Raw genomic sequence first — 53735 nt, forward strand, 5'->3', positions numbered from 1 at the left:
AGTGGCTATCGTTAGATGATTTATTAAATGTGAGATGCCTTTTGATTTGAACCTTGAACACCGAAATATGAATATTAGAATAATAGGATAAGTTTTTTTTTCAAAAATAAAGTGTTCGATTATTTTAATTGTTGCCTTTGTAATTTTAATATCATTACGCACCATATTTTTCCTAAAAATACTTTTTAAAGCATTAGCAAAAATACGTTTGAACCTTTCAAATCTTAACATATTTACTTCCATAAAAGTTGTAATAAAAACAATATCTTCATAATAATGTACTTTTTTTTTTTTAGATTTTCTAATTTAATTTGATAAATGCTGCTGCTATAGTTGAAGAATATTTGAAATTTAGGCCACCAAACGTCGAAATTAACACACTTTTAATATTTATTGATTTCCTTAAATAATTTTAAAATCATATTTTAGGTAGAAAAAATATCTATTTCTAATGAAAAACACAATCTGATAAAATAATAAAAGGTGAAAATTAAAAGAGCATTTTTGTTTTATATGAATCATTACACGAACACCCCTATTTATTTTTTTTATAAAAGGTTTCCATCCAACCAATCTTATAAAATGATACAAAATTTTGACCTTATGGTCAATTATATGAATTGCATACATGCTAACGTTATTGGATAAGATAAATCTAAATTATAATAGTTATAAAATTATAATTATTATAATACGAGTGAAAAAAAATAATATCATATAGTATACTTAAGGATAGTCATTGATAATAATCAAATTTATCCTTGAGTTATGTATTTTTAAACACTTCTTTATCAAATTTCATTCGACTATGTTTCTTAGTTTGACTTGAATGAGGAACATCTGATGATTACCATATTTATTCTCGAGTAATGGGGTTACCTTTTCTCAGGCTTCGAGATTATTTCCATCCAAATATTCAAGGCAAGCTCTGTTGAGCAATATGACAAAGATCTATCGAGGTGAGCAATATGTATCTTCTGCTGAGTAATATGTTCTCCCAAACAACACATTCTTATGTGCTATAGTAACTACTACAGTGTTTCAAACTATTAGATTGTTCTTCCAAGCAATATTTCTTAGGTGCTACAATTACATTGCTATAGTCATCCAAGCCATCAAATTATTTTTCCTTGTAATATATTTCTCGGGTGTTATAGTATTTTGAGCCATCATATTATTTTTCAAAGTTATGTATTTCTCGAGTACTATGGTACATCGTTGCTACAGTATTCTGAGCAATCATATTGTTCTTCCAAATGATATATTTATCGAGCACTATAGTACTGCTACATTAACATATTGCTACAGTGTTATGAATAATGTATTCCTCGGGTGCTATAGTATTTCGGGAATCACACTTAATTCGTCGAACAATACGTCTCGCTACTACATGACTACTGATACAATACCGGTACTATAGTATATTGTTATAGCATCCCGACGATCGGAATTCACCGAGCAATACATATTGTTATTACAGTACTGTCGCTACAATAATACTACAGTATCGTTGCCACAATAATACTACGGTACCGTTACCGTGCAATATCACCACAGTACCCCTTGGGTGACTCAGACAATCATACAAGCAATGCAACTCATTGCTACAACACTAGTGCTACGAGACTACTATAGTAGAAATAATTTTCTATAAAAACAATATGTTCTCCCAAAGTGTATTTGTCTTTTGCCACAAATATGTTCTCCCAATCAATCACATTTTTCAGATGTTATAATAATTGCTACATTATCTCATTGCTACAGTACTAATGCTTTTCCATTAGAGCTTGAAAAACCTTAAAGCATAATGACCTAAGAATCTCTAACAACTTACTTGCTAATAATCCGACAATATCGATATAGGATCTAACATCTATCTCCTTTGGCTCTCAACGGCCTGACAAGGTCGGGTATTACATGAAAATTTCTTTTCAAGGGCTATATATAAAGAAGGCACTGAGGTAAATAAGAGGGGTAGTTGTTTCTCTCACGAGCAAGGTGACTATTCTCCAAATCTTAATTATTTAACACGTTTTCTATTTACTTTTTCTTATTACTTTAAATTCTTCTTCTATTCTTGAATGGAAAATTGACTTGAGCGTTATAGATTTTTGAATTTCGGTCCGAGGTAAAATCATCTAAGAGGTCGGTGGAGAGGAGGTACTCGACCAAATAAAAAACGGTAATTTATCAAAATGTGCACTTGAAAATTTGAATTTATCAAAAGACGTACACTATTTTGATATTTACCAAAGAACACACTTTTTTAAAAGCATTTTCTATTTTACCCTCATGATAATTTGACTTTTTCTATTGTTTTTCTTTCCTTCATTATATTTTTCTCACTTCTCTCTCTCCTCTGTCGACAGAATATAGAAATAACATTAGTCAATCTTTAATCACATTTTAATACATTTGAAGAAGCTAAAATAAATAATGGACACCAGATTTGAACTCCTTGCAATTTTAGAAATCCACAGGAACTTAAATGGGTGTAATCGAAGCTTTCTAGGTCGATCAGTGGGTTTCGGTCAAAACCCACTGATAGACCTAGAGAGCTCCGATTGCACTTATTTCAGTTTCTATGGATTTCTAAAATTACAAGTAGTTCAAATATGGTGTACATTATTTATTTTGGCTTTTTATAGATGTTAACAAACAAAATCAAAGAATCGGCATAAAAGTCAACGTTGGGCCTGATTTAAGTCCATATCAGGCCCAATGTGAGTTTTTTTGCCGATTCTTTGATTTTACTTGTTAACATCTATAAAAAGCCAAAATAAATAATGGACACCATATTTGAACTCCTTGCAATTTTAGAAATCCATAGAAACTGAAATGGGTACAATCGGAGTGTTGGTGCAACATCCCTCAGGTCAAGGTTGACCTGATTGACCAAGCTGAGTCTTGGTTTGAGTTTAGATGTCTGACAATAAGAAATTGATTGAAGAAGAGTCAAGTAGGTCAAAGTTGACCGGATACTTGACTGGGAAGTCCTAACTGGGATGTTAGGTAGAATGGAAGTCCTGGTGAGTGAAGCCAGGCAGAAGGAAAGTCCTAGTGAGTGAAGCTAGGCAGATTGAAAACCCTAGTGAGTGAAGCTAGGTGAAAGTCCTGGTGAGTGAAGCCAGGTGAAAGCCCTACTGAGTGAAGCTAGACAGATGGAAAACCCTAGTGAGTGAAGGTAGGTGAAAGTCCTGGTGAGTGAAGCCAGGTGAAAGCCCTAGTGAGTGAAGCTAGGCAGATGGAAAACCCTAGTGAGTGAAGCTAGGTGAAAGTCCTGGTGAGTGAAGCCAGCCAAGGGAAAATCCAGATGGATCAAGGATGATCGGACATCTGGTGTTGGGAAGTTCAAGTAGGTCAAAGGATTGACTGGATACTTGGCACGAGGAAATACAGATAAGTCAAAGGGATTGACCAGACATCTGATGGAAGTCCAAGTAGGTCAAGGGAGTGACCAGATACTTGGCATGAATAGAAAAGTCCAAGTGGGTCGAAGGGATTGACCAGACACTTGGTGGGAAGTCTTAGCAGGTCAAAGGAGTGACCAGATGCTAGGCATGATGTACCAACAGGTCAAGGTTGACCGGATGTTGGTTTAAGAGGCTTGGGACTTGGTTTTGGGCAAAAACCAAGTGCTGGATCGATCAGTGGATCGATCCAGGAGATGGATTGATCAGTGGATCGATCCAGGCCTTTCCTAAGCGAACAGAGAGCCTCTGGATCGATCCGTGGATCGATCCGTGGATCGATCCAGATGTCCCAATCGATCAGTGGATCGATTGGGACGCGGCTGCTTCGCGCGATAAGCGCTGGATCGATCCATGGATTGATCGAGGCGTTTTTCCCAGAGCACAGAGGCGCTCTGGATCGATCCGTGGATCGATCCAAAGCCTCCCCGATCGATTGGGAACATTCGAATCGATCGGGATCCGACCGTTGCGTCGGGTTTATAGCCGCAGGCGAACGTTGTCTTCGGCATATCTTCACCGATTCACTTCAGATCTCTCGCCAGCTCCTCCACAACACTCACAAAGCTCAGATCGCCAGTTCTTGAAGGATCTTGGAAGTTCTCCAAGTCAAGAGGCGGATCAAAGCCAAGAAGAGAAGCTAGGGTTAGGGTTTATACTCATTGTAAGCTTGTAAGCTTGTATTTCTTGTATCCTTTCCCTCTCTTCTTGTATTGAGTCTTGTAGGGCTTCTCCGCCCTTGGTAGTTACCATAAAGGAGAGTTTTATTAGTGGAGGGTGTGTGTGTTGGTGTGGATCCTTAGATTAGTCACCTCTTGTGAGGTGGATACCAAGTAAACCAACCGTGTTAGCGTTGTGTGATTGCTTCTTTGTATTTCCGCTACACATCTTTGAAGGAACAAGCAACGCCGACCACCGAGCGAACGCGACGAGCTATTCACCCCCCCTCTAGCTACTTTTGGTCCTAACACGGAGCTCTCTAGGTCCATCAGTGGGTTTTGACCGAAACTCACTGATCGATCTAGAAAGCTCCGATTGCACCCATTTTAGTTTCTATGAATTTCTAAAATTACAAGGAGTGAAAATATGATGTCCATTATTATTTTTGGCACTCCTAGTGGTGGACCAGAGGTTTTGAAAAATCCTAAATCTCTCTTTCTTTTGTTTCCTTTTTTTTTGTTTAGGCCTGATATTAAGAGATATCATGCCCACGTTGGGCCTGATATCTCTTCATATCAGGCCCAATGTGGCCCTGATATCTCTTCAAATCAGGCCCAACGTGGGCCTGATATGGAATGATATCAGGCCCACGTTGGGCCTGATATGATTCCATATCTGGCCCAACGTGGGCTTTTATGTCGATTCTTTGATTTTACTTGTTAACATCTATAAAAAGCTAAAATAAATAATGGACACCATATTTGAACTCCTTGCAATTTTAGAAATCAATAGAAATTGAAATGGGTCCAATCGGAGCTCTCTAGGTCCATCAGTGAGTTTTGACCGAAACCCACTGATCGACCTAGAAAGCTCCGATTGTACCCATTTCAGTTTCTATGAATTTCTAAAATTACAATGAGTGAAAATATGATGTCCATTATTATTTTTGGCACTCCTAGTGGTGGACCAGATCTTTATTTTTTTTTTTTATATAAGTTACCTTTCCGACATCTAGGTATACTCACATATATACATCTAAACCCTAATACTTATCTTCCTCTTCATCATTCTCTGACATGAGCCTCAGAATGGATATCCCGAGGAACCCCTAGTCATCATTCAAACCCTCTTCTTATTGTCTACTTTCGCCTAGGCTTGCAAAAATACGTCATCATTCTCATTGTAATTTAGAAATTAGCGATCAAGTTATCATCAAAGTCAACTTATCGATGATTCACCCATTTCAGTTTCTATGGATTTCAAAAATTACGAGTTCAAATATGGTGTCCATTATTTATTTTGGCTTTTTTATAGATGTTAACAAGTAAAATCAAAAAATCGACATAAAAGCCCACGTTGGGCCTGATATCATTCCATATCAGGCCCACGTTGGGCCTGATATGATTCCATATCGTGCCCAACGTGAGCTTTTATGCCGATTCTTTGATTTTGCTTGTTAACATCTATAAAAGCCAAACTTCTTGTAATTTTAGAAATCCATAGAAACTGAAATGAGTGCAATCGGAGCTCTCTAGGTCCATCAGTGGGTTTTGACCGAAACACACTGATCGATCTAGAAAGCTCCGATTGCACCCATTTAAGTTCCTGTGGATTTCTAAAATTACAAGGAGTCCAAATCTGGTGTCCATTATTTATTTTGGCTTCTTCAAATGTATTAAAATGTGATTAAAGATTGACTAATGTTATTCCTATATTTTGTCGACATAGGAGAGAGAAGTGAGAGAAATATAATGAAGAAAAGAAAAACAATAGAAAAAGTCAAATTATCATGAGGGTAAAATAGGAAATGCTTTTAAAAAAGTGTGCTCTTTGATAAATACCAAAGTAGTGTACGTCTTTTGGTAAATTCAGATTTTCAAGTGCGCCCTTTGATAAATTACCGAAAAAAATAAAAAACGACATCATAAATTATATTATTTTATCAGGAGAGACAAATGGGGCGGAGAATCCTTTTAATAAAGGACTTTTCTTTGATTTTTGCATTACAAATTTGCTTGAATAAAACTGAAAATGGTGTTAGAAAGCAAAATTTTGGGTTATATTTGTAAAACTGAAAAAAAAAATTCAAACGCACTGCGGCTTTTGGGCGTCCCCAGTAGACTCGTTCCCGCTCCATCGTTCCCCTTCGCTGCTCGATCCAGATCCGCTTCGGTTTCGCTTTCCACCCCCGATCTGATTGGAATCCTCCGGTGGTGCCGCCGCCCTCCTTCTTCGTCTCCTCCTGGTCGATCCGCAAACTCGTCTCCTCCCGACGGCGAACCGCCCCCTCCTCTCGCCGCCGGTAGACAGCGGTAATCTCTTTTGCCTCGTCCTCCAGTCCTCCTCTCTGTTACCGGACAGGAAATCGATCGAGATTCACCTCCCCCTCCTCCGGTTCTCCAGCTTGCGCGCGACCATTACAGTCCCAAGTTCTCCAGCACGAGGCCACCCGGCGGCGGCGGCCACTGCCCTTCCATTCCCGCGGAACACTGTCGTCGCAGTCTCGGCTCCGGTGAGAATCGGAGAGTTCACCGAGGTTCTCAAAGCGGCTACTTTACATAATCCCATCTCAAAGTGGATAATTGATGAAAGTATATTTTTTTGTCAGCTAGCTCTATTTTTGTAAACAAAAAATTGGGAACAATTCCTATTGTTTCCTTCTGAAATTCAAAGGTAGCAATTGAGAAGTTGCATCCTTACAATTACTTTTTCTCTTCAAGGCCATAGTCTTTTACAAAATATAAACCGGCATCGACTAGATTTACTTCCATAATTTGTTTAGTCAATATCTTTGTTTAATTCCTATGGTTCCCAAGTAATTTTTAGAAACATACTTATACTGACAGCCTCTCCAAGTTGGCCTCTCGGACATCATTTGCTTTGACCTCCTTGTGCAATTAATGCACATGTAATTACTGCTTGCTGACAGAACTTCAAGTTGAGACTCTTAAGTGCCTGGCATAAGCATTTAGTTATCAAGCCTTTAAAGGAAAAATTTTTGGTAAATTTTCCTGAAAATATGCTTGATATCTCCATTTGACATTATCAGTGCTGTGTTTGTTATTACAGGGATACAGTTGAAATTTGAAGTAGTACCTGCATATGATTTGATGTTCAGCGCTATGTTGTAACTAATATTATAGGTCGTCTCTTTGCGGCATAAGTTAACTTGACCTGCATTCTCTACCTACGCAGCCAAACAAGTATCTTTTCTCAGATGTCCTTCTTTACCAGGTTCTTTTACAAAAGACCACTTGATGGTTTGCTAGAATTTCTGGACAGAGTTTACAGTAAGCATTTAGCTATTTTAGTTGTGTATATGTATTATATATGTTCTTCAATTAAGCTATTTTTGGTTGTCATGGTGCAGTTTTTAATTCATGCTTCTCAACTGAGGTCCTACCTGATGGATTATACAATATCTATTTGCATGAAATTGTCACTGAACTGCATGAAGAGTATGCTGGTTCTTCTTTCCTCGCATTCAACTTTAGGGAGGGAGAAAAAAGAAGTCAATTTGCAGAAATTTTATGCCAATGCGATGTTACTATAATTGAATATCCACACCATTTTGAAGGCTGTCCACTTCTTCCTTTATTGCTTGTTTATCACTTCCTTCGAGTCTGTGATTATTGGCTGTCTCTCAGGGATAATCAGAATGTTATACTGCTACACTGTGAAAGAGGGAGCTGGCCTTTGTTAGCATTTCTTTTAGCTTGTTTTTTGACTTATAGAAAATTGCATAGTGGCGATCAGAGAACTCTAGATGTTGCATATAGGGAGGCTCCTAAAGGCCTTCTGCGGCTTTTGTCTCCATTGAACCCATTACCATCTCAGCTGCGATACCTGCAGTATGTTGCTAGAAGGAATATCACCCCACAATGCCCCCCTGTGCAACGGGCTCTTTCTTTAGACTGTCTTATTCTTCGAGGTGTTCCAATCTTTGACTCAGATAATGGCTGCAGACCACTAATCCGTATTTCAGGACAGAATATCCACAAAAGTGATGGCCTTTTTGTGGGCACGCTTTGTATGACGTCCAAGAAGAAACCTTTATGTCGCTACCAACAGGTATATAGTACTTCTGTTTCTTGCTTGTGTAGCACTATATTCTGAAGTGCCCTGCTGAAACATGTTGAGATTGTATCTCCTTGCAGGACGAGTGTGATGTTATAAAAATTGATATCCAATGCCTAGTACAGGGAGATGTTGTTTTGGAATGTGTCCATCTTGATTTAGATCCAGAGAGGGAAGTCATGATGTTTCGTATGATGTTCAACACTGCTTTCATCCGATCTAACATACTCATGCTGGACTATGATGATGTGGATACACCCTGGGATGCAAATAACCAGTTTCCGAAAGGCTTTCGGGCAGAGGTATACGTTGCATATTCTACACCTGAAGCTATTTGAATAATTATTGATGCTGTTGCCTCATCTAATTCAATCTCTAGGTGCTGTTTGGTGATATCGGTAACATCGCTCCTAGAGCTCCAACTGTGGCTTTTAATGGAGACGTAAAAGGTGGATTGCCTATAGAGGCTTTTGCAAAGGTACAAGAACTTTTCAATGGCGTTGAGTGGCTTGAAAGAAGTGATGATGATGCATTCTGGCTGCTTAAACAAATATCAACAAATGCACTGCAAGAAAAACTTGAAAAGCTGATTTTAACAGATACTAAGGAGATTTCAACTATTCAAAGTAAAGCGGGTTTACAGATGTCTCTAATGTCAACGTCGGAATCTGATGAGGAAAAAGATTCTGTAACTTCAGATTCTGTTTCTTCAGTGGACAATGAAAAGGTTCAACATGTCTCAAGCACCAGCATAGACATGGAAAACGAACTCGGCATTTCCAAGGATTCTCAACTTAAAGGTAAGCTTACCTTGATATACTTATATTTCACGGTTAAGTAGGAACATTAAACTAATATAATTGGTGTAACAGATTCCCAGCAGCCCATTTCCAGAATTGCTGATCTTGGCACAAGCCTCCAAGTGCCACTGTTGGTGTCACCTTCAGTTTCTCAATCTTCTGAGAGGAATCTTGAGTCTAGAGAATCAGAAAGACCAATTTCTATTCCTCAAGCTGCTGCACCACCTGCACCTGCATTTCCACATCCATCCACTAAGTCATCTAGTAAAGATTCCTTTCTACCATTGTTACCTCCTCTTTCTTCCTCCATGGTTAATATACTTTCAGTACCACCACCACCTCCTCCCCCTCTTGTTCAAAGTAAATGTCTCAATCCGAAGCAATTGCTTCCGTCTTCACCTTTGCCGCCACCTCCACCACTTCCTCCTCCTCCCACTCAAAGTAAACGTCTTAATTCAACTCCAGGTTCTCCCCCTCACCCTACATTCACATCTAATAAAGATGTGAAACAAACTCCATCACCACCGCTGCCACCACCACCACCACCACCACCACCACCTCCTCCTCCTACCCAAAATAAATGCCTCAACACAACACCTCCATCACCATCGTCGTCACCATTAGCTTCTATTCAAACTAAATGTCGCAATCCGCCGCCGCCACCACCACCTCCTCCTGCTTTGTCTGCATTCACATTCAATAAAAATCTTCAACGGATTCCCCCTCCCCCTCCTCCTCCTTCAATGTCATCTAGTAAAAGGCCCTTATCTGCGTCACCTACTAATCCTCCTCAACCACCACCTCCACCTCCACCTCCACCTCCTTCTATTAAATTGAACAAGGTTCCTGGCCATGCTCTCCCATCTGTTCCTCCAGTTGCATCTACCAGAGCTCCATTGCCTCCTCCTCTTCCCCCTCCTCCTCAAAATGGAAAAGGGAATATTCCACCCCCATCAGCTCCTCTTAAATCCAGTAGCAAATTTGTGCCTCCACCACCACCTCCAGTGCCAAAGCCTCCTGGAATTGTGCCTCCTCCTCCACCACCCTTGCAAGGAGGGGTTCGTAGAGTTCCAGGTCCACCACAGCCTCCTGGACTGAAGGATTTCAATACTCTAGCACCACCTTCTTCATTGCTAGGCAAAGGAAGACTAACTGCTCCGAGTTTTGGAAATGTTCGTGGATCTTTGCAGTCTATTCCACCAAAGAAAACTTCATTGAAGCCATTACACTGGGTGAAGGTTACCCGAGCAACACAAGGAAGTCTTTGGGCTGATTCTCAGAAGCATGGAAGTCAAACCAGGTAGATCAAGAACAAGAACTCTTATGGTCATTGTTTGATATCTCAAACAGATTGGTTATTACAGTGGTATTTGGTAGATTATTGATTTGATGTTGCTTTTGAATGTCTAAAGTTTCTCATTATGCATGCTTGTGATGTTAAAGCGAGGGTGTGGTACTTTAAATATTTATGCCGTGTTCACAAAGATGGAAAGAAATCAATCCCATAGAATTAGAATGGTTCCCGAGAACAATTTGGAGGATTAGTGTGGTTCCCAAGCACTGTCAATTCTTTCCCTTGTTTACCCTGAGTTAATTGTGAGACGTTGGAAGGGACAAAGGAAACCATGGATTCAATTACATCATGAACAGTGCTTGAGAAGAAGATAGTACTGTGCTCGGGAACTGTGCAATCCATACAATTGTTTTCCTTTTGTTTTTGTAAACACAACATTAATTCCGCTGCAAGTTTTGACAAAAGCTCCTCATGTAGCACAAATTTCCTAAGAGAAGCATTATTTCAGTGCTTAAAATCTAAGAAATTCTGGTTTATTACGTAAGTTTTCCAACATTTTATCTGTGAGAAACTTGTTTCTTCCTGAGTTTGAAATCTAATGCTTTCTTAACCTTATGGATAGGGCACCTGAGATAGATCTATCTGAATTAGAAAGCCTCTTCTCAGCAACAGTTGTTACCAATGAACGTGGGCGGGATAGGATTGGAGCACAATGTGGTTCTGGCACCAATAAGTCTGAGATTGTTCATCTGGTGCTCAACATATTATCGTTTGAACTCTTTTATATTTGTGAATTATTCGATCTTGAAATCATGTTTTAGCAACACCTAGTCGTTTGCACAACTTGCTAATTGCCGTATGTAGTTTATTGTTAGGAAAAAACCTATCTTGTTTGAACCTTAGTGTTCCTTCACATGCTTTGATACTTTATTGTCTTGATGTTTCTCTACTATATATCTTGTTCATCATGGTAACAATTGGGGATCTGTGGTTTTGTCTCTAGTTGTTCGTCTCTATGTTTGTGCTTTAAAGGGCTTCATATTTGACCTATGTGTTTCCAATAGCCAAAGTTATATTTTAGTTTTTCGATTTAAACCAAATTTGTAACTGCTCATTAATTTTTACAACTTACTTTGATGTGGACTTCTTATGCTAGTCAAAATGTCGTGTTTGATTTTTTGTTTAGTTGGACCACAATCAAGTGCATAAGTATGAATTCATGTGATGTTTAGTATAGACAAAATTGCATCCATAGATATGCATGCATTTATATACCCTTCCTGAAACATCAGTCTTTTAGGGCACTTAATTGTATAATATGGCCAAGTAATAGTTGATAGCTTTCACTCCTTGTGGAACTCGTTTGGGATAGCTGGGTCTGCTCATTTTTTTCCATGCAAAAAGATAACACTTAGTCCTAGGTACAAAATGATTAACTGTTTCTTTTTATTATCAGATTGATATGCGCAGGGCAAATAATTGTGAGATTATGCTTACAAAAATCAAGATGCCTCTTTCTGTTATGATTGTAAGTTCATTTGTCCATTATTAATATGTACCTTAACTTTTGATATTTAATGAAAGTATTCATATATTTTCCATTTTGCTTGCTTGCTGGCATATAAGAAATGTCCTTGTTTTTGAAGCACTTCATTCAATAAATATTTCATTATCAGTATTCACACTTATCTTCTAAGAGCATAATCTTCAGAATCTAAGAGCCATATATATCCATCATACGCATACATTGCACTGTCAGTTTGTTAGGTTCAGTTGGAGAAATAGAGTAGATGAATGAAATTTGATATTTTGTTGAGTTGTTGAAGTCTGAGATCGGCTTTGAGATTGTTACTAAATGTCAGGTAACTTGTGTGTTGTATTATATTAGGACAATTAGATCAAGTCATTGACTCTGTAACAGAGGTGAACATAATTGCAAATCCAAGAACAATTTTTTCCCATGTAAGAAAAAACAACTCATACATTAAAGCAAAGTAGCAAACACATTTTGCTGCATTTTAAGACTTTAGTTGCTTTGATACTTTATCTCATTTTTTCCTATTTCATGACCTACCCCACGGCACCTGGTAGTTCTAATATGCTTGCCTATTTCTACTAACCCACATTGGTGCCTCCTATCTCATGTACTTTTCTATCCAGTGGCTTAGATATTATTTGCTCATTGCTGCTTCTCTCAATATGCTTCATTCTCCTATCTCATGTGCTTCTGCTATCACTTATAATCCATTCTAGGAGATACTCTGGTGTTACTCATGTTCTATTAAGTCTTGGTGTCTCCTTTCCCATATACTAGGATGCACTATAATAGATATTCTTTCCTCATTGCTGCTTTCTTGTTATTCTTTCATGCTGTTCTACTATCCCTTTTAATCCCTTATTCTTTCATGCTGTTCTACTATCCCTTTTAATCCCTTCTTTCAGATGTTGTGGTTCTGCTAATGCTTTTCATATATATATGGTCAGATATGAAAATTGTAAGTTTTGGTCTCTTGTTTTCTTAAATATAATATACTAGTTTCCGGTTTTAATAAAGCTAGTTTCTTTCCCCTGGGATTTGTTTTTTTTCCCATTGTTCATTTTATTTGTACTATAAATCTTTCTACCAAACCTTGTGTATACTTATTCCTCTGTTCTTTATCTCCAGACTGCCGTTTTAGCTTTGGATTCCTCAGTTTTGGACATAGATCAAGTGGAAAATCTGATCAAGTTTTGTCCTACAAAAGAAGAGATGGAGATGCTAAAGGTGAGGTGCCAACTTTGCTCAAAATTTCTATGTTTGGAGATACCTGGCTTATGAAAGATTGTTACCATAACTATGATTTGGTCTGATTTGCTTTTCTCATCTTATCTTATCCACGTATCTTATTGGAATCAAGTAGAAAATGATGGTCTCCTGCTGCTCCTTGATTTTAACATCATTTATGACCTGTGTTCTTCTTTATGAATTCTGTTGACCAGTTGAATTCCTTTAATTCTATCTAAAAGCTTTTCTTAAGCTATAATCTTTGAACTAGCATCATTAGAAACAAAAAAGAATAGTTTTTGTTTTTCTAAAGCTTACCTTGTTTGGCTATTTTGACAGTATTGTGACCATTTTTGTAATGTAGATCACCTATTTTAGTTAGTTCTAGTGCTAGAGCTTTTTTACTAATTCTGCAATTTCAACTATGTGACGTAATTTGTCTGTGGGCCCATCGTTACATCAAAAGTCACTTGAAAGAAAATGTGTTATACAATAGCGATTTTCCTATCTCTTGTCAAAGTTTAGTATGTTTTAATTTGTTTCATTGATTATGGTCCTTTGCCTTTCCTAATTGCTATATTATCATTCAGAATTATACAGGCAACAAAGAAATGCTAGGACCATGCGAACAGGTGTGCAGAGTTCCCTATGAAAAATATTGTCTAAATTTTCATTCTCACTGACTGGCATTTATTTTTAATTCTGTTAGTTTTTTATGGAGCTAATGAAGGTTCCCCGTGCAGAGTCCAAATTAAGGGTTTTCTCTTTTACAATTACGTTTTCCACTCAGGTACTTTTCTTACTTCTATTTTGTTGATATTAATTTGTATCCAAGGCCTAATATTCTTACTGTAGTGGGGACGTTTATTGTATTTAAATTTAACAGGTGAATGAGCTGCGGGGAAATTTGAAAACAATCAATGATGCAACTAGAGAGGTACTTTTGGTGCTAGCCATCATTCTGCTTTGCATGCTGCTCTGCCATATCGGTTTGAGATATTCTCAATGATTTTAGGTTAAAGAGTCTCCGAAATTGCGGCAAATAATGCAGACTATTCTTACATTGGGTAATGCCTTGAATCAAGGCACTGCTCGAGGTGAAATTTGAAGGAAAAAAAAATCCTCTGAATGGTTTTTCATCTCAACCAGATGTTACTTTGTTCTCGTTTATAATTTTGGCAGGCTCTGCTATTGGATTTAGGCTAGACAGTCTTCTGAAATTGTCAGATACTCGAGCAAGAAACAACAAAATGACATTGATGCACTATTTATGCAAGGTAGATTAGACTACAATCACCACTTATTTAGTTGAATTTAAAATTCCCTGGCAAGATAGCCATGTTTAGCATCCGTTTCATGGGATTTAAGTTTTTAGTTAATGAACCTCAAACACCAGAGGGTTTTATGTGCAATATAAATCCACCAAGAGGATGGTTATAGACAGGATTATCAACCCTTGTAGTTCTTGTCATCATTGCCAGTGTGATAGATAATCGATAGAAGTCCATATTGCAGTAATTTACTGTAATTTAATATTATAAACTAGACCTTGTTTCCTATTACATTACGAAGAAGCTTGAATTTCTTATTGGGGAGCCCCCAGGGCGTCGCACAGACAGTCGACGCATGACATCTCTGGCGTAATGGCCAGAGGTCGATTATCAGAAACTGACGACCTAGGGTTTATCCATCATGCGTCTGACGCTTATGTACCTGTATGTACCTCCCTCCATATTCGTGGGGCTGACACTAGGGGGACCGTTAATGTAGCGGGTCTACATTTGAATTCCTTATTGGGGTGTACATACTTTTATGAACCTCAACATAGTTCTGGCATTTGAATATTATAGTTGGTTGGTTTTTACTCTGTTCTCACATGTGTTTAAATTTATTTTTTTTCAACTATGCACCCATTTAGTATACACCAAATTATTAGTCTAATTCATTACTATGAATCCTGGCTAGAAAAGTTTGGTTTTTAATTTGTCCATGCCCTTTGTCCTTCTTCCTCTATTTTCATAAATACCACAATAAGCCCTGAGTCCTGACTATTTGGTCAGCTTTCTCTTTGTTGTAACAAAAATAATTGATCTAGTTATTAAGTAAGAGTTTGTTGTCAATAAGTAGGACATTATGCTGGCTCTACTGACCACAATAAGTAGGACACTTGAACTATCTCAGCCTCCACTTTCCAGTTGCTAACTTGAAATGGGATTTGACTTCTTTCATTAATTATCAAAACAGTTCTGTATATTATGGTGGAACCATTGACATTTTATTGCTTCTTTTTGTGGGTATGCTAAAAAGCTTCTCGCAGAGAAAATGCCAGAGTTGCTTGATTTTGATAAAGACTTGATTCATTTGGACGCAGCCTCCAAGGTAGTTTATTAATTCAACTGAATCAAATTTATTCACCTGATCAACATGTATAAGTTTCAATTGTGTTAAGAGTCTTCGCAGTAATCTGGTTTTAGCAAAACACAGATCCAGTTGAAGATAGTAGCTGAAGAGATGCAAGCTGTCAGTAAAGGTCTTGAAAAAGTTGAACAGGAACTCAATGCCTCTGGAAATGATGGTGATATATCAATGGGTTTCAGAGTGGTCTGTATGCAATGATACTGATTTGACTTTTATGTTATTTTGAATGCTATAGTAACTAATGTGGTTGAGCTAATGACACGCCATTTAAAGATGATATATTTAGTTGTGTTAATGGCATGGAAATAAAGTCAGACTAGGTACAGTCTGATAGGATACAATCTCTTAAGACTTGAGGAAAATATGACCAGATGCTATTCTTTGAAAATCCTACGGCTACTCTTGTTTCTACCTACTAAGAATTCATGTTAAAGTTTGTTGTGTTAGATTGCGGAAGCTCAAAATTTTCTGACTTTTGACATCAATGTAATTTGTTAATTCAAAAGGTCAAATTTTCATTCCAATTGGTTAACTACTATATATTATTTGGAGACAATATGTTGTTTTTTTTTGTAAGAAAACTGGCGTCAATATGCCTGCTAGAGTTATATTACATAGATGCAAAAAACAGAAAAGAAATCACAAAACCAAAACCAAAATGGACATGGAAATGCCCACTGGGTTTTATAGGACATCTTTGATGCCTAACTCAACGTAGCACATTAATCCCAAATCTCCACATTATGACATAAGAACTCTGCTTAGGCTTCATATAGGCCAGACTGTAGCATTTTAAAAGTGATCTGGTTCTAGAGCAACCTTGGCAATGTATGCACAACCATCCTTTTTCTCCCTTTTTATAGAGTTGCGTGATCACTCAAAATAATTAACTTTATTTTCTATGATTCTATCCTTGCAATTTTAGGCCTTGAAAAATTTCCTTGATGTTGTTGAAGCCGACGTAAGGTTCCTTACATCATTATATTCCGAGGTGGTAAGTACCTGTTCATATCCCTCGCATCATGTTGAGTGTTTTTAATCATTATTCCTTAATTGCTTGAGTGTTTTTTGTTATAGGGAAGAAATGCAGATTCCTTGTCTCAATATTTTGGAGAAGATCCAGCCCGTTGTCCCTTTGAGCAAGGTTATCTTTGTTTTATGGATTCTCTCACTTTTTTTCTTAAATGCATTAGTACGGTTTTTGATATCTGATTTTTCATTCAAAATGTTGCCATATTGGAAAGGTTCGTAGGTTTTAAAAAAATGTTCTACTAACTCATTGTTGAATCACTGTTCTCTGCCATCTCAGCTCCTTAATCTATTGTGATTCTGAACTTGAGATTACTCCAGATTCAGATATCAATTTTTCTAAATGTTAAGTTTCTTCGACTTAGTCATGACACAATTGGACAACTAGAAACCGGCTATATGTTGAGTTTCTTCCATTTAATCACGACAAAATTGAATAATTGGAAACTGACTCTGGACAATACAAATATCTTATGGAAAACTTTGGAACTTTGGTTTAGATGGAGTTACCAGATTATCATCAATAAGGAAGGATAAAACTCCACGAATATGAGACCTATGTCAACAAAAAGTTCCATGAAAAATTACAAGATCATTTCTAGAATTTGAAATCTCCTATCTACTTTCTCCTTCCGTTCTTCATACTTATAGAAAGCTAACAAACGTTTTGAAAGCCTTTAATTATCCTTGGTATCTTATTGTCTAAGTTCTAATGAATGTGAAGCTTGAATTCTGGTGATGCGCTTTACAAAGAAACTAAAGGCGTAAAGTTAAGTCCAGTTAAGATCTAGTACATAAAATTTAACATCAGAGAAATACCAAGAAATAGAAAAAGAAGAAAATGGAGTAATTAACTTGGATAAATAGACTATCTTATTATTTTAGATCTGTTTGTAACAAGGAAAAACTTATGTGATATTTTTAATATAGTGGTCAGTTAACATAGAGATGGTTCTGGAGTATGCGAATGTTGCAACTTGTGTGGTCTTTAGGTGAAAAAAATTTGATAAGGTTGTGGTAAGACATGCTGCATATCTTGGAGCTCGCTTACTTGGGTGGATGTAGGTCAATAAATGGAAGGATAACCAGAAGAATTGATTGAGAAAAATTTGTCCAACCTCCTGTTTATTTAGGGGACAAATGGTTGCGTGGGTCAGTGTGCTAATCGTTCCTTTAATTTTTTGGTTTACTTGGGATGTACTATTGAGGACAGATAAATCAATTCGAGTTGAAGTTGTCATGGTTAGAGGGGTAAAGCGAGATCAAAGATCAAATAAATATTCATAAATAAAAGAAACCAAAATGAATTACTAGTTGTCTTGTTTATAAAATTTTGTCACAGTTTTGATTCCACTTAATATACTTACACCATTTCTCCTAATTGATCCATTCCATCTTTATACACCATCTATTGGTTTTCTTATCTTTAGAAACGTGTTTTAATGCCAATTATTCACAGTTGAGTTACTGCTATCATTTGCCAAATGAAGAATACGTAGTTGTTTTTGTTGTTCCTGAAGTGTCAAGTAGAATAATGTAGATGTATTGGTGTCTGGAATTAAAGCACCGATCTGAATAGCTTCTCTAGATGCACATTTTCCTGATGTTGAGATGCAGTTACTTGTTCTTTAATTAACGCTGATGTATATACCTAATGACTTTTTTGCAATTAAACATTTCTGCAGTTACATCAATTTTAGTAGTCTTTGTAAATACGTTCAAGAAATCTCGTGAAGAGAATGAACGAAATGATGAAGCTGAAAAAAAGAAAATGGAAAAGGAGGCATTGAAAGAAAAATCAAAAACTCCTGCCAAACAACATTGAGATTTCACTTGAAAGCTTTCGTACCTTGAGCCAGAAAAATCCACAGTGCAGCAGAACCACCAAACAAGTCAGCCAATTAAATGTTGGCATGCGATTATAGTTATGGTCTTTTGAGGTCTATACTATTTGGAGGATGGTTATGATAAAGCTGCCAGTTACTCTGAGACACTAATCTATCAACATTCTTATGAAAAACTGCAAAGTTAGGTTGCATAAGCTGTTCAATGGTAATTCTCTTATCTTTGTTTAGAAACAATTTAACTTATGCACGTATAATACATTCTCCCTGCTTGAACACCGATTTCACCTCTTAGATGAGTTGCAAATGAAGGCACATGCATCTGACATAGAAACTTGGAATCCCCGCTTTTCTTTTCTTTTTTTTCCTCACTTTTTGCCACAGAAGCCTTGAGATATAGATCATGCTATGGTTGGGATGCACTGTTATGATTAGTTATATGCTTTAGCAGCATGTAAAGTAGAAGTGTTGTAGGTACACATCTATGATTCCAACATGTTTATTAGCAAGTCAGTGAATACATTTTACCAACCTCAATTTCCTCAATGGATTGCTTTAGGATATTACCTAAATCATCGATGTAGGAACCCTATTCGAGTGTCTTCAGTGGCATGCAATGTTGAAGATCAATACCAACTCATTAACGGATAAAAATAAAAATTTAGATGGGAGTATTCTTTCTCATTCAATGGATAAGATTTAACAGATAGAAATTAGAATGTGTGGTTGAGAGTATTTCTCTCATTCAATAAATAGAATTTAATTGATAAAAATTAAAATGTATGGTTGAGAGTATTTCTCTCATCCAATGGATAGAGATAGAATTTAGTTTTCTGATCAACTATATATCTTGTATGGTGAGTGCTATAAATACTCCCCCTGCATTCTTGTTTTATCATCCAACGAAAAATAAAAGTATAGAGTCTTCAAGTTGAAAGTTGTTCTTCATCTTCCTTTTCTTTTCCTCTCTAGAATTGTGAGTGATTCTCAAAAGTGTTGTAATGTCTTTGTAGTGTGAATATAATATAAGTAATTTATTTACTTGTTTATAGTCCAATTTGTTTTCTCGACAATTGGTATCAGAGCTGAACGATCAGGGATTGTTCTTGGTGGAGTTAACTTGAATCGTGAGGAGGTTTATATTGTACAAGGTTGTTCATCAAACCTGTTCAGTATAATCAAAATCTTTCCGACACGATGGGCGACCTTCAAATAGTAGGAGTCAAGAAACTCAACAACAAAAACTACAATACGTGGACAACATGTATGGAGTCCTGCCTACAAGGTCAGGATCTTTAGGAGGTTGTTGGTGGTAGTGAGGTCATGCAACCAGCAGAAGATGCTAATGACATCTTACGAAAATGGAGGATCAAAGCAAGTAAAGCAATATTTGCTTTAAAAATCACAATTGAAGAAGAAATGTTGGAGCACATCCAAGATGCCAAAACACCAAAGGAAGTATGGAATACCTTTGCTACACTCTTTTCAAAGAAGAATGATGCAAGATTGCAACTCCTGGAGAATGAGCTACTAGCAATAGGGCAACGTGACAAAACGATTGCCCAATACTTTCACAAGGTAAAGTCGATATGTCGCAAAATTTCAGAATTAGATCCAGAAGCTCCTATTGGGGAAACCAGGATAAAGAGAATAATTATCCATGGTTTGAAACCAGAATATCGAGGATTTGTTGCTGCTATACAAGGATGGCCAACACAACCATCACTTCTTGAGTTTGAAAATTTACTTGCAGGCCAAGAAGCTATGGCTAAGCAAATGGGAAAAGTCTCGCTAAAGGGTGAGGAGGAAGCGCTCTACACCAATAAAAGTAAGGGCAGCTTCAAACGACATGCTAGTGATGGATCTAAAAAGGATGTTGACAAAGTAAAGAATTATCAAGGCAATGAAGGTCATCATCCAAGAAGAGCCCCACAGAATCATGGCAATGATAGAAAGTTTATTGGCAAGTGTTACAATTGTGGGAAGGTGGGCCACATGGCAAAAGATTGCTGGGCCAAGAAAAAGTTTGTTCAGAGTAATACTGCTACCTCCAATTCTAAGGAGAATAGCGAAGATGACTGGGAATCTGAAGCCTTGTTCGCTGCAGAGGAAAATGAAGTAGCTTTTACAACAATGTCAGACAAGATTAATTACAAAAATGATTGGATCGTAGATTCAGGTTGCTCAAATCACATGACAGGTGATAAAGAAAAGCTACAAAACTTGTCCGAATATAAGGGAGCTCGTATGGTGGTGACAGCCAACAACTCAAGGTTACCAATAGCTCACATTGGTAAGACAATAATTACGCCCCGATATAATTCTAACCAAGTGTCACTTCAAGATGTCTATCATGTCTCACGAATGAAGAAAAATTTATTATCTGTGTCTCAACTAACATCATCAGGTCACTATGTTCAATTTGGTCCTGAAGATGTAAAGGTATATCAAAATCTCAAAATATCAGAAACACCAATAATGGAGGGGCAAGGACTAGAGTCGGTCTACGTGATGTTAGCAGAGTCTGCATATATAGACAAGACAAGGAAAAGTGAAACATTAGACATATGACATATGAGATTAGGCCATGTTAACTATTCCAAGTTAAACATGATGATGAAGAAGTCAATGCTTAAGGGGCTTCCTCAACTAGACATACGAATAGACACAGTATGTGCAGGATGTCAATATGGTAAAGCACACCAATTACTATATCAAGAGTCAAAGTTTAAAGCAAAGGAACCATTAGAGTTAGTCCACTTTGATGTATTTGGACCTGTTAATCAACCATCAATTGGCGGTATGCGGTACATGGTGACATTCATTGATGACTTTTCAAGGTATGTCTGGATCTTATTTATGAAAGAAAAATCTGATATATTTTCCAAGTTTAAAGAGTTCAAAAAGTCAGTCGAAGGAGAATTGGGAACAAAGATCTGTTGTCTACGCACAGACAACGGGGGAGAATATAGCTCAAGAGAGTTCTCCCAATACTTAAGAGAAAGTCGAATATATCATCAGTACACATGTGCCAATACACCACAGCAGAATGGTGTAGCAGAAAGAAAGAACCGACATCTTGCATAAGTTTGTCAGAGTATGTTGCACGACAAGCATGTACCTGGACGGTTTTGGGCTGAAATAATGAGGACTGCAGCTTTTGTCATTAACAAACTTCCTTAACCAAGGTTAGAATTCATTTCACCTTTTGAGAAATTATGGAACATAAAACCTATAGTTAGCTACCTTCAAGTATTTGGTTGCGTATGTTATGTATTTGTTTTTGATCACTTACGAACCAAGTTCGACAAGAAAGCTATTAGATGTATCTTTGTGGGATATGATAGCCAAAGAAAGGGGTGGAAATGTTGCGATCCAACAAGTGGAAGATGTTACACTTCACGAAATGTAGTGTTTGATGAAGCATCTTCTTGGTAGAATCCCGTTAAGGAGGTATTGTCAGATTCTAAAGACCTCGAAGACAAATTGCAACAAAAGATAGGAGAGCATATTGTTCAACTTCAACCAAGTTCAGATGAATCAGGAGATCCAAATGACAATGATATTGAACAAGGAGTGGCTTAGAGTCCTTGGCAAATCGGCATATATCAACAACCAAATGAAGAAGAGAGACCTAGTGAAATGGAAGAATCAACTCCACAATCTCAACTCTGAAGGTCAAACAGAACACGAAGGCCAAATCCAAAATATGTCAATGCAACCATAATTGAAGAAGCAACAGAGCCTGAGACATTTGAAGAAGCGTCGCAAAGTCCTGAGTGGGTGATAGCTATGAAAGAAGAGATTGATGCATTGCAGCAAAATCAAACTTGGGATCTCATACCAAAACCAAGAGATGTGAGACTCATTTCTTACAAGTGGGTTTTCAAAATAAAACGTCGTCCAGATGGGTCAATCGAGAGGTACAAGGCACGATTGATAGCTCGTGGTTTCTCTCAACAGTATGGACTAGACTATGATGAAACATTTAGTCCAGTGGCAAAACTTACAACTGTACGAATCTTTCTTGCACTTGCAGCCAACAAAGACTGGAATCTATGGCAGATGGATGTGAAGAATGCTTTTCTTCATGGAGAATTGGATCAGGAAATTTATATGATCCAACCAATAGGTTTTCAGAACCAACATCATCTTGAATATGTGTGTAAGCTACGGAAAGCACTCTACGGATTGAAACAAGTACCTAGGGTGTGGTATGGTAAAATTACTGTATTTCTAACTCAAAGTGGTTATTTAGTAACATTTACAGATTCCAGCTTATTTATCAAAACAAATAAAGGAAAATTAGCTATCGTGTTAGTATATGTGGATGACCTAGTCATAACAGGCGATGACAAAGAAGAAATTCTTCAAACAAAGGAGAATTTATCAGTTCGCTTTCAAATGAAAGAACTTGGGCAACTTAAGCACTTTCTTGGTTTAGAGATTGATCGCACACAAAATGGAATATTTCTTTGTCAACAAAAATATTCCAAAGACTTGTTGAAAAAGTTTGGAATGCTCGAATGCAAGCTGATTTTGACACCCATGGAGCCAAATATCAGAATATGTGCACATGAAGGGAAAAGTTTAGAAGATGCAACTATGTATCAACAATTGGTAGGCAGTCTCATCTACTTAACCTTAACTCGACCTGATATTTCTTATGCAGTCAGTGTGATAAGTCGATATATACAAAATCCAAAGAAGCCTCATTTGGAAGCAGCTCGACGAATATTAAGATATGTAAAGCGCACAACTGATTATGGCCTTTTGTACAAAAGAAATGAAGACTGCAAGTTAGTTGGCTACTGTGATGCTGACTATGCAGGAGATTGTGACACAAGAAGATCAACAACTGGTTATGTATTCAAGCTTGGTTCTGGAACAATCTCGTCGTGCAGCAAGAGACAACCAACTGTATCATTGTCAACTATTGAAGTTGGGTATCGAGCAGCAGCAATGGCAGCTCAAGAGAGCACATGGATAATACAACTAATGAATAATCTACATCAACCAGTAGATTATGCAGTTCCAGTATATTGTGACAATCAATCAGCAATTCGTTTGGCAGAAAATCCAATCTTTCATGCAAGAACTAAGCATGTTGAAGTTCATTATCATTTTATTAGAGAAAAAGTTCTGCAAGGAGAAATTGAGATGAGACAAATTAGTACAGATGATCAAGTTGCGGACGTGCTTACAAAAGGATTAAACGCCAATAAATTTAAGATGTTCCGTTATCAACTCAGCACAGTACAAAGGGTTGGTATTGAGGGGGAGTGTTGAAGATCAATACCAACTCGTTAATGGATAAAAATAAAAATATAGATGGGAGTATTCTTTCTCATTCAATGGAGAAGATTTAACAGATAGAAATTAGAATGTGTGGTTGAGAGTATTTCTCTCATTCAATAGATAGAATTTAATTGATAAGAATTAAAATGTATGGTTGAGAGTATTTCTCTCATCCAATGGATAGAGATAGAATTTCTTGGTAGATAGAATTTAGTTTTCTGATCAACTATATATCTTGTATGGTGAGTACTATAAATACTCCCCCTGCATTCTTGTTTTATCATCCAACGAAAAATAAAAGTATAGAGTCTTCAAGTTGAAAGTTGTTCTTCATCTTCCTTTTCTTTTCCTCTCTAAAATTATGAGTGATTCTCAAAAGTGTTGTAGTGTCTTTGTAGTGTGAATATAATACAAGTAATTTATTTACTTGTTTATAGTCCAATTTGTTTTCTCGACATGCAAAAGATTTCACAATATCTGCAGCAGTACTCCAACTGATGGATGTATTGCGCATTTGAAAGGTTCAATCCATAATATTTTAGTCTCACATCTTTTTGTATGGCAGATATGTAAAGGAAGCCGAACTGATGCCAATACCTCCAATATCAATCCTTATCATTGTTCCTGTAGCATTTCTAAAGTATGAAATACAAGATCAAATGCTAACATTTATATTGATTGATGGCAGATCTTGTTCTTCTTACTTGTTGTCGGAAGAGCAATCACAACATTGAACAACCATTCAAAGATTCACAAATCAACTCCCTTGTTGTTGGACGAACCAACCTCTGATTACCTTGGATGAATTTATAGGAAGAGAAATGGTGATCTGTGCTCTAATTGCACATTAACAGCGGAAGATGAAAGGGCAAGTAACCCCCACCCTTTCGTATGTTGTAACTCTTCACACGTCCAATATCTCTTACTCGTCCAAATCAATCTATAAAGGCCATCTAGTTACAAAGGCCATGTAAGAACACTCGATTCATAGGGAAAATGGTTCGTGCAATAGCAAGCACACTGAGAAATTACTGTTAAGAAAGTTGTTACACTTAACTTAGCTGTTCTATAGAACAAATATGAGATATCAATATCTTTCCTTTACCTTACATTAAATCATTTATATCAATATGAACATCTCTAATACCTTATAATGATCTACAAGCATAACACATATAGGGATATATTCAAAAATTATCTTTTTCTTGTCAACAATATCTCTTACAAACCTATATTTAATTTCTATGTGCTTATCTTTTCTATGATATTTGGAATCCTTAGAAAAAGGTATAACAACTTGACTGTAGGGATGTAAATGAGCCGAACCGAGCCGAACAGTATTAGGCTCGAGCTTGGCTCGTTTAAGTTATATTCGGGCACGAGCTTGAATCGAGCTTTTATCACAAGCCTCGAGCTCGACTTGTTTTAGAATTATCAAGCTCGCGAACAGTTCGAGCTCGGCTCATTATTAGCTCGATTATCAAAGTTAACGAGCCTAACTCGTTAAGCGAGCTCGGGCACGTTTTCGGGCTTGTTTAGAGCTCATTTTTGGCTCGTTTTAGAGCTCGTTTTAGAGCTCATTTTTTGGCTCATTTTAAAGCTCATTTTAAGGCTCGTTTTAGAGCTCATTTTTTTTACTCTGTTTAAGGCTCGTTTTTTGGATCGCGAGCCTATAAACGAACATGTTCGCGAGCTCACGAGTCGAATATTCTTAAGCTCGAGCTCGGCTCGATAAAACTGTCGAGCTAGAAATCGAGCTCGAGCTTGGCTCGATAAGATAAACGAACGAGCTTTTTACCGAATCGAGCTCCGAATAGCTCGCGAATCGTTTGGTTCATTTACATCCCTACTTGTCTGTTATTGTACACTGTAACATGACTCCTATCGCCCTCATTAATCTTTAGATGCTTCAGTAATCTTCTCAACTAGATAGCTTCTTGCATAGTCATTGCGCAAGTTACATACTCAACTTCCATTGTTGCACAGTCATTGCGCAAGTTACATACTACAGTCATTTCTTATTGTTCCATTAGATGATACCACCATTCAACAATAAGTTATAATCAGATGTAGATATTTTTGTCATCAAGGTTCTCTGATCAATCTGTATTTGTGTAGCCCTTCAGTCTCATATTTGATCCTTGGATATAGGGACAATAATCTATTGTCTCTTTGAGATATCTGAATATTCTCTTTACTACTTTCTAATATCTCGATCCTGAGTTTGATTGGAATCAGTTAACTAAGCCAATAATATAGTTTATATTAGGATGAGTACATAACATAGTGTACATTAAACTACCAATGATACTGTATATGAATTTTTCTTCATTTCGGTTTTTTTAAGGAGTCTTAGAATACATACTTTTGCTCAGAATAGTACTTCTCATTACAGGTGGTTGTTCAATATTGTAATATGACATATTGAATTATTGTAGCATCTTAGTGATATAAGTACAAACCCAAAAATCTTTTTGATCGATCTCTAACGATCTTTACTCTTAAGATGTACTCAGCTTCTCCTATATCTATTATATCAAATTATGATAAAAGTCATGATTTGATTTCAATCACAAACTTTATGTCACTTCCAGCTATTAACATATCATCAACATATAATCATAAAATGATAGGTTTTTTTTTTCTTTCTTATGTAAACACAATGATCCTCATTGATCATTTCAAAATCATAATATAAACTAATTTTATTAAATCTTATGTTTCATGGTCTTGACGCTTGTTTTAGCATATATATAGAATTTTTAAGTTTACATATTTTATTCTCTTGGCTTTTAGCAATGTAACCTTTTAGTTGTGTCATATAAATTTTCTTGTCAAGACTACCATTAAGAAAAGTTGTTTTTACATCATTCTGATGTAATTCAATGTCAAAATGTATTACTATAGCTAGAATGACATGTATTGACACAAACTTCATAACTAGGAAAAATGTCTCTTCAAAATCAATACCCTCTATTTGGGTATATCCTTTTACAACTAGTCGAGTTTTGTATCAATTAATCGATCCATATGCTTTCCTCTTAATTTTGAGAATCCATTTATTTTCAATAGCCCTTTAGCTCGTAGGAAAATCGATTAAATTTTAAATTTAATTTTTTTCTCATAGACTATTTCCTCATCCATTGTAATTTTCTATTTTCCTTTTACTGAGCATCTCAATGCTTCCTCAATTGTCCGACCTCATCATCAATTGGGAGAATCATTAATATCTCATTCTCAATGTCAAACCTTTAATGAGGAATAATCTGATGACTACTTCTTCGTTGGTTGGACTGATGAGAAACTAACTCATTCATTGACAAATCACTCCTATTTGGTTGACTAGATTCATACATCTGTCGTGATACCTAATTTGTTGATAAAGGAACATTATCCTCCTCCTCTATCGCAAATAATGAAATTGTCTTATTAACTTCACCTCTTGTTAGGAACTCAGTTTCAAGAAAAGTTGTATCGCTAGACTCTATTTTAGAGATGATTTTATCTTGTTACTCACTAATGAAAATATGACCCTTAGAAGTATTAGAATACCTTACAAAGACACCTCTTACTCTTGAGGCATAAGTTTTCATATTTATGAGTTTTATCATGAACATAAGCAGCTGACTTCTAAGATCTCAGATTACTAAAATATAATTTTTTACTTGTCTAACGTTAATATGGAATAAATGGAATAAATTTAGAAGACACTCGGTTAAGTATATAAGCTACAACTAATAACATATCTCCCCAATAAGAAATAAGCAAATTAACTTGAGTCATCATAGACTTAACCATATCTAGAAGAGTTCAATTTATTCTTTCAACAATTCTATTTTGCTGTGGAGTTCTAAGGATAGTTAGCTATCTAATCATCTCTTTCTCATTACATATTGTCTTGAATTGATTAGACAAATATTCACCTCCATGGTTAGCACGCAAGGTTTTAACTTTATGTTCTAATTGATTCTCAACTTCGTTTAAATAATGATTGAAGCAATTTAATGCTTTAGATTTATGAGAAATCAAATATGCATGACCAAATCATATGAAGTTATCAATAAATATAATGAAATAAGAACTTTCATGTCTAGCCTTTACATTTATTGGATCATAAATATCCGAATGAATTAATTACAATGGTGATTCAGCCTTAATCGTCTTACCAAATAGTTTCCTAGTTATTTTTTAGCAAGATAATGCTCACATATAAATAAGTTAACTTTAGCATGAATATCGAGCAGACCTTCTTTAGTTAATCTATTTATTCATTTTTGTCCTATATGTCTTAATTTAGTATGCCAAATTTAATCATTTATATTAGAATCGCTAGTAAGAACAATATTTGAAAAAAACCATTATTGTCACAATTAATATGTGGTTCAACATTAAGAACCATGAAACCATTAGATACATAATCATATCCTATTAACACAGAGTTAATATTTAGTTTCATATAACAACTATAAAAGTTTACATAATAACCCAAATCAAGAAGATTACGAATGGAAATCAGATTCTATCGAATTTTAAGAGCATACAAGATATCATGTAGAAATAAGGTATGCCCACCATGTAAGTTGAGTTTGTAAGTGTCAACTCCTTTGATTTCAATTCTTGCATTGTTTTCCGCATATATCCATTTGTTGATAGTTCATACCCAACGTATGTAGTTCAATCATGAGCTACATGGTTCGTTACTCCTGAATCTATAATCCACAAAAGATAAGAATTAGCAAATAATACTGAACTAGCAACATAATGTTTATGGAAAGAAAATAAATATGGATCTAGCTTTTTCAGCTCAGTATATTTTTGAGCAAAGTGATCCTTCTTGCGATAGTTATAGCAAGTCAGTTTGATTTTAGATTTTTTTTCCATACTTCATTCTTCTTGATTGGGTCTTGCCCAATAACACATCAGCTTCTTTTCCCTTTCCCTTTCATTTCTTTAACCATCCTTTCTTATTCTTAGATTAAGATGCTCAAACAAAACCTTCAGTGATAAAAACTTATCTAGAAATCCTTACAGATTCTATTCTCTCCACCTCTAGTTTAATATGACGTGAGATATCAGTAAAAGTTTTTATAATTTTATCGTGAGTCAGATTTTGTTTCATCGTTTTCCAAGAATCAGGAAGAGAACAGATAACTGCCTAAACTTATTGTTCATTAGTCAACTCATTACTTGTAGCCTTTAAATCCCGAATCATATTTGTCATTTTTGTCATATGTTGGGTCATGGTAACATTCATGCACCTTTATATAGCTGTCAAATTTGATTGTCAGTTAACGAAACTTGCTTAAATTACTTTCACTGTATTTCTCTCTCAGGGCAACCTAGTCAGCATGAGCTGATGACAATGTTTCATATTCAAATATCAGGTTGTCTACCATTGAATTAATCAATATTCTTTTAGCAGTGGACTCCTTTTTTTCTATACCATATGAGCATCAAGATCATGTCTATGTTGTTTTGTAGAACTATCAGTAGGTTCTTCTATAAACTGTTTTATAAGCTCTAGAACTTATTATTCCTCGAGAACATATTATATCTTGAGATGTCATATTTTATAGTTGTCCCTATATATTTTCTCTCCCTTATTGAGTTTAATTATGATGTTCTTAATAGCTATGATCTAACAAAAATAAACATATTATTCAATAATGTATTGAATTTCATATGTATATACTTTATTATTGACTCAATGTTAATTTGAGTTGGTTTATAAAATCGAGTGGCAATTGTATTTCCATTGATCCTTTGTATGATCCAATCTAATCAACATTAATCAATTATATTATACACATTTTATCAATGAACTAATTATTAAGTAAATAAATCATGAAATGAACTTATTATTTAAATGAACTAATCATTCTTTGAAACTTTTGACATATAACATTTATTTTTTCATAAAATATAGCATTATTTGTACTTAACAACTGTTTATACTACATTATTTTCATAAACTAAATGAACTAATACTGTTTGTATATAACAATAGTAACAACAACAAAATTCTAATAAGCTAGATAAGCTAACATCACTCCCATTAGAAAAATCACTAGTGCTGTGGACAGTGGTATCCCGTTCATCCCTAACTTGATTAGGGCAATCTCAATTAGATTAGCTTCAGGATTTTCCAATTGATCTATAATCGAATCCTCTTCTAGATCTTCCTTAAAATCTTCAGGATCCTCTTCTGGATCCTTATGGTGAAGTATCTTCACACATAATTCTGAATATGTGATGCACCCTTTATAGCGCCCTCATACATGGTGTGCTATCACCATGGGCTGCCCCAACAATAATTGAATCAAAGCCTAGATGATGTAATTATCCAAGGTTGGGAAATCTTCTTGTTCGAGTTTCTAGAACACTCGATCGAGCTGTCTAATATATCCTTGGAGTCTGTAAATTAGGTCATAAGTTCGGTTCGTTGTACATCGCAACGAGTCGTTGTGTATATCATCATCGGTATTTGAAATTGAAAATAATAATGTCAGTACAAAATTGACAAACCAGTAATAAAATCAATCCAATTCAATTTACACATGCATAGAACAAACATACAAAATTCATAAGCAAATAAGAAAAAAAAAATTTCTTTATTTGAGGAACTCTAGTTGATTGACACAATGCATCGGTCGTTTGGGAATCTTGATCCTGAATATTAGTTTAGTCTCTTGTTATCATTAGAACTGAGCTAATTGGGATGTGTTGTTATTATTGTGTAACTTATGCTCATTTTCATTCAAACTTGACCCATTAGAACAAATCTAACTCATTGAATAATCCGGCCTAATTTTGATCAAATTTGGCTCATTAGAAAAAATCTGGCTCTTTTGATAAAATTTGAAAAGATTCGGCCTAATAAATCAAACTTACCCAATTTTATAATTTTTGACCAATTTTGAGCTCAGACCTATTTCAATTAGATTCAATTCAGTATGATTGAATTAAACTAATTTAATTAAATCAATTAATATTTTGAAACAAATTGAGGTTTGATTAGACTAATTTGGTCGGGTTCAAATGAACAAAATTGTTCTAGTTTAAAGGAACTAGATCGGTTCAATTGTTTAAAGAAAAATCAAAATTTTTCTTTGAGGAAGGATTACAGGTGAGATTTTTTTATTTATAAAAATCAAATATTTTCTCATTTACTATACTACATCATGATCTCTTTTCTAACACGAGCCCTTTTCCCGTAATGAATACAATGGTCGGTCGATTGCTAACCTTCCAATGCGATCGCCAATGTTCATCGGCCACTTGATATCAACCACTGCCATCTCCAACTACGTGAAGAGTCGGTGACAACTTCCTCTCACTATGACGTAGTTGTCAGTCATAAAAAGGACATTGTATCAACAATTTCTCATGATACCATTGGCTTAGGGGGAAATCACAAAACATAGTTGCTAGCTATTTCCCAACGATTGATATTTCCTAGCACCTAACGATGGTGGCAGATCGAGACACGATCTCGATTTCACATTACAAAAGCAAAACACTATGGTGACAAACTCCGTCCGTGATATATATATATTTTTGACAGCGAAAAGGGACCAAGAAGGCATACACACAGGTAACTTACATGTTCTTATAACTTATACTGTTATGATACTATTGTAGTATTTCTAAAGTATAAAATATAAGATCAAATGTAAACACTTACATCTTGTGCTTCTTATTTATTGTTGGAAGAGCAATCACATAATTGAATGGCCCTTCAAAGATTCATAACCCAAATCTTTCGTTCTTGGATGAACCAACCTCTGATTGCCTTGGATGAATTTATAGGAAGAGAAATGGTAACTTGTACTCTAATTGCACATTAACAGCAGAAGATAAAAGGGCAAGTACCCTCCACCCTTTAGTATGCTCTCATGCAATTCTAGTTTTCCCTAATTGTAATTGAAATGAGAGTACCATTTTGTTGGATGCAATGTTCGATTCTTTGATTCAGTTTGCTTTAATGATTCTATTCATGCTTTGATAGTTGCATTTATGTTATTGGCAAAAAATCAAGAGGGTATTCGTTTTTATGAGAATTGTCATAAAAAAAAATCTCTTTTTAAATTTATAATAGTTATAGTAGTTATAACTTAATAGCGGTTACAATTATATAGCTTTATTATTTATGATTTTTTAGTTGTTAATTATAAATAAATGATATATATTATAACAATTATAATTCGTACTTATTATAATGTTATTAATATGGATGAGAATTGAAATGTTTATATACAGTAGTTAGCTATTTTAACAATGCTGAATAATCGTATTTTTTAAAATAGAATAGATTGAAATAAGATGAGATGTTTTAATAATAAATAAAAATATGATGACCTTTTAATTTTTTTCCTTTTATTTCATTTTTCTACATAATTTTAACTTTTGAAAATTTAAATTTAAAAAAAAACATAATTATTATTATTATTTTTTATATTATTGATATTCAATAAAGTGCCCGTTTGGATCCGAAACCATTCCAAATCCAAATTGAGCTTCAACCTCTCGCGTCCGCTCAGCCATGCCCGCCTGGCCCATAAGCAGGATCCTACCAACAACACGCAACAGCCAACAGCTAATCCAACCACCTTCCATCGAGAAGCTCTGCTCGATTTGATCTCCTACTGCGACAACTCTACTCTCGGTGTTGGCACAGACATCCAATCTTACGATCCAAACGAGAAAATTGCACCAAGTGGAAGTTGGCAAGCGGATTCTCCAACTCGAACCTTGACAAAAATCTGGAATGTTCTGGGCCTTGACGAAACGGTTAGACTTAGGGCTTTGCCATTGATCAGGATATGAGAGAAAGCGAGCGATAGCTTCTGCCTTGTACGCTTTTCCCTTGTGCGGGTCGCTGATTGCCTTTTCCCTCTGTCAGGTACGTTTCGCTTGAAATTTTTGGTTTCAATCTATTTTTCTTCTCTAGATTTTGCTGCTTGATTCGTGCGTCTGTCTGGTCGATCCATGGAACCAGTTTTGTTTTCACTAGAGGTTGTATGTAGCCCAATCGGTGCGTGGATCTGGTTGATAAATGGATCTGAGTTTTGATTGTGGAGAAGGTTGATGGGACTCTGATGTTGGTGTTCGAGAAATAAATTTTTGAGTGGATCAGATAGTGTGGGCTTTACTTTGTGTCGAATCTACGTAATTGGGAGTAACTAAGTCATATCCCTACGCTTGAAGAAAGAGGCATCTTGAATTCCTTTTGGGTCACGCAGCAACAAGGAATCATTCTTTGATGGTTTGAAGCGTTCTATTATTAATTTATGTTGTTTATGGACAGATCACCAACAACCCGAAACTCAAATTTCATCAAGAGTTAGGATCACTAGATCATGGCTTCATGTTTTTCTCTTATATTCCAAGCAGTAATTGAATTAGTATTTTCGTAGCAAATTGAGGAGACTTGCCACAAGCGGACTTAGTCTTTGAAACTTCTGTGAATAATAAGCATATGTCCATCTGAATTTTTTCCCCTTGTTAGAAAACAGGCTATTGGAATTTTTCCTGTACATATCATGGTTATTTCCGCACTTGAAAAAAAAAGTTCATAGAGTAGTAAGTATGCCCTTGGATATTGTTTTATGTTGATTTTTTTTTTTTTTTTGCACACTAGTTTATACTTTATTGCAATAAAGGAATGCGAAGATTTACCAGGCCATTGTAATACATTTTTTTTTGTCTAAGGCTTCTTCTGTAAAGTGTTAAGCTTAGCATTTCCCCATAAATATTGAACTATTTACTTGCTCAAGTTCAAATTGTGGGAAAGGCATAGCAACTTAATCTTAATTTGCAGAATTTGATGACTGTCATATTGCTTTTTGTTTGCAGCTACAATTTGGTTAACACTGAACAAACATGAGTCGCCTACATGATGCACATCGCACCTTCTTTCCATTTGGAAATCCTTTCCGGAGTATCCTTCCCAAGGGATCTCATCAGTCACTGAGGATTCACTCATTGTTATTTTCTTTTGAGCAAAACCTGACAGAAATATTCACAAAGATGAAACCAGAGAATATCTCAGACATCCTAACTTTATCCTGGATGAGACTTGCTATTCAGTTCTTATCAGATGCTCATAATAGCCTGAGGACTTTTATCAATGAGCTTCAGTTACCTGTTTCTCAATGGGATGAGAAATGGATTGACGGGTACTTGGACGGCAGCGTGAAGTTGCTTGACATCTGCATTGCACTATGTTCTGAGCTATCTCGATTAGATCAGGGTCCGCTCTTGCTTCAGTGTGCGCTGCATCTTGTGGACAAGTCGACCAGTTCACCACAAAAGCTTGCACTGGCCCGATCATATCTTCAGGAGTGGATTGAACTAATCAACTCTAAAAGCTCTAAATTGGACAATTGTCCGTTGATCATCGAAAGCCTTCGAGGAACGCTTGATCTCTTAAAGGTCAAGAGCTCCAAAGGGAAGGCATTAATGAGAGCTTTATATGGAGTTAAAGTCATGACAGTATTTGTCTGTTATGTCTTTTCAATCACTCTGTCAGGTTGCCCAAAAGCATTACCAGATCTCAACGTTTCTAAAGAGTTGGTCTGGTGTGAGGCTTTTAGTTACTTGCAAGCTGCTGTAACAGATGAACTAAAGAGACATAGTGTTACTCTTAAGGTTCCATTACTTAAAGAGATAGAGGCAGTTAGAGTTTCTGCTCTAAGATTACATGATATGACTAGCTGCATCTGTTGCAATGGAGAACCTGTGCTAGACGATAAGAATTGCACTAATCACACAGAGGAAGAACCTGTACCTGGGAAGAGTGCCGACTTTGGAAGACAAAGGGTACAAGATTGTGCTGGCAATTTAGCTGACAGTGTAAAGACATTCAGGCAAGAGCTAAATTCTCTGTCAAAACAGACCGACCATTTTTTCCAAATTATTTTGACAGGACGCGATGCTTTGCTTTGTAATCTCAGAGTGCATGTTCTAACACCAGAAAATAGCTTCAATGAAGTGTAAATTTGAGTGGTTATTTGGTCCCATGAAAAACTTGGTCGCTTGGATGTGGGATCCAAACGTTTTTGATGTCCATAGTAAGCTAGCTTTAGAGACCATGCAACATATGTATTTGATGTATGCTTTAATGTGTTGGTACTTTTAAAAACAAGTTGTATATTACATTGTGTTGATTATAGTGTTTGGTAAGGTCTCGAGCAACAAAAAATGTTCACTTGCATGAACCTTGTGTTGATTATTCTTAACCAATTTTTGTGAAAGGTGATAATTTTCTCCTATTTCATGATATGACACATGATATCCATTCTTTCAGACTATTGGGAGATTCAGTTTGAGCTGATGCATTTGGGTTTTTTCTTTTTTCTTTTCTTTTCTTGAAGCACTAACTAATTGGAGTTTGAGGTCAAATTGTGAGAATCCTTAGGCGCTTGTCATGTAATGCCTCATGGCTTGCTACATCTGTAGCAAGTCATTGATTTCCTCTCCAAATATCCTGATATCTGTAGCTAGTTATGAATCAAATGATGTATCTATTCACACTTACTCAAGTTATAGAATACATATTGCTATTCCTAGTCCAACTCCATTTGGGCAGCTATTATATTTGATGTTAATTTGATCCATGAACCAAAGGTAACTTCTCTGCAATGAGGTCAAGGTGATTTGACAAATCTATTCAACCTTATGTCATTGCAAAACTGTTGCAGTTCACAAATTTCTTTAAGCTGAAGCTTAAGACTTCTTTAAAACTTCTCAATCTTTAGTTTTCTCCCTAGCTTACTCTATTTTAGTACCTGCTGATATCTGGTTTATGCAGCATACCAGTTTTTCAGACTATGTTATATGGTTTGGTAGAATCTAACTGAAATATCTCTGGCTGGGTTTAAGGTTGGATCTTTCCCGTAGGAGAATTACTGCTTTCGTAACTGCAGGTATTGTAAATCTTTCTCCTTGCTATATATGTAACCTTTATCCAGAACAATATTAGCTATGCTTCTACATTGATTGTTTACGGAAGTCCATACATAAGTTGACAATGATGCCATTTTATACACATGAGATAGACTCCTACAGTCCATTTCAAGAGAGATCTTCCTTATTTGTCTTAGGTCTTGTAAAGATCCTTATATATGATGCAATTTATTGTTATATATCATCATTGCTGAGATGTGTTGGTGCTAAAGTCAGGTAATATTGTTCATTGGCATAAGGTTGCATAGGATATGCAACCCACATATATACTTGCATAAAATCATTGTTTTTGCAGGTAATAAATTTGGATATGAATTTGTACAGTATGCCTCAATGATGAAGGGTGAAGATAAGGTCACATGAACCCTTAGCTTTTTCCACTTTGCTTGTGGGTACGTGAATGAGCTGGCGAAAGTTCATGCTTATCTCCTGTGCAGTAATGATCTCAAGTTCCTGAGCATATTGAATCCTTTTTCTCGGCAATAATTCTCATAGTAATTGCTGTCGATCATTTGTTTGAATATACTGCATATTCTCTCTATTCAATAGCAATGCCCTCATTGCCGAATTCATTGCATTAAGCAAGCTCTCATAAAATAGTACTGAACTTATCCAACTCAATTTGACATGGAATGGTTCATGATCAGAATCATAAACCATGTGAATTTTTTCTTAGAACTGGTCCTGAAATGTTCGGAGTAGCTCAATTCATAATATATAAGGTCAACTTTTGCACCTGTTCTTTGTAATGCAAATAGAGATGCAGTCTCTTTGCATTTTCTAATTTGTTTACCATTTGGAATGCTTAGCACTTAGCAGGTGTCCTACATACTCTGTAAAGCATGGATAATTGCCCTTCTGGGGGGCAAGTCATACCACATCATCACATGAGGAGCATGACAGTCGAATTCTATAATGAAGTGGAATGGAAGCTGAGAAGAAGATGACGAGAGAGAGAGAGAGAGAGAGAACATGGTTCTGGGGACCTGCCTTTCCCTTACCTCAGTTCTTTGCTTCCTCTTCTGTGGACTGCCATTATTAAAGTTGAAACTTGAAGCCTGCAAGCTGAAGGGAGCAGCTTCCATGTGCTCACATGCCTCCCACATGCATTGGCTTTGCAAGGTATGTTCCTTGTAGTTGTAGGGTCACTACATGAGCAGACTAAGTTATCACAATTTGAGTTCCTCCAATCTTTTGAAATTTGTTTTGAAGTCCAATCGAACCGGTTGGAAACCGGGCCATTGTCAACTGGTTGACCTCTTAGTAAAAGCTCTTAGAAATCTCTGATAAAAGCTGAAAAAACTACCCTAATGACAGTAGCACTCCCCTTGAAGTAAGATATCTAAAGTTATGCTTGGCATTAAATTAAGACTCGTTTGCTTTATTATCTATCTCACGACTTTAGCAAATTATGTTAATGTTTGTGATTCGAAAGCTAGATGAGCTCAAGGATAACAAGTTACAGGGATTATCTGAATAGTATAATCAGGGAGTTGACAATTTACTTGGACTTCTATAAGCTATAGAAGGTATGCATTGATTTTTTGTCCTCTATTACGACATGGTCTTTTCATTCATCCTTCTTATGTGACACAATAAATCATATTAAATGCAAACTAACCTTTAAATTTAATGAATGGTGTTGGTAATGATAACAAGATAATTGTGGACCTTATTATCTTTTTTATTGACAATAAAAGTCTCTAAATTATACTACTTCACAAAAATAAACCCCTAAAATACTCCAAATTTGTAATATACATCCCATTTGCCCCCACGATCTTCCATCCGCACTATGGAAATTTGAGGGGTTCAGTAATTTTAAAATTTGGGGCTTTTGAAATACTAGGTAAACTTACAGGGTGCATATTAATTTTTTTTCAATTTTTTTACGTTGAAGGCTGCGATGAAAATCGCACGGCTTTTTTTTGTCGCAGGAATGCCACGACCTCCGTCATCGACGGCCGGAGCGCAGGGTTTTCGGCGAGGCACATCGCCGCGACCGCCACCGCTGCCGCCGCCTCTCCAGCGTCGTACTCCCCTCCCAGCCTCGCGTCCACCTCTTCCGCTGCCTTCCTCCCTGGCTCCCGAAGCAGCGTTCCCATCGCCGCCGTCAGCCGCACCTCCCTCTCCGCGTCGAACGCCTCCGCCCCCGTGACCAACTCCAGCAGCAGTACCCCGAAGCTGTACACGTCGCTCTTCTTCGACACCATCCCCGTCCGCAGGTAGTGCGGGTCGACGTACCCCGGCGATCCCACAGCCATCGCGCGCCGCGGCTCCGCCACCGCCGCCGAGAACCCCGCTCTCGCCGACCCGAAGTCGCAGAGCTTCGCCCCCGTGGAACCGCCGAGGAGCACGTTCGCAGCCTTCACGTCGCCGTGCACCACAGGGGGGTCGCACCCCTCGTGGAGGTACTCCAGCGCCCGCGCCACTTGGAGCGCCGCCTCCATCCGTCGCTCCCACGGCAGAGCCGCGCCCCTCTCGTGGAGCTGCTCGTGGAGGCTGCCTTCGGGTACGTACTCGAACACCAAAACCCCCTGTTCCTCTGCATAAACAGGTCAAGGTTTGATCGGGATCGGGAGAGACGAACGACGAAGGCGATGACGAGTCACGATTACGAACCGCGGTCGTCGCAGTAGCCGAGGAGGCGGACGACGTTGGCGTGGCGGAGGGGGCGGAGGACGTCGAGCTCCCGGCGGAAGGCGCGGCGGAGGCGCTCGCTGGGACGGTTGAGCTTGACGGCGGCGAAGGAGGAATCCGGGAGGCGGCCGAGGTAGACGATGCTGGAGCCTCCCTCGCCGATCACAGCGGAAGGAGCGAACCTCGCCGTCAGGGATTCGACCTCGGGCCACCGGAACCGCCGGAGCGCGGCTGCTCCCTTCTCCGGGTCGCCTCCAATGCAGGCCTGGGCCGGGCCGAGTTCCGAGTCGACCTCGGCCCGGCACCGCCCGAGAAGTGCCATTTTGCACCTGCAGAACATCTTGAAGCAGACGATGGAAGCAGTGGCAACGGACGACACCACGGCGATGCTCGTAACAACGGCAATATGCACCATTGTAACTAAGAAGAGGAGGAAGAAGACGATGCATATAAATAGGTAAGGAAAAACAAATTCCATTTCGCTCCTTATACTTTTTCAATTTCCAAACCCATCCTCCGTAGAGTTTGCCAACTTTTTCCAAATGTACTTCAAATTTTCTAATTCTAGTCACTTCACCCCTAGTATCAGAGGCTTTTGTACCAAGAACTTTGTGCAGTACCACCAGTCAATCAAAGTTGACTTTTTTTGAATTCCTTAAACAAATTCAACGCCGCTCTCTCTCTCTCTCTCTCTCTTTTTATTTATTTTATCTTTGTTTATTTATTTATTTATTTGAGGATGTTGTTGTCTAGACCTCTTGACGTTGAGGCGTCGCTGACTCTTCCTGGGGGGCGACAGAGGCGAACGCCGCCTTCTTCCGGTCGAACCTCGCGAGAGCCGCCAGTGCACCGACGGCCTCGACGACGCCCTCCACCCGCTCGGAGACTTCGGCCAGCAAGCAAGCCGCCGTGATGATCGGCATGCCTTCCATCAGCGACACGGTCACTCTCTGCGTCTCACCACCGCCGCCGTCGGCCGTCGTTTCCTCCTCTCCTCCCGCACTCATCAGTTGCTCAGGGAGCGATCTGAGAGAAGCTTGCAGCTCCTGCGCTCCTCTCTTCATCTCCGTCACCAAGCACGGAATGCTCCGGGACTCCTCCATCGACCTGATGGATCTCGCCAGCTCCTTCAACACCTTGGACGAGTCCGAGCTCAGCTTCACGCAGACTCCACGCAGGTGGCTCTTCATCTTCTCCGACGCCTGCTCAGTAACAGACCAAATTTATAAAACTGTTGGAGATCGTCGGCGTTAGCCCTTAACGAGTCGATCGATCTTAATTACCTTAATCTCCGAGGCGACACAGCCGTTGAGGGCCTCCATGCAGTAGGCGCAATACCTCATGGCGGCTGCCACCTTAAGGTACTGGCTCCATGGATGCCTGAACCTAAACCGGCCGTGCGGCGGCTCCCATTTCGCCAAATTGGCCTGAGAATCCTCCGACGCTTTCGAGTTGAGGACGCACTTGTAGCCCGGTGACTTCGCAGAGGGCAGCTGCTTTCCTTGCTCCTCCATGAAGCACTCCTCCGCCAGGCCTTCTAGCGAATCCGCAAGCTTCTCCATGTTGCCGGAGACGAGGAGATGGAGCTCTTGGCCAGCCCAAACCGGGCAGATGAAGACGCAGACGAGGAGGCAGATGCCGACGCCGATGACAATGGTGTACGCGCGCTGCTGCGCGAGATGGAGGAGCCGGTCCACCCGGTAGCCGGAGACAGCCACGAAGGTGAAGGTGAGGATGAAGATGGTGATGCCGTAGTCGAACCGGGCCTTTATCGCCGGCAGGAACCGAGAAAATGTGGCGGCGGAAGCTGAGAGATTCAACCAGACCGGAGCCGTCAGAAAAAATCATCAGTTAGTTTCGAGAACTAAAATTGGGAATGAGGATCGACGGATGCATCACCTAGGACGAACACCGAGGCGCTTAAGATCACAGGCTCCGCCGTTTCCCCTGCTCTGCTCGCGATCCAGTGGACGCCAACGGCGAGGAGCCCGGCGGTGACCGTCGCCATTGCTCTGTTAAATCCTTTGCACAAGCACCCACCTGCAATCATCCATTTTGGTCAATCGAACATCGAACATCGAACATCGAATCGAAGCTCAAAGAAACCGCCGCTCACCGACGGTGAATTCGAAGACCACCACGACAGTCATGACCGCCCACATCGCCCACCCTCCGACTCCATCGTAGAGCGGCCTCGTGTAGTAGAACAACGACACCAAGGAGAGCGCAGCCCCCACTTTGACACCGTGCACCACTTTCCGGGGATCGTCGGCGCCGATCACCCAAGCTTTCCTCCCGAAGCCGGCGGCGGCCATCAGCCAAGCCCGCACCAGATCAGCCCAGCCATTAACGGGCCGAGGCTCGACGACAGCCGATGCACCTTCAGGCACCGTCACCCGCCATTCCACACCACCCTGCACTTCTTTCTCAGGAGCCATTGTCGGCGAATCCCCGACGACCACCGGAGACAGACGCCGGACCCTATTCTTGAATATGGAAGGAGGAACGAGCTTGCAGACCGAGCAGTGGCTAATGAGCTCGGGAACGAACTCGATATCTTGCGAGGGAATTAAGGAGAGTCCACGGCTTATATAAGCTTGCAGTAGGTCTTAGTGGAACGACCGACCTCTCACACGAATTCATCTTCTAAAAGGAAAAGATCTAACAGAGTTAGCAATCGCCAACTTTAGTCAAAAAAACAGAAGGAAAAAAGTCAACGGAGCACGATAGATTTTCTCCACGGATTACGATATTTTGGACGTGTACCTGTTTCTGTCACTTGTCCGTTTTGTTTATGATCCAACTGTTGTCGCAAGATCATGTCCGGTTCTCTTACGTCGTCCCTGATCAGAAAGTTTATGCAAATAGGGATTTATTTAATGGAGGGTTAAATTAGGTTAGATTAGGTTTAGGTCTTCTTTTGGTGAAAGTGGTTTGAGTATGGTCATGGCTAAGTGTTTCATAGTGTCCACGCAGCATGCCACTTCTTTTTAGAGTACCTATGGTGGCAAAGAAGGCCTGATGAACTAAATTTTATATCTCTTAATTTTTTTTAATCCTAGTGTTCGATTTTCGCCGATTAACTTTAGACGTAGATGACCTTCACTTTTGGTTCGTCTATTAGATAAATCCAAAATAACACTTATACACTCTTAGAGACCGATCGACTTCTAAAATATTCGTCCCAACCTAAGCGTTTTGTCATTGCACATTCATTGGGATAAATTTTATATCCCCTAAATTTTATATCTAAACTTCACAAGATGCTTCTTTTAAGCTCCGACAAGAATGATAAGAGTGAGAAGGTTAAAATTTCAAATATGGATAGATGAACCAGACTATCTACCTCTAGAATTAGAATTAGTAAGTGAAATATAAACATCTGAATTATATATATATATATATATAATTCAATATTGAATGCTCTTCTAAATTTCTTGAAACACTTAAAGGAACAATAAAGGACCTACGTTAAACTCTCAAATGGGTTAAATAGTCTCATAAATTGTTCGAATATTTAAACTAAATGCAACTAAGGGACATGATGAGATTCTTGATTAAATTTAGTCAATGCCATCATTTGTTCGCACAAAGTCCAATTTTAAACTTCTCCTTTAGAAAAAGGTAGGAAAGGAAAACACGTTTAGATATAGCAAAAGCTTGGATTCCCTTTTACATTGTGGTTGTACTTGTAATTCAAAGAACAAAACAATGGATTTAACTAATAGGATAAGGAAGAAGCTTATAAACAAAGCTTATAGGAGCATTTTTATTTTATTTTATTTTGTGAAAACTTCTTTTGAGTCATCAAATCTAAGCATAGTTAATTAATTTGTTAAGTAAACATTTATAAAGTTCTTCTTGTAGATCCTCTTCCCTTCAAATGAGGCACATAGTTATTGGATATCAGACTTCTAGACTATTCACTATAAGTATTTTCTAATTTATTTTAGTAGTCGGTGAAAAGATTTTATGAGGTTGAATCAATCGTCCCAGGTTCATTGTTACCTGGTTCAACATTTTATGCTCCCAAAGCTAAGGTATAGCAGAAGAGCTCCAAGTTGTCACCTAAGTTTCCACGATTCGATCCTAGTTACGATACATATATAGAGATTTTTCTTCTAAATGGGATGTGTAATTTTGGGATGTTGAGTTGTCCACCATGAGTACTTCTTATTTCATTCTAATGGTTGATAAAAATTTTCTATGAGACCAAATCGATAGTCCCAAATTTGATTTTTTTTCCTAGATAGATCCTCTCCATATAAACTTTGTTATATATATGAAATTTTAAAAAAAGACTAGGTTTAACTAAGTCTACCAGAAATGTAATGCTTGACAGCTTGATTGATAAGAGCAAGTGCATACCAAGTCATGATAAAAAAAAATCATGATACCTTAAAGATTATTGTGGAGTGTAAAGTTGCACTACTCTTGACCTAATTTACTCACCTTTTTTTCAAAAAAAAAAAATATTATGATCAAAGACACCAAACAACTGCCCTTTATCATGATATTAAAATGTTTTTTGCTCTAAATTTTAGACTAGAATACTTAAAATCACACTGTTCATCTAAACTGATTTTATTGTCTTAATTATTTTTGTATGGCATTACATAGATATTATAAGTCGAGATGAATATGAATGATGTGTGTTTACTCAGAGTAAGAGTGTATTATCCTCACTTTTTTCTTCTTTGTAAATTGTAATTAGGCCAGCACTAAGTGTGTGTTTACTATATTTAAAACTGTTGCTGTCTCCCATGAGAGACGAGAGGCGAGCACATGCAATTGAAAGGTATGCCACTGAAAACAAATGTTGAATCAAGAATTATCGAATTGGGTATCCATCGAACGTATAGGAAACGCTTACGATGAACAATCCAAATATTCAACATCATTTAGAGAAAAAAATTCTTATAAATATATCGTAGCTAAAAATCAAACTATGAATATCCATGTGACAATTTAACGTTCTTTTACTACACCATAACATATAAAAGTAGGTAAAAGGCGTGCGCACTATGGTGGCTGGGTTGGTGGTGCATGAGAATATATATGTATAATATATATTTATAATGGCCAGCACTTATCTTAGGGTTGGTGAATGTTCTTAAAGTTCAAAGTTCACTTTACTTGAGAACCCAACTTAGCTATCATCGACACAATTAGTAGGCAAGTCATCAGCATCCACTCGAGAATATGACAACCCTAACTCAAAGGAAAGTGATAGAAAGGAGGTTCCAGAGTTAGAGATCAATTAGTAGTGTTTTCTTTGTTATGAGTTACGGATGTTCAAATTTAGTTTAGTTTCTGTTTTTATGAGTCTGACCTTATAAATTTGATTTGGATTTGATTTGTTTAAATGTAATTGAACTTTCAATTTAAATTTGTAGATAAGTTTCTTGTTTTTTCTTTATAAGTTAGATAAGAATTTTATTGATGAAGATAGTTCATAAATTTTGATTGTGAATATTATTTTTTTTTATAAATATTAACAAATTGAACACACTTGTTCATTGATCTTATGTATATTATATGTTGGACGAATACAAATAAATATTTATGAAATTGAACAATAAATTTACTCATCAATTTAAAATTTTATTTACGACCCTGATGCATCAGAATGTTTCCTTGTTCAAGGAGAGAATGAGAGGAAGAAGATAGAAGTGTGAGCCCAAAGGATTACAGTGAGAAGAGCTTTAGTTAAGTGCTTCACTAGTCAACAATGGTGGCTAAGTGGAATGTTATGTTGGCATTTGTGGTGTCTTGTAAAAGATGGACTTGGTGGAGGGATCATGCTTCTTCTTGTCACACAAACTTTAGATGTAACACACACATGAGCAAGGGCAGAGACAGAGATGTTAGTCTATTTGAGCTTTAGCTTATATATAAATCTCATTGGCATTTGGATTAGTGGAGAATCATATAAAAAAAATCTGATTGTGATTTGGATTTTAAAATTGCAAATATTATAATAATGGCAATTTATATTCTGCTATAAAATTCCTAGAATAGTTTAGTTTTCAGATTTAATTTAGTTTCCAAATTTTAACACTTGATTCTTTATATAATTCTTCAATTCAATGGAAAGATATGAGAAAATTTTCCATCAATTTATTTATCTTTGATGGTATCAGAATCATCCTACTCCTTTTCCTAACAAAACACTAATTCTTCTCTCTCTTCTTCCTATGGCCAGTGATTAAACTCAGGTGACCATCCATAATTTTGCCAATCTGGCCTGGAAGTTACATGTTGAAGCTATCCTCATTGGATACCATCTCTTCAAATTGCTTTAAAGCTCCCACTAGTGTCCACCACCCACCATTCATGTGAATGACGTTGGCATGCCAAATCCAGATTTCGTTCCATGGATTCGACAGGACAAGCTTCTTTTTGGTGCTTTTGTTGACTCTATCTTTTCTTCTCCAATTCCTCTCATTCAATTCAACAAGCAGCTACCTCTCGTGATGCTTGGACTATTCTTACTAATACTTATGCTCATCCGTCTCATGGCCACATTAAGCAAGTCAAGGATCAGCTCAAATGAGGTGTTGAAGGTTCATAATCAATTTCAGAATATATGCAATTTATTAATTAAATGTCGTTCTGATGAGCTTGCTACCCTTAGTAAACCAATGGATCATGAGGAACTAATTGAAATAATTCTTGCTGGCTTGGACGACGATTACAAAGCTATTGTTGACATCATCGAAAGTCGAGACACACCAATTTCCTTTAATAAATTACATGAAAAGTTGATTAATTGGGAATTGTCCCTACGCCATTCTCAGTCCTCGGCCTCTCCTTTCTTACCGCAGCCAATATAGCAACTGGTCGACCTCGATCTTATTAGGATCGATGATCACGGCTAGAGAGGGGGATGTGAATAGCCGACTCCAAATTGCTCGTTTCTTCCTACGATTAGGGTTAGCGCAGCGGAAATAACTAAATAGAAACACAAAAAGGAAAGATCAAACCTCAAACTCGAACTCGACGATGTAACGAGGTTCGGAGATGAAACTTCTACTCCTCGGTGTGTCCGTAAGGTGGACGAAGCCTATCAATCCGTCGGTGGATGAGTCCTCGGAAAATCGACTAATAAGAACTCCTTCTGGGTGGAGAAACCTCACCACAAACTCTTACAACAGCAAGATCAGAGTACAAGTACAAGAAACACAGCAAGATACAAATATAAAGATGAATGTAACAACTCTTGCTTGCCTTCTCGTCGTCGACTAAAATCTGTAGATGAAGCACCAACTTCACAGAATCACAGCAGCAGCTGAAACCAGTCGAGGAAGCTCATGCGAAGCTTCGGAGCTCAGCAAAGCTCAAGAGCACAGCTTTCAGAAGAACAGCAGCTCAGTTCCGAGGAGGAAGAAGAAGTAAGAAGTAGTAGCCCTCGATCTCCTTTTATAACCTCTGATATCCTGAGCCAACCTGCGAACCTGCAAGCAAAAAGGCCAGAACACAGAAGCCCGAAATAACCTAGCCGTTGAGTCACAACGGCTAGGGCTAGACCGATCAGGCATCACCCTGATCGGTCTGGGACTGATCTGATTGGTCGTGGGGACCGATCAGGCTCTATGCTGATCGGTCCCCAGACCGATCAGAACGCTTTCACAAAGAGTTGCCCAACTCTTTGTGCGTACCCTGATCGGTCCCGGGGACCGATCAGACTTCCTGCTGATCGGTCCCCAGACCGATCAGTAAGCTCACAGAGGCACACTGATCGCTTTCTGATCGGTCTCCAGACCGATCCAGGTCTTGGTTTTTGCCCAAACCAAGTCCAAACCAATATCCGATTAACCTTGACCTCTTGGTACATCATGCTTAGCATCCGATCACTCCCTTGACCTGCTAAGACTCCCCACCAAGTGTCCGGTCAATCCCTTTGACCCACTTGAACTTTTCTCTTCGTGTCAAGTATCCGGTCACTCCCTTGACCTACTTGACCTTCTCAACACTAGATGTCCGATCACCCTTGATCCATCTGGATTTTTCCTTGCCCGGCTTCACTCACCAGGACTTTCACCTAGCTTCACTCACTAGGGTTTTCACCTGGCTTCACTCACCAGGATTTCCAATCTGCCCGGCTTCACTCACCAGGACTTTCACCAACTGCCTGGCTTCACTCACCAGGACTTTCACTTTCACCTAGCTTCACTCACTAGGGTTTTCACCTGGCTTCACTCACCAGGATTTTCAATCTGCCCGGCTTCACTCACCAGGACTTTCCAACTGCCTGGCTTCACTCACCAGGACTTTCCCACTGCCTGGCTTCACTCACCAGGACTTTCCACATCCGGTCCAGAGAACGAGCTACCGAGCCCTTTCTGACCACAGTTCGGAGAACGAGCTACCGAGCCCTCTCCGACTTCCATCCGGTCCAGAGAACGAGCTCCCGAGCCCTCTCCGACTTCCATCCGGTCCAGAGAACGAGCTCCCGAGCCCTCTCTGACTACAGTCCGGAGAACGAGCTACCTAGCCCTCTCCGACTTCCCATGTGCCAAGCTTCCATACTTGGACTTCTCCGTGCCAAGTCTCCATACTTGGACTTTTCCCCCATGCCAAACTCCCTGCTTGGACTTTTCCGAGTCAGGTCAACTCACCTCGGGTCAACCAGGTCAACCTTGACCACGGATTGCCAAGCTCTCCATACTTGGACTTTTCCCCCATGCCAAACTCACTGCTTGGACTTTTCTCATGCCAAGCTCCCTGCTTGGACTTTTCCCGTGCCAAGCTCCCTGCTTGGACTTTTCCGAGTCAGGTCAACTCACCTCGGGTCAACCAGGTCAACCTTGACCACGGATTGCACCCACAATCTCCCAAGCTTGTATCCTCGTCAAACATCAAGATACAACTTTTCTGTTCACGTCAAACATTGTCAAACATAACTCGTCAAACATCAAAATACAACTCGAGTCAAGTCAACTCGAGTCTGGTCAACCAGGTCAACCTTGACCTAAGGTTGCACCAACAATCTCCCCCTTTTTGATGTTTGACAAAACCCATAATCAAGTTAGGTTAACCCGATAACCTAACTTAGGTTTTCCAATGTTCTTCCCTGAACATTCTCTATTCTCCTCAAACCTACTCTCCCCCTTTTTGACACACATCAAAAAGAGTGAATCAAGGTCAAGAGTTTCTTCCTAATGAAAGTCTCATACCTTTCATTGAAACTCTTAATTTCCCCCTTGATACTAAGGTCAACAATTAACTTAGTGATAATCCCATATCACTCAAGTCTTTAGGAGTAAAAACTCCCCCTTGACTAATAGGTAAAACTCCCCCTTGACCATTGCACCAACAATGTCTTGGAGAGTTTCAACCCTTTAGAAATCCAAAACAGCAACTTCATTGCTGAAATTTCAGAAATTTCAGACAGCACAGTCGAAACTGGCACGCCCTGATCGGTCACCAGACCGATCAGGTCCTTCTGGATCGGTCCAGTGACCGATCCACACAGACTCCCTTCTGATCGGTCCACAACCTCTGATATCAGTTCTGAATTTTCTTCCGAAATTCAGAAACCTCTAGAAAATCACAGAAAATTTCAAAAATTGTAAGATTTTGAGGATACACTCCTCATAACATATACTATCATGGAAAAATAGTTTTCTATGAAAATAAGTTCCATTTTCAAATCTTGATACAAAGTTCAAAAGTCTTTGAAATAGCTCAAAGTTAACTCATCTTTGTATCACTTTGCTCAATGATGAATGCTATCACTAGAAAAGCTACATCAAGGTTTTTCAAATCGATTTTGAAATGATTTTAAACCATTTAATTTAGGACCACAATCTTTGGGCTAAATGTACATGACTTGTACATAAGCTTTCCCTATGATCCCCAATTTCGAATTAGGCTCATCTAGGTACAAGAACTATGCACCTTGATCCTAACTCATCATCCTAATATCTCACACACATCTAAGGTGTATCAAACACATCCAAGTAAATTTTGATGTGAGATATGGGTTTAGGTTATCTTAGGCTAAGGTCTCATGCATTTTCTAAACATCAATTTGATCTCCATATCAAATTGTGTTTTTTAACCTTAAATCAATTTCATTGATTATAAATGCAAGAGATGATGACATGACATAAAATAGTATCATAAATGGAACATGTGCCAATGTCATGGCATAAAGTGTGAAACTCTAACTAAGGCATGACATATAAATAACCTAAGTATTATCATGACATTTCAAATGATCATAAAATAAATATGATGTCATGACATGGAATATGGCAAACAATATATGGCAAATAACATGTAAAGGTATAGAAATACCTAATTCTAGCCTTAGTTGCCATTTTTGATAATTTTGATCATTTTGCCATAAATTCTATATTCCTAAGTGTAATAGACCTAAAATCAAATACAAAAGATTTTTAGATCACTATGTGCCAATTAGATTGACTCTAGACAACTCCTCAAATTTGATTGGCACATTCTAATCACCTTAGGAATAATTCTTAATTTCATTTTCAAGGCTTGATTATACCTTGAAAAATCCTAACGTGCCACCTTTTGCCATGATTAGGTTAACTACCTATTCAAGTAAGGTTGGCACACCCTAACTAATCTAGCGTGATGAAATCACGCTCCTAGGAACCCAATACCTATTGGAGCTCATTGGGTTCACTAAGTATTCACTAGGGATGACTTCCCTAGCAACCCTTCTAATGACCCTCCTAGGCTTTGAAGCCTTGGTCATTTGGGACTCATCAAGATCAACTCTAGGGGTGACTCCCCTTGTGACCTTGGTGATGGTCTTCCTAGTCCTAGGTTTTGTTCCATAATCGAATGGAACATCATGGTAAGTGGGCTTGACCACTTGGGACTTAGGTTTGTGACCTAAACCTTTCTTGTCCTTGGACTTGGGTTTTTGACCCTTAGACCCTAGAGTTGACTTCTCTAAATTTTTAAGGGTCTTTTCTAAAGTGTCAAGTCTTGACCTCAAGACTTGATTCTCCTTTTCTAATATCTCAAGTTTTAATTTGTCATTGTTCTTTGAGGTACTCCTAGGCATATGTCTAGTAGTTTTGGGATTCCTATCTAGGTTTCCCTTAACCTTAGATGAGTGAATCCTAGGGTTGACATTTCTAGAGTTGTCCTTATTCAAGCTAACATGTTTAGCACCTAAGCACATATATTGATTCCTATAATTAACATGCTTATCATTATTAGCAATTGCAATAAAACTACTAGCATGTGTCTTATTAGAATTGCAATAATGAGCCTTAAAGGTTACCTTAGGGTTTGCCTTAGCTCCCCCTATCGATGTGCTTGGTTTCTTGTCCTTGTGAGGTTGCCTCCCCCTCGGACATTGGCTCCTATAGTGTCCCTTTCGCTTGCATTGGAAGCACATCACGTGCTCCTTGCTCTTGCGTATCGGGACTCCGACTTCCTTGATCTTTGGTGCCGGTGGAATCTTTCTAACCCTCTTTGGACATTTACTCTTGTAATGTCCAAATTCCCTACACTCAAAGCATAATATATGCAATTTATTTGAAATTGAAATGCTTGAGTTACCTAGGGTTGAGGATGGATGAAGACTTTCTTCTTCATCCCTTCCGGAGGTAGACGCTTCTTCCTCTTGCTCCATTCTTAAAGAAGAACTCTCCTCCTCTTCTTCCTTAGATGTTGAGTAGCCCTCAACTTCTAATTCCTCTCCTCCATGAAGTGAGCTACTTAGCTCACTTGACTCCTCTTCATGACTTGAAGTGGAGCTTCCCACATGGAACTTGGCCAAGTTGTTCCACAACTCCTTGGCATTGTTATATCCACCTACCTTACACAAAATGTCATTAGGTAATGAAAAATTCAAGAATTTTCGTTACCTCATCGTTGATTGTGGATTGGTGGATTTGCTCCTTCGTCCACTTTTTCTTCTCTAGGGTTTCTCCGTCTTTATCCACCGGATGAGTAAACCCTACCTGCACACAACTCCAATGAACTAGGTTAGTCATAAGAAAGTACTTCATTCTTACCTTCCAAAATGCGAAGTCGTCGCGATCGTAGAAGGGTGGAATCGTGATGTCCTCTCTGAGTTGATCCATCTCTAACTTGTGCTCCCTCGGGTGTTAATCCGTCGAGCGACCTCGCTCTGATACCACTTGTTAGGATCGATGATCGCGGCTAGAGAGGGGGGTGTGAATAGCCGACCCCAAATTGCTCGTTTCTTCCTACGATTAGGGTTAGCACAGCGGAAATAACTAAATAGAAACACAAAAAGGAAAGATCAAACCTCAAACTCAAACTCGACAATGTAACGAGGTTCGGAGATGAAACTCCTACTCCTCGGCGTGTCCGTAAGGTGGATGAAGCCTATCAATCCGTTGGTGGATGAGTCCCCGGAAAACCGGCTAATAAGAACTCTTTCTGGGTGGAGAAACCTCACCACAAACTCTTGCAACAGCAAGATCAGAGTACAAGTACAAGAAGCACAGCAAGATACAAATATAAAGATGAATGTAACAACTCTTGCTTGCCTTCTCGTCGTTGATTGAAATCTGTAGATGAAGCACCAACTTCATAGAATCACAGCAGCAGCTGAAACCAGTCGAAGAAGTCGAGGAAGCTCACGCGAAGCTTCAGAGCTCAGCAAAGCTCAAGAGCACAGCTTTCAGAAGAACAGCAGCTCAGTTCCGAGGAGGAAGAAGAAGTAAGAAGTAGTAGCCCTCGATCTCCTTTTATAACCTCTGATATCCTGAGCCAATCGGTGCGGCGTGACAACCAGGTCAAATAAAATTTGCCAAGTCCTAACTGGTGACGGGCCGATCGGCATCACCGATCGGATAGGCTGATCTGATCGGCCGTGGGGACCGATCAAGCTCTATGCTGATCAGAGAGTTTCCCAACTCTCTGTGCGTACCTGATCGGTCCCGGGGACCGATCAAGCTCCATGATCGGGGACCGATCAATAAGCTCACAGAGGCACACTGATCGCTTTCTGATCGGTCTCCAGACCGATCCAGGTCTTGGTTTTTGCCCAAACCAAGTCCAAACCAATATCCGGTCAACCTTGACCTCTTGGTACATCATGCTTAGCATCCGATCACTCCCTTGACCTGCTAAGACTCCCCACCAAGTGTCCGGTCAATCCCTTTGATCCACTTGAACTTTTCTCTTCGTGTCAAGTATCCGGTCACTCCCTTGACCTACTTGACCTTCTCAACACCAGATGTCCGATCACCCTTGATCCATCTGGATTTTTCCTTGCCCGGCTTCACTCACCAGGACTTTCACCTAGCTTCACTCACTAGGGTTTTCACCTGGCTTCACTCACCAGGACTTTCACCAACTGCCTGGCTTCACTCACCAGGACTTTCACTTTCACCTAGCTTCACTCACTAGGGTTTTCACCTGGCTTCACTCACCAGGATTTTCAATATGCCCGGCTTCACTCACCAGGACTTTCCCACTGCCTGGCTTCACTCACCAGGACTTTCCACATCCGGTCCAGAGAACAAGCTACCGAGCCCTTTCTGACCACAGTTCGGAGAACGAGCTACCGAGCCCTCTCCGACTTCCATCCGGTCCAGAGAACGAGCTCCCGAGCCCTCTCTGACCACAGTCCGGAGAACGAGCTACCTAGCCCTCTCCGACTTCCCATGTGCCAAGCTTCCATACTTGGACTTCTCCGTGCCAAGTCTCCATACTTGGACTTTTCCCCCATGCCAAACTCCCTGCTTGGACTTTTCCCATGCCAAGCTCCCTGCTTGGACTTTTCCTGTGCCAAGCTCTCTGCTTGGACTTTTCCGAGTCAGGTCAACTCACCTCGGGTCAACCAGGTCAACATTGACCACGGATTGCCAAGCTCTCCATACTTGGACTTTTCCCCCATGCCAAACTCCCTGCTTGGACTTTTCCCATGCCAAGCTCCCTGCTTGGACTTTTCCCGTGCCAAGCTCCCTGCTTGGACTTTTCCGAGTCAGGTCAACTCACCTCGGGTCAACCAGGTCAACCTTGACCACGGATTGCACCCACAATCTCCCAAGCTTGTATCCTTGTCAAACATCAAGATACAACTTTTCTGTTCACGTCAAACATTGTCAAACATAACTCGTCAAAAATCAAAACACAACTCGAGTCAAGTCAACTCGAGTCTGGTCAACCAGGTCAACCTTGACCTAAGGTTGCACCAACAGATCTAACATCAACAATTTTTCTCCTCGGCAAAACTGGTAGTCTTCATGACAACAGTCTACCTTGTCCAATTCTATTTCCTCTGGCACTCTCAACAGCGTCAGCCACACCTATTTCTTAGTTTCACGGGTGTCGTACTCGGGGTCATACTCAAGGCCATGCAGTTTCTCAATGCTCACTTTTTCAGATTGTACCAGTTTCCTTCGCATCACAGACTATAGCATATCCTCCAATTCCAACTGGCCAACTTTGGCCGCTACAAAGGCAGTGGCAACCAAAGGCCAATGTGGCCACTACTCCAGTCTTCGATTCTCCTGCCTGGCTTCTTGACAGTGGTGGATCTCATCATGTTACTTTTGACCTCAACAACTGTCACTCTATTCTACATATGATGATCTTGCTGATTGATACGGTACATGTTTTGTGGGGTCGATAGGATGATGTTGTCATGAGTCAAGGCCACAAGTAGGTCAGAAGTCAAGCTGACATGGAGGTCAGGAGGGTCAAAAGTCAAGCCTCCGTGGCCGGTCAACAGTCAAGCAGACGTGGAGGTCAGGGAGGTCAAAAGTCAGGCCGTCGTGGTCGGTCAGCAGTTAGGCTGACATGGACAGAAGGGAGGTCAAAAGTCCAGCTTACGTGGCCAAAGTCAAAGTCTCAGGGGACAGGGTGGTCAAAAGAGGGGATTATAAGACCAGCCCTGACAGTGAGTAATAAACGGGTCTGCGGGCCAGGTATAGCTAAGGGCGGAGACTACAAACAAAGAGGTCTGGCACAGACTCAACGTGCAGGTCGGGACATCCAAGCCAAGGATCAGAGGTCTGCTTACAGACCCAGCGTGCAGGTCGGGACATTCAAGCCAAGGATCTCAGGTCTGCTTACAGACCTGGCGTACAGGTCGGGACATCCAAGCCAAGGATCACAGGTCTGCTTACAGACCTGGCGTACAGGTGGGAATATCCAAGTCAAAAAGCACAGATCTGCTTACAGACCTGGCGTACAGGTCGGGACATCCAAGTCAAGAAGCACAGATTTGCTTACAGACCTAGCAAGGCACATGGCCTTCTTGGATATGGGAGTGATCCTGTCCGAACGCTGAATCAATGGACGCTGGGCAAGTGGCGATCTCCAAACTGATGACGTGGATCTCCGGTCGATCGTAGGGATCTCCGGCGAACCTGCAAGGAAGTCGGGCAGGGAAGAAGTTCCCGACGACGACCCTCCGACGCTCAAGTCAGGCAAGAGGAAACTAGGAAGTGGCTTCGAATATCAGAGAATGCGTACCTCCGGCGAAGTGTGAGAACTCTTATA

At 38.8% G+C, this 53735-nt stretch overlaps 4 protein-coding genes across 7 annotated transcripts; 2 read left to right on the forward strand and 2 right to left on the reverse strand.

The window, feature by feature from the left end:
• The first annotated feature begins 6223 nt into the window (after positions 1-6223).
• LOC122036503 (formin-like protein 3) lies at positions 6224-18869 on the forward strand. 4 transcript variants are annotated; one of them, XM_042595841.1, is made up of 19 exons: positions 6224-6642; positions 7200-7420; positions 7501-8201; positions 8288-8509; positions 8587-9007; positions 9080-10307; positions 10924-11053; positions 11758-11829; positions 12967-13065; positions 13656-13697; positions 13775-13855; positions 13952-14002; positions 14081-14162; positions 14248-14342; positions 15373-15444; positions 15550-15666; positions 16409-16477; positions 16561-16627; positions 18198-18869. In XM_042595841.1, the coding sequence occupies exons 2-19, from the start codon at positions 7348-7350 to the stop codon at positions 18335-18337; spliced, it is 3762 nt and encodes a 1253-aa protein (XP_042451775.1). In that variant the 5' UTR covers positions 6224-6642; positions 7200-7347; the 3' UTR covers positions 18338-18869. The 4 variants fall into 4 exon arrangements, with proteins under 4 accessions (XP_042451775.1, XP_042451774.1, XP_042451773.1 ...); XM_042595840.1 differs by having other exon boundaries at positions 6224-6442; positions 6534-7420; XM_042595839.1 differs by having other exon boundaries at positions 6224-7420.
• Positions 18870-32392: 13523 nt separating this feature from the next.
• On the forward strand, positions 32393-34704 carry LOC122036490 (UPF0496 protein 4-like). The gene is made up of 2 exons (XM_042595820.1): positions 32393-32556; positions 33510-34704. Exon 2 carries the CDS (start codon positions 33537-33539, stop codon positions 34650-34652), a length of 1116 nt encoding a protein of 371 aa, XP_042451754.1. The 5' UTR covers positions 32393-32556; positions 33510-33536; the 3' UTR covers positions 34653-34704.
• A 2067-nt stretch (positions 34705-36771) lies between these two features.
• Positions 36772-38739, reverse strand: LOC122036517 (salt tolerance receptor-like cytoplasmic kinase 1). The gene is made up of 2 exons (XM_042595869.1): positions 38244-38739; positions 36772-38166 (listed from the first exon to the last, which is right to left on the reverse strand). The coding sequence occupies exons 1-2, from the start codon at positions 38737-38739 to the stop codon at positions 37511-37513; spliced, it is 1152 nt and encodes a 383-aa protein (XP_042451803.1). The 3' UTR covers positions 36772-37510.
• A 148-nt stretch (positions 38740-38887) lies between these two features.
• LOC122036462 (aluminum-activated malate transporter 10-like) lies at positions 38888-40699 on the reverse strand. The gene is made up of 4 exons (XM_042595778.1): positions 40378-40699; positions 40161-40301; positions 39545-40068; positions 38888-39463 (listed from the first exon to the last, which is right to left on the reverse strand). The coding sequence occupies exons 1-4, from the start codon at positions 40697-40699 to the stop codon at positions 39011-39013; spliced, it is 1440 nt and encodes a 479-aa protein (XP_042451712.1). The 3' UTR covers positions 38888-39010.
• Between the last annotated feature and the right edge of the window lie 13036 nt (positions 40700-53735).

Source organism: Zingiber officinale, unplaced genomic scaffold, assembly GCF_018446385.1.
Source record: "Zingiber officinale cultivar Zhangliang unplaced genomic scaffold, Zo_v1.1 ctg167, whole genome shotgun sequence".
Taxonomy (NCBI): Eukaryota; Viridiplantae; Streptophyta; class Magnoliopsida; order Zingiberales; family Zingiberaceae; genus Zingiber; species Zingiber officinale.

Bases quoted from the DNA above. Each gene is read 5' to 3' on its own strand.
- LOC122036462 (XM_042595778.1), bottom strand. From the start codon at position 40,699: ATGGCTCCTGAGAAAGAAGTGCAGGGTGGTGTGGAATGGCGGGTGACG. The intron at 40,302-40,377 runs GTGAGCGGCGGT...GGATGATTGCAG, and splicing joins GGTCTTCGAATTCACCGTCG to GTGGGTGCTTGTGCAAAGGA. The intron at 39,464-39,544 runs GTAATTAAGATC...GTTACTGAGCAG, and splicing joins GTGTCGCCTCGGAGATTAAG to GCGTCGGAGAAGATGAAGAG.
- LOC122036517 (XM_042595869.1), bottom strand. From the start codon at position 38,739: ATGGAATTTGTTTTTCCTTACCTATTTATATGCATCGTCTTCTTCCTC. The intron at 38,167-38,243 runs GTTCGTAATCGT...CTGTTTATGCAG, and splicing joins CGGCTACTGCGACGACCGCG to AGGAACAGGGGGTTTTGGTG.
- LOC122036503 (XM_042595839.1), top strand. From the start codon at position 7,348: ATGTCCTTCTTTACCAGGTTCTTTTACAAAAGACCACTTGATGGTTTG. The intron at 8,202-8,287 runs GTATATAGTACT...ATCTCCTTGCAG, and splicing joins CTTTATGTCGCTACCAACAG to GACGAGTGTGATGTTATAAA. The intron at 14,343-15,372 runs GTAGATTAGACT...TATGCTAAAAAG, and splicing joins TGATGCACTATTTATGCAAG to CTTCTCGCAGAGAAAATGCC.
- LOC122036490 (XM_042595820.1), top strand. From the start codon at position 33,537: ATGAGTCGCCTACATGATGCACATCGCACCTTCTTTCCATTTGGAAAT.